The sequence below is a fragment of the Phyllobates terribilis genome, unplaced genomic scaffold (genome assembly GCF_046119375.1).
Source record: "Phyllobates terribilis strain yellow unplaced genomic scaffold, ASM4611937v1 Scaffold_5__5_contigs__length_657084704, whole genome shotgun sequence".
In the NCBI taxonomy this organism is placed as follows: domain Eukaryota; kingdom Metazoa; phylum Chordata; class Amphibia; order Anura; family Dendrobatidae; genus Phyllobates; species Phyllobates terribilis.
This window is the reverse complement of record NW_027362765.1, coordinates 9,147,044-9,208,746: the sequence shown is the minus strand read 5'-3', so window position 1 is coordinate 9,208,746 and position 61,703 is coordinate 9,147,044. Positions and strand designations below refer to the sequence as shown.

At 44.5% G+C, this 61,703-nt stretch overlaps 1 protein-coding gene across 1 annotated transcript; it reads right to left on the bottom strand.

Annotated features, from left to right (window-relative positions):
• Nucleotides 1-1,312: 1,312 nt before the first annotated feature.
• On the bottom strand, nucleotides 1,313-36,909 carry LOC141271752 (uncharacterized). Its single transcript, XM_073681856.1, has 9 exons — nucleotides 36,843-36,909; nucleotides 11,421-11,517; nucleotides 11,255-11,325; nucleotides 10,496-10,645; nucleotides 10,262-10,366; nucleotides 10,055-10,178; nucleotides 9,874-9,971; nucleotides 9,585-9,675; nucleotides 1,313-6,220 (listed from the first exon to the last, which is right to left on the bottom strand). The coding sequence occupies exons 4-9, from the start codon at nucleotides 10,571-10,573 to the stop codon at nucleotides 5,064-5,066; spliced, it is 1,653 nt and encodes a 550-aa protein (XP_073537957.1). The 5' UTR covers nucleotides 10,574-10,645; nucleotides 11,255-11,325; nucleotides 11,421-11,517; nucleotides 36,843-36,909; the 3' UTR covers nucleotides 1,313-5,063.
• Nucleotides 36,910-61,703: the final 24,794 nt, after the last annotated feature.

The window sequence follows — 61,703 nt, the reverse complement described above, 5'->3', positions numbered from 1 at the left end:
GACATATCTATGCTAGGATATGAATGGCAGACCATTTGGGAATAATCAGAAACACCAAACATGAGTTCGGTCATAAACCTTTATTTCACAAGCAATTGGTTACATGGTGGCACTGCAGAAGCGGGAGACCACACTACATAAAATACAGTGATTGTATAATACACAAACAGTTATATATATATACAGTAGGTGATATCCATAAGTCTATTGATCCTATTCTGAACATTATTGGAGAGTTTGGTGAATGGTCAGGCCTGTCCATTAATTGGGATAAGTCAGTTATTCTACCATTTGATGATATCCCTAATTCGAGCATATTAGAACATACACAAATACAAACGGTTGAGAAATTCTAATACCGAGTATAAGTATAACAAAAAGAACTCCGGATTACATTGTACTGAATCTATATCTTCTTCTGAAAAAGTTTAACCCCTTTCCAAACTTGTGTTTAATAGTACGCACAAGGTAGTGACCCCCGGTTCAGCACAGGCTCCGGCCTTGAGCCCGCACTGAACCAGGCACATGTCAGCTGATTTATACAGCTGACGTGCCTGACGTGCCCACAACAGCCGCGGGTAGAATCACTTTTTATCCGCGGCTGTCAACTAGTTAAATGCCGCTGTCAATCTCAGACACCGGCATTTAACTCGCACTTCCGGGAAGCGCGTTGTTAGCGCTGCCCATCGGTGACCCCGTCACATTATTGCGGATCACCGATGGGTTGGCATGAAAACCCAGGATCTTCAGGAGACCCCTGTGGTTGTCATTTCTAGATTGCTATGAGCGCCGCCCAGTGGTCGGTGCTCATAGCAAGAGAGCATTTCTGCTGCATACAGGGGATCTGCTCGTCCTCTGTATGCAGCAGAGCCAATCAGGCAAGTGCTGCTTCTAGTCTCCCATGGAGACTATTGAAGGAAGCAAAAAGTGTAAAAAAAATGTTTTTAAAAATATTGAAAAAATATATAAAAGTTTAAATCTACCCCCTTTCGTCCCATTCAAAATAAAATAATAAAAAAAAAACCACACACATATTTGGTTACACTGTGTTCAGAATCGCCTGATCTATCAATATAAAAAAATAATTAATCCGATCGGTAAACGGCGTAACGAGAAAAAAATTCTAAACGACAGAATTACGTTTTTTTGGTCGCCGCAACATTGCAATAAAATGCAATAACGGGCGATCAAAACATCGGATCTACCCCAAAATAGTATCAATAAAAACCATCAGTTCAGCACGCAAAAACTAAGCCATCACCCGGTCCCAGATCCCAAAAAATGGAGACGCTACGGGTCTCGGAAAATGGTGCCTTTTTTTTTTTATTATTTATTTATTTTTAGCAAACTTTGGATTTTTTTCACCACTTAAATAAAAAAGAACCTGTAAATGTTTGGTGTCTACGAACTAGTAATGACCTGGAGAATAATAATGGCAGGTCAGTTTTAGCATTCAGTGAACGTGGTAAAAAAAAGAAAAACAACTGTGGAATTGCACTTTTTTTGCAATTTCACCACACTTGGAATTTTTTTTTCCCGTTTACCAGTACACGATATGGTAAAACCAATGGCGTTATTCAAAAGTACAACTCGTCCCCCCAAAAAAAGCCCTCACATGACCATATTGTCCGAAACATAAAAAAGTTATGGCTCTGGGAACAAGGTGGGCAAAAAACAAAAATGCAAAAACAGAAAATCCCAAGGTCATTAAGGGGTTAAAGAGAAAATCAATGCGTAGTGGAGATTACCATTATCGGCTGTAGGAAGAGGGAACTTATTAAAAATGATATTGATGCCCCAACTCTTATACATTCTGCATAATGCCCCTATTTGGATCCATAATTCCCATTTTCAGAAAATTCATAGCAAGTTTCGTTCTCTTATATGGAAAAAGAAATCGTCTAGGATAAAATGTGAATATCTACAAAGTGACAAGGAATCTGGTGGATTGGCGATTCCTAATGCACTAATATATTATATTGCAACATTTGGGTGGGTGGCAAAGCGCTGCAAACCCAAATAGTATTAAGGGGTTAATTACATCAGGACACCGTGGAATATTCCTATTCATATAGTGGAACTGAATGACCTCGCACACAAGAAATCAATATACCCTACACTTGCTCTACTCTACAAGGTCTGGGATAGGGGTAAAGATATAATGGAAATAGGAGACTGCAATGAATATACACCTATATGGTTTAATAATAAATATGCAGAGTTCTATAAATTAGAGGGATTTCGAAGTTGGGTGGATAAAGGAATATATACGATATAAAACATATTGTGTGAAGGGATACGATACTTAAGTCCTTTGATGAATTAAAGAGGGAATTTGGGTTGACAAATAAACAATTCTATGAATATCTACAGTCATGGCCAAAAGTATTGAGAATGAGACAAATAGTAATTTTTCCAAAGTTTACTGTTCATTTTTTTGTAATGGCAATTTGCATATACTCCTGAATGTCAAAGAGTGATCAGCTTAACAGCAATTACTGTACTTGCAAAGTCAATATTTGCCCAGAAAATGAACTTTAACCCCCAAAACACATTTCAACATCATTGCAGTCCTGCCTTAAAAGGAGCAGCTAACATCGTTTTAGTGATTGATCCATTAACACAGGTGTGGGTGTTGATGAGGACAGGGCTGGCGATCAATCAGTCATGATTAAGTAAGAATGACATCACTGGACACTTTAAAAGGAGGCTGGTTCTTGGTATCATTGTTTATCTTCAGTTAACCATGGTTATCTCTAAAGAAACACGTGCAGCCATCATTGCACTGCACAAAAATGGCCTAACAGGGAAGAGTATCGCAGCTACAAAGATTGCACCTCAGTCAACAATCTATCGCATCATCAAGAACTTCAAGGAGAGAGCTTCCATTGTTGTCAAAAAGGCTCCAGGGTGCCCAAGAAAGACCAGCAAGCGCCAGGACCGTATCTTAAAACTGTTTCAGCTGCGGGATCGGACTACCAGCAGTGCCGAGCTTGCTCAGGAATGGCAGCAGGCTGGTGTGAGTGCTTATGCACGCACTGTGAGGCGGAGACTCTTTGAGCAAGGGCTGGTTTCAAGGAGGGCAGCAAAGAAGCCACTTCTCTCCAGAAAAAACATCAGGGACCGACTGATATTCTGCAAAAGGTACAGGGAATGGACTGCTGAGGACTGGGGCAAAGTCATTTTCTCTGATGAATTGTTTGGGACATCTGGAAAACAGCTTATTCGGAGAAGAAGAGGTGAGCGCTACCACCAGTCTTGTCTCATGCCAACTGTAAAGCATCCTGAAACCATTCATGTGTGGGGTTGCTTCTCAGCTAAGGGAATCGGCTCACTCACAGTCTTGCCTAAAAACACAGCCATGAATAAAGAATGGTACCAGAATGTCCTCCAAGAGCAACTTCTCCCAACCGTCCAAGAGCAGTTTGGCGCCCAACAATGCCTTTTCCAGCATGATGGAGCACCTTGCCATAAAGCATAGGTGATAACTAAATGGCTCATGGAACAAAACATAGAGATTTTGGGTCCATGGCCTGGAAACTCCCCAGATCTTAATCCCATTGAGAACTTGTGGTCAATCATCAAGAGACGGGTGGACAAACAAAAACCAACAAATTCTGGCAAAATGCAAGCATTGATTATGCAAGAATGGACTGCTATCAGTCAGGATTTGGTCCAAAAGTTGATTGAGAGCATGCCAGGGAGAATTACAGAGGTCTTGAAGAAGAAGGGGCAACACTGCAAATATTGACTTGCTGCATTAACTCATTCTAACTGTCAATATAACCTATTGGTACTCATAATATGATTGCAATTATATTTCTGTATGTGATATAAACATCAGACAAACACTAATAAAAACCAGAGGCCAGCAGATCATGTGAAAATATAATTTTGGTGTCATTCTCAAAACTTTTGGCCATGACTGTACAGTTTCGGCATTCATTTAATGCACAATCAAGATGGACTCCCTTTTGGGTAGAAAATAATACTTTTGTTAAGTTGGTATTAGAGAAGGGAAATACTAAGGGTCGTATTTCTGATATTTACTGAATCCTTCTTGATAATTATTTAAAAATATTTCCTTCTCCAGCTAGACAAAAATGGATGGAGATATAGGTCCAATTTCTGAGGATCAATGGAGAGAGGTATTAGAACTGGTTCCCCAATTATCTTTACATGAGGCGCCGAGATTTTCCCAGATCATATTAATACATAGGAAATATAAGACGCCTAGATTCCTATGTAACATAGGATACCGGACTGCTGCTGAATGTCCAAGATGTAACATGGATGCTGCGGGCCTATTACATACGCTATGGGAATGCCGGGAGTTAGGTAAATACTGGAAAGGAGTTCTGTCTATTATAAAGAGGGCATATAAAATAGATATTCAACCAGACCCAAAAAATGCCTATTAGGTATATTAGAGGATGATATGGAATTTAACCCAATTTCAATAGGGATCTCACGTATTTTATTTCAAGCTAGGAAACATATTGCATCCAAATGGATTAACCCCTCGCCTCCAGAAATTAGTGAACTCAAAAATAGGATAAATAAATATTATCAGATTAGAAAAAGGGGTATATAAAAAACAAAACTGAATTAATAAATTTGAGAAAATATAGGGCTTATGGTTGGATACACCTGGAATGCCATCAAGGGGGTTATTGTTGGAGAGACAATTTGACTTATGGGGGAGGGGGGTATTGGCGAGGTCTAATGTTTCATTGTAATGTGTATTGAAATTCCTTAACATGTGGTATGGGTAATATAGCACACCTATATGTGTATAGGATTATAATGTTTATTACAATATTATGGTTATATAAGAGATTTCAAGAATGTGGAATGTTAATTGTAAGATATAGTAACTGCAAGTTATTAGACGGTAATGGGCAAGCTGAAAGCATATATAGGAGAGATGCATGTATGTCATCCCTATGGTATGTTATTTTTTTATTGTATGTACTAGTTTCTTGTTTTGTAAAAAAAAAAACTAATGAAGAAAATTTCAATAAAAATATATTGGATTAAAAAAAAGATTAGAAAAAAGGCTTCTACCCTGTGTGAGTTCTCTGGTGCTTAACCAAAGCTGATTTCTGGTTAAAACATTTCCCACATTCTAAACAGGAAAAAGGCTTATCCCCTGTGTGAGTTCTCTGGTGGCTATCAAGAATTATTTTACAATTAAAACATTTCCCACATTCTGAACAGGAAAAGGGCTTCTCCCCTGTGTGGGTTCTCTGGTGGTCATCAAGATGCGCTTTCTGGTTAAAATATTTCTCACATTCTGAGCAACAAAAAGGCTTCTCCCCTGTGTGGGTTCTCTGGTGGTTATCAAGATGCGCTTTCTGGTTAAAACATTTCCCACATTCTGAACATGAAAAAGTCTTCTCCCCTGTGTGAATTCTCTGGTGCTTAATCAAACATGATTTATGGTGAAAACATTTCCCACATTCTGAACAGGAAAAGGGCTTCTCCCGTGTGTGGATTCTATGGTGTATAATCAAACCTGATTTCTGGTTAAAACATTTCCCACATTCTGAACAGGAAAAGGGCTTCTCCCTTGTGTGAATTCTCTGGTGCTTAATCAAACATGATTTATGGTTAAAACATTTCCCACATTCTGAACAGGAAAAGGGCTTCTCCCGTGTGTGGATTCTCTGGTGTATAATCAAACCTGATTTCTGGTTAAAACATTTCCCACATTCTGAACATGAAAAAGGCTTCTCCCCTGTGTGGGTTCTTTGGTGGATATCAAGATTCGCTTTCCGGTTAAAACATTTTCCACATTCTGAACATGAAAAAGGCTTCTCCCCTGTGTGAGTTCTCTGGTGATTAAAGAAAACTGATTTCTGATTAAAATATTTTCCACATTTGGACCTAAAAAATCTATTGTCCGCTGTGTGTATTTTTTGATGTTTAAGAATAGACTTTCCGAGGGTAAAACTATTTCCATTTTCTGAATGTGAAAATGGCTTCTTTGCTTTAGGAGCAGTTAGTTTTTTAATGCTTATTTTATTTTGATTTTCCTTAGCAGTCGGCAATGAATCAGAAAACAGGACCTGTTTCTTAGGATCAGATGACAGATCTTTGCTGTGAAGGGATGATGGTATATCTGGAGTAATGGCATTCACTTCAGTTGTATCCTGTGGGTTCTCAAGATCGTCAGATTTAAAAATCTCCTGTTCATCTGATCTCCTGGTACAGTCATCTGCCAAGAAAAAAAAACCAATTAATTTTGATTAAAATATCCTTGAAATTTATATTTTTGAACATTTCTATTTAAAATGTCTAAACAAACACATCCCTGGGCTACATGCTAATCCAGGAAAATGAAGAGATGTATGCTCAAGTTTAAAAATCAATTTTATTAGACACAAATCGGAAAAATAGAGGAATACTTTAAATATTTTAAATTTTCCTCTATTTTTTAGATTTGTGTCTAATTCAATAGATTTTTAAACTTGAGCATATATTTCTTCATTTTCCTGGACTAGCATGTAGGCCAGGGATGTGTTTGTTTAGATTGATTTAGAAGTGGTATGCAATCTTTATTTATTTTTCTATGGGATTCTTGTGTTAATTGTACTTAAAATGTCTGTAGAAATGGCAAGTTATTGACAGAATGACAGTTCACAGTCTAATAGAAAACCTCATAGGATGAACCAGTAGCGCATGGTGTCCAACTGTTCATTCTGCCTCCAAATATGGAATAAGAAGCCATCAAAAAATGTTATGTAGAAAAATGATACCAATAAACACTTCTACTCATCTCACAAAAAACAAGTCCCCACTCAGGTCCATCATCTGTCAATGGAAAACCAGAGGTTTCCACATTATTAGTGGCTCAAAGGCTCTTGAGAATCAACATGGCTTCCATAAACCAATCCAGCAATATCCGCTCTACCAAAGTCAAATCTCCCCCTCACTTCTGAGCCTTGCAGTGCGCCCAAACCACACTCAGCATCCATGTATTTGACATCACTATAGTGAGAAGAACCCACTTAATTTATGGTGTGTGTCTCCTGGGGCACAATCTGGACACTGTGTGTTGGGTAATAAAATAACATATTTGCAATTTTCACCCTCCATCATCCACTGCGTGCTAATTTTTGGAAAGTGCCTGTGAAGTCATAATAGTCACTACTCCTATAGATTAATTCACTGAGGGTTATAATTTCCAAAATGGAGTCACTTTATGGGGATTTCTACTGTTCTGGTTTTCTACCATTTTGTGATATTAGGGCTTCTGCAAAAGGTGTGTCCCATCTCCTCTGGGACGTCTACTTCTCCTCCTGCTTCGACTTGTGTGACGTCTGCTTCTGTCACCAGGAGCCGCCTTATTCATCCTGCAGGCGGCGCTGGTGATGGAGGAGACGTCAGAACCAGAAGCTCTGCGAGACACAGGCTCTGTCCAGCCACTAAGATTAGGATTGCTGGGACCTGTAGTACCATCCAGTCTGGCAGTATGGGTGTGTGTGCTGTCCAGATGAAGTAATCTGCTCCCTGCTTCAGCCATTTGGAAAGCACCACACCCTACTAAAGCTGGAAGCATATTGCCGGAGCAGCCAGATACAGCCTTGTTCTCCTCTGGTTCAGTCCTCTGTGCTCAGCTCCCGGCTTGTGTATCTGTTTCCTGTTGTGACCCCGGCCCGTTTACTGACTACTCTTGGGTCCTCTGATTTTGTATTTTCTCTGCCCTCCTGGTTCTGACCCGGCTACCTGACTATTCTTATTCCCATCTCACTCCACAGAACAGCAGGTAACACCGTGGCCCAAGCCTAGGGGTCTCTGTGTAACGCCAGATCCATGTAGAGGGGGTTAAAGGGTGATGAGCAAAGTAATTTTTGAAATCTATAAACGAGGTCGATAAGGCAAGTCTGTTCGTGGTGGCCATCTTTTGAGCTTCCAGGTGACCATAAACAGCGCCCCCAATAGATTGTGTCTGTAAACAGCAAGATCTGCATTAGAATAGGTAAATGGCGCTCCTCCCCTTCTTAACTTCCCATGTGCCCAGACAGTAGTGTACAACCGTATATAGGATATTGTCAGATTCAAAAGAAGTTGGAAAATAATTTGTAAGGTCCATTTGTTTCCTATTATCCTTTGTGAAGAATTTCAAAGTTATCACCATATAAAGTGACACACGTCAGATTTGAAAAATGGGTCCAGATAGGAACACAAAACTGGCTGCAGGAAGGGGTTATGTCAGAGGATTACTGAAGTCAAAAACTGTGACTATAGACAATAAAACATCTACTGAAATGATCAAACTCAACAGTCTTCATCAGTAATAAATGAGTAACTAGTGGTGAAACCTCTCTGGGGTAATTAGAGTATGGGGCTCGGTGGCTCTTGGCAATCTAAACTATCGTAAGGGACAATATTTTCTGTCAGATGAGTGTCAAGAAGAAATATTAGACATTTAAAGTGAACTTTTTTTTTATAATAGTGCAGAGCTGAGGTGTCTTAAATTTAGATCTCGGACATTTGGAAGACGTAATGGAGACCTTTCTGAAAGACTACCAGGGAGTTACAGAGTCACATAAGTGAGGCAGATCCCACCACAATGAAACTATCATACAGAATGAACTTGTAAAAAAAGAAAGAATATAAAAACATGTAACATCCCCAACAACAACGTATGTATGAAGGGAGAAATCCAACACTAAACTGGAGTTGCACTCATTTATGGTGGACCATTGGAGCAACTATGAGTCCTGACCAGGAGAGTAGAGAAAGTATTAGTGCCCCCATTTCAGGAGAGATTGTGCAGTAATCTGAATTTCTTAGGATGAAAACATAATGGAATTTATGACGTTGAGTGAATCCATGAAACCAGGGCTGGAGCCAACACATCTCCTGCAGGCGTGAATAAATGTATATTACAGCCATCAGCCACGCACAGCTTAGAGATATATCATGGCACAGGTGTAATGTTTTCTGTATAGTTTATCACTATCCTGTTTGAAGTTAGTTGGTTTTAAAAGAAATAGAAAAGTATAAAAGGAAACTCTGCTGCTATTGTACAGAAATTCACACTTGGCCCTCACTGCACATTTAATGTTGTAGATCATAAAAGTGAAGTTTGGCCAGAAAGACTGGACCTGGTCTTGTAGGGACCATATGAGCACATTCAGCAGCACAGAAGGGAGAGAAGGTGGATTCATCCAATAAGATATCAGGATTCTAGGAAGCCAACACCATCATTACCCTCCGCTTTCTCTTACAGGCCCATCATAATATTTTTCTTCAAGTGATTTTCTCACTTGTCAGCACATTCTACTTACGCTGTCTTTTGGCTTTGTAGTTTACAGATCTGGGCAGGTAACGGTCAGCGTCTCCTAATCCCAGGGAGTTGGTGGATCCTCCAGGTTGTAAGTTCCATAGAAAAGGGCTTTCATAATTTCCCAAAGTAATTTGAACATTTTCAGACGGAAGAGAATGTTGTGGTCTAGAGGCAAAATGGTGATCACACGATTGTGATACGGCCGGACTACACAACCGATAAAGCAGCCACAGCCGGAGACTGAGAAGAATCTGTGGCTTCTTTGCATTTAGTGGTTACTACTCACCTGGGTAGTCATATGTAGGAATCTCCTCTTTACACCACTCATCACCCCTCACATATGCCTCTGTAGTATTAATATGGGTCAGATCTTCACCCTGAAACAAATATTGTAAAAGTCACAGAGAGATGGAGAAGTCACATCTATGATCAGCTCTAATCCTGTCATCTCCACCGTTCTCATTACACAAGTATAAAACATATAATACTGGTGGATAAAACAAGACCGAACACAAGACCATCACAGCCGTCTACACATCATAGGGGAAATCTCATGACACCTTCTCTCAATCTACCTGATGATCCGGAGGAACATTGGGATCTTCTTGTTTACAGCCCTGTGGAAGAAGAGGACGGGGACATCTGTCTGGTGTTGTCCTCTTACCGGATAGATCTGGAGGAAACACACACAGGGACTAAATTCATTCTTTACATACAGATAATTATAGGTAGTGTGTATTTAGTCCTGTCCATTACCTGGTGATGTGAGGGGCTGGGGAACCTCCATCATGATGTCCTTGTACAGATCCTTGTGTCCTTCTAAATACTCCCACTCCTCCATGGAGAAATAGACGACGAAATCCTGACACCTTATAGGAACCTGACACATACAATGATACCGTTATCTCCCCGATCCCTTAATAGTGTTACTGTATAATGTCCCAGCATTCCCAGCAGTGTCACCTCTCCAGTCAGCAGCTCAATCATCTTGTAGGTGAGTTCTAGGATCTTCTGGTCCTTGATGTCCTCATGTATCAGGGGGTGAGGTGGAGGCCCCGTGATTAATCTCTGGTTATGGAGAGACACATTAATAAATCTCACTCCAGACATTTCCAGAGTCCTCACCTCTCCAGTTCTGTCCATCAGTTATTCCCATAGATAAGAATGATGTAATGTGACGTCATCAGAATCTCTCACCTCTCCAGTAAGCCGGAAGAGGATCTCTAGGGTGAGGTGTAATATCCTCTCCGCCACCTTGTCTCTGTCCATATCCATCTTTGATGGGTAAATCAGGAAAATTCTCTTATATAGAAGATCTTCACTGAGAGGATCTGATATTGTAGAGACCTGAATGAGAAGATGATGAGCCGATGTAACATCATAAAAATCCTGTGTAATAATACAATTACTGGAGATAATAAGGGGAAACATATAAGGAGATTTATTATTTTACAGTATCTAATTTTTTCCTTTACATCTAGTAATAAAACCTATATATTTTAGGACACAGATAACAAGCAGTTTCTTCCTTGGAGTCTGCAGCTGAATACGTTTCTCATAGACTCATCTTCCATAAAGCTAATTCTCACCTAATTCTCTGACACTAGAATTGACATTGAGAATAACCTCGGCACTCAATGGTTCTTATAGAAAATTTTTTTTTTAATGCAGTCCAAAAACAAAAGTAAATGTTTCGGTCGATCTGACCTTAATCAAGAACTATTGGAAATAGCACAAAGAACAAAACAATAAATAAAAGAATAATAATAAATAATAAAATAAAAAAGCATATACAAATGGATCATTGTGCAATAACATGATAATATCTCTTGTTTAACCTGAACAATAAACATGCTGTCAAACAGTGCATAATATTTCATCAAACCCCATTAATGCGGATACAACATCATAGTATAGAGCAAGTATATATACAAATTGAAGAGAGGTGACACCTACTAGACTGCTGGATGATATTCAAAGGTAGGAATTCAAAAGTGTGGAGATATGGTGACACTGGTTGCTTGGTGCTGCAGAAAAGAGCAGAGAGTGGCAGACTCAGAGTTATCAGCTGAGAGGGACTGTGGAGGCCGAGATACCCAGAATAGAGCTGGACGTAGCATACCTGTGACCCCTAGTTCCGGGTTATAAGGTGGTGCTGCACGTAGTGGCTTAGAGGAACGCGGTGTCCACCGCTAGTTCCTGGTACTGTGTGCGTTGTCCTGCAAAAAGCAAACATGGCATCTAAGAAGGCGTGACAGAGTTAGGCTGAATGCCCCTCTTTCCCCAAGTACTCGATAGTATGGGGCTGTCTAGTTCCTACAATACTGAAATGCCTAATAATGGTGTCTGGGCCTGCAATGTACGAAAGTCTATTAGGCCGGGCCAGAGGTAGTGTCCAATAAGTTACCTTTTAACGCCCCATAAACATTAGACTAAAGTTGCATGGAAGCACTGATTTTGGGGGTTTTGGTTGACTATATAATGTATTTGGGGGCCTCCCGACAGTACCAGTCAGTCATACAAACCACAGGAAAGCTGGAATATTTGTGTATATGGGGGAGTCTGGAGAGATAGCCGTCTGCCAAATGACCGATCAGTCAACACTTATCTCATGTGTATGGGGACGTTACTATTGCACAGGCAGTGATAATACACGGCACTACAGTAGTACAGTGCATCACCGGAGCGATCAGAGGCTTGTATGTTGTATGATCGCACTAATGAGAGTGGTTTAAAAACGTTTATAAAAAAAAGGTTTAAAAAAAAGTTTTAGGCTGCGTTCACACATTGCGTATTTTCGCACGCTTTTTTGCGCGCGCTTTTTCAAAATACGCAATGTGCCTTGTGTCTGCCAGCAAACTGAATGGGAAATTCACTTTGCCGTTCAGACATTGTGTGTTTTTACGCAGTGCATAATCGCAGTTGCGTAAAGAATTGACATGTCAATTCTTTACGCAGCTGCCTCCTGCGCTTTCTCCTATTGTGCCCGTTATAAGCGATGGAATTACGCAGCGGTGTTCACACACTGCGTAATTCCATAGCTTTTTGATGGAGGCGCAGGAGAAACTATGGATACTCACCTATCCGATGGATGGGAGAGCCGTACGGTCCCGCCGCTGCCAGCATCTTCAGTGAAGCGATGACAAGCCGGCGTCGGCTCCGGTCCCGCCGCTTGCAGCTTCCTGCCATAAAGCGATCACAAGCCGGTCAGCTGACCGGCTTGTGATCGCTTTACGGCAGGAAGCTGCAAGCGGCGGGACCGGTGCGAACGCCGGCTTGTCATCGCTTCACTGAAGATGCTGGCAGCGGCGGGACCGGACGCCTCTCCCATCCATCGGATAGGTGAGTATCCATAGTTTTAAAGCAGTGTATGTACTGCAGCCAGAAGCTGTCTGTACATACACTGCTAGGGGGACACTCACAGGACACACAGACACAGACATTACATTACATTACATTACATACAGACACATACATTACATTACATACAGGTGTAATCCTCCATCCTGACACTTCATTTCTCCTGCATCCTCCGTATAAAAAACGCAGGAAAAAAAGCAGTGTGTGAATGGAGGTGCTTTTTTTACCTGCGTAAAAAAACGCAGGTAAAAAAAACAGGAAATACGCACGCGTAAAAATACGCAGGAAAAAAAGCAATGTGTGAACGCAGCCTTAAAGTGAAAATATCACAGTTTTAGCAAAATAAATATTCGTCACTATAGGGAAAACATGCATATAATGGTAAAATGGAGAGGGAGGTCAGCTCACTGTTTATTCAATGCACTTTGTCTGACGATCACCGCATGGAGCCGCCCTGGTCAGGGACATTTCAAGGTTCAAGTAGAGAAAGGAGGAGAGATGGATTCTCCAGCATTGTCTATATTGTTAAAATCTCACATTTATTGTGAATTCATAAAAACTGTTGTGATGGCATACCACCAAGTGCCCATATACCAAACCAATGCTTATTCCTGATTTACAACATGTGAGTCTCTGTGATACTTTTATATCCTTCCCTTTCCTGGGTGTCCATTGATTACTGAGCACTTCTCAGACAATTTAACCCTGTATTGTATGGAAGAAAAAGAGAATACACAAATACAACTCATGCATGAGACATTCAATAAAATCACTGGAAATCAAAGACAAATACAATTAATTGTACTGTGATATTAATCCTGTCTGATGTTCATTCCCTGTGGGGCTCTAGTTTGTAAATTAAATATCCAATATGACTTTCTATTTAAGATTTTTCTTTTCATATCTCCACCTCTTAATGGTTTATAATCCTTTTCTATTCCTAATATCTGAAGGGTCTGACATCCCCTTTATGTTTTTGTGAAAAGTGTCTTGAAACCACAGACAGGTTTAATGCTGTGGGATTGATTGCGTCAGATAAATGTCTTCTAATACATGTTTATATCGGATCTGACGTCCATCCCACTTATTGCAGTTAACTCTCTATACATTCTATTAAATAGATGACCCCTATAGTGTTACAATTGATGAAATTGTGTATTGCAAATTGTTGTCCTGTTAGGTTTTCTTCAAATGTGTCGGTTTTATTAACATAGTTAAATGCTTTACAGGGTGTATGTCCACATGTAAAAAAAAGCCCTTATAGGATAACCAAGTCACCAAATACCGGCCCATTAAGACACACTTTGTCACTCTCATATTCCCTACTGATTGAACCCCTGGACCAGTCTAAATCACGCTTCCAATCTCAATGGCAGAGAGATCTGAGTTGCACCTTAACGAGGGATCAGTGGAAGTGAATCTTCACCTTGACACACATCATCAATCAGCTGGTGATTTCAGGAGGCCAGCTATAAACTGCTTTCTCATTGGTATAGAGTCCCAACTCGCCTACACTCTATATTCCCAGATGCTAGTCCCATGTGTTGGAGATGTGGGGAGGAGGAGGGTGACCTACTACATATTTTTTGGACCTGTAAACTCCTTTCTCCTTTCTGGGGAAAAGTTCTACTAGTGATTAGTAAATTCAGTGATCTTATTTCAGACCTTGACCCAGCTTTCGTCCTTCTCCATCACAGCAACATCCCTTTAAAAACATATAAAAACTCAATACTGAGACACTTGATCACGTCTGCTAGAGCATGTATTCCCTTGCTATGGAAAAGTAACACTATGGTTCTCCAAAATAAATGAGATTATGTTAACGGACGAACTCCCCTCCATGATCAATAACTCCCATGATAAATGTTGTAAAACATGGTTCTACTAGAGTTTAAATCTTCCGCTGATTACCTTGACCTCATAGGGGAAAGCTAAGTCTATACTTCAGGAGCCTCTCTGAGGTTACCCTAACCCTCTTAGGCTATGTGCCCACGTTGCGGAAATGAAGCAGAAAATTTCTGCTTCATTTCCGCATGTCCTCTCCCGGAAAAACGCATGCGGAATCCAGCACGCGTTTATTGCGCGTTTATCGCGCGCTTATCGCGCGTTTTCCATCATGCGGAATTGCCTTGCGTTTTTAATGTATTGCACAAGGCAATTCCGCATGCGGAAACGCAAAATTAATGGACATGCTGCGGATTTTTGAACGCAGCATAAACGCTGCGGAAAAATCCGCAGCATGGGCATAGAACTTGCGGATTCTCATTGGGGACAATGGGATGCGGATTACCAAGCGTTTTACAAGCGTTTCCACTGCGGAAAATCCGCAGCAAAAACGCTTGTAATCCGCAACATGGGCACGCAGCCTTATCCATACATCCCTTCCCCCACTTCCCTTTGTGTGTATTTGTGTTTTTAGTTTTAGCTACTCGTTCTTTCTTTTATAAACCTTATTTGTTAATCCACATGAATATGTAATGACTTAATGTTTAAGTCTGAGTCACCACGCTGGTATATCCTAAAACACATTGAACCAATGTTCTACCAGCGACTCTACTTTGGATTATGCTTACTTATTTCATTTTCAAATGTTTTGGAAATACTGGTTATTGTTATGGTTATGTGGTCATGTTTGACCTACTACTTGTTGCACAACTAGTACCCGGTGTTTGTATTTGTATTTCCTTTTCAAAACTTAATAAAGATAAATTTGTAAAAGGATAATCAAGTCACATTGAATTTTGATATTTTTTTCTTGAAAAAAAACTCGGTGAAAGTATTCCGCCAAGTGTAGAAGCCTTTTTGGATACAAAACTCAAACAAAATATGCAAAAGAATTTACAAAGTCTGGAGGATGGATCTCAGACATCAAAAAAACTAAGTTTGAAAGAGATATCAAAGACTACGAGTCAAATTCAATTTACACATGGAAATGAAACAAACCAAGAGCTACTGTTCTGAAATACAGGTCACACAATAAATTCTAAGGAAATAGAGGAGAGCGGAGGTCAGCTTCACAAATCCTAATGTGTCCATGGGTTCCTCTAATTATAATTCTCTGAGGACTTATCTGATGCATCAGTGGGATCAACTAAAGACAGATGGAACAAAAATAAATTCTCAAGTACTCCCCACAATTCAGCACAAAACAACAGGCCGGAAGAAAGCTCAAACGTGCCCGGACATGTGCGTTCCATGCTGGAGTGCATCACAGTCTCCTATCTGCGAATGTGCATGTCCGGAAGCATGCGTTCCACGCCGGATCGCATAATGGTTTTGGATTGCATTCCACCAACATGGAAAAGTCCTGTCTTTGAGATCAGCATCATGGGAGACTAAAAACAAGTATTGCACATCCTCCCATCATGCAATAGGCATGTAGATCTACTTTATCACGACATAAAATATGAGATGATGGCCCACAGTAAATTCCTAAATGGTCATATTTGACCCCTATTGCATAATTAGAGATATAAAAGGATCACCACACTTGTTAGTTGTTACTAAATAGTATATGTGGGATATAACTGATAAGCAATAATTCTGATATAGAAGCTCAGATCTCTTGATGAAGTACAACAATATGTGAACCAGATTCACAGGGAACTGAGTAGAAATGGGTAGAGTATAAAACCCAAAAATGTAATCCAGAATGGGGCTGTATTCATACAAAACAGGCATAGGAAATTTGCTCATTCAGTCCCTTAGGGGCTCGTGAATCCAGTCTGGAAATCCACTCACTTTCCTTTTTGAGGATACATCTATTGTGATCACCTCCTATCACATTGGGTTTAACCATCTCAATGATACAAAAGGAGATGTCTCCGGTTTCACATTGATGTACACTGTTCATGTGCCTCGCTAATGGGCGATATACACCATGGTCGGGACACCCCAACTGCCCCCCACCCTCCTCCTATACTCCCTCTTGGTCTTGCCTACATAATCTAGGGGGCAGGTGCATGTGGCCATATACACAAGTACTGAGGTTTTACAGTTGGAATAATCCCTCTGAAAAAAGTTTTTACTCGTGGAGGAACTTGAGAAAGATTTACATAGTCTCATCAAATTACATATACAACATTCTCCAGATCTAAATAAACCACAGAGATTCTTCTATGTAGCCAAGTCCCCTTGGGTGCAGGTTTTTTGTAGAAACTATGCACTAAATGGTCTCTAATTGACCGACCCTTTCTGAAAGTTATTGTGGGAGTAGATCCTACAGCACCCTCAGGTCCGGGTCAGCCACAAGTATATCCCAGTGTTTTCTGAGGATATTAAAGATATGGTCACTCTGATTGTCATAAGTTTTTCTTACTCGTGTTATCCCACCTTTTTCTTGTTCTCTTGGTTAGGTATGGAGGAGTGTCAGTCTCTCCCATTTTTCTGCAAACGATGATACGGAATCCAAAATGTACCAGTAGTACCCTTTTTTCCCTGAATCTGGTGTTCAGGTCTATTGCCTGTATATTAAAATCTGTGACATTATGGCAGTACATTCTCAACCATAAAAATTAGCCCTTGGGTATTCCTCTTTTTATGGGGTTGGGGTGGTGGATATCCCACTTCAATAGTTTATTAGTGCTTGAAGGTTTATGGTAGATGAATGTCCCTAGGGTCCCAGGCTGTTCTTTCTTGATTAGTACATCCAGGAAAGGCAACTGGTGATAATTAAACTCAGATGTAAATTTCAGGCCGACTCTATTGATGTTGAGTTCCCTGACAAATTCAAAAGATTGTTCATTCGTTCCTGACCAGATGATTAAAATATAGTCAATATATCTATACCATACCCCAATATATGGATGCCACCACTTATGATCATCCGTGAATGTTGTGGTTTCCTCCCACCAGCCCAGGAATAGGTTAGCATACGAGAGGGCACAGGGGCTCCCCATCGTAGTACCCCTGAGCTGGTGGAAGTACTTCCTGTCAAAGAGAAAGAAGTTATGAAAAAGACAAGAGTGAATTTTAGAAGATACTATATGAAGTCATTATGTCTGCTACACTCTATTGACCTCGATTTCAAGAAATGTGTTACTCCTCTGATACCATCCTCATGCGGTATATTACTGTACAAAGCCTCGATATCTAGTAAGGTCTGCTCCCCTACATGCATGTATACATACTCGAGGATCTACATGTAGGGGAGCAGGCAAAGGGAAAACCAACTCCAGAGGGATTATTCCAACTGCAGGACCTCAGGCGGTATTGTGGGTACATTACACTGTGTGGGCATCATACATCCTGCATAAGGGGCATAATGGGGGCATTACACTGTGGGGGGCATCATACATGCTGCAAAAGGGGAATAATGGGGGCATTACACTGTGTGGGGGCATCATACATCCTGCATAAGGGGCATAATGGAGGCATTACACTATGTGGGGCATCATACATCCTGCATAAGGGGCATAATGGGGGCATTACACTGTGTGGGGACATCATACATCCTGCATAAGGGGCATAATGGGGGCATTACACTGTGTGGAGGCATCATACATCCTGCATAAGGGGCATAATGGGGGCATTACACTGTGTGGGGGCATCATACATCCTGCATAAGGGGCATAATGGGGGCATTACACTGTGTGGGGGCATCATACATCCTGCATAAAGGGCATAATGGGGGCATTACACTGTGTGGGGGCATCATACATCCTGCATAAGGGGCATAATGGGGGCATTACACTGTGTGGGGGCATCATACATCCCGCATAAGGGGCATAATAGGGGCATTACACTGTGTGGGGGCATCATACATCCTGCATAAGGGGCATAATAGGGGCATTACACTGTGTGGGGGCATCATAGATACTGCATAAGGGGCATAATGGGGGCATTACACTGTGTGAGGGCATCATACATACTGCATAAGGGGCATAATGGGGGCATTACACTGTGGGGGGGGGCATCATACATCCTGCATAAGGGGCATAATGGGGGCATTACACTATGTGGGGCATCATACATCCTGCTTAAGGGGCATAATGGGGGCATTACACTGTGTGGGGCATCATACATCCTGCATAAGGGGCATAATGGGGGCATTACACTGTGTGGGGCATCATACATCCTGCATAAGGGGCATAATGGGGGCATTACACTGTGTGGGGGCAAAATACATCCTGCATAAGGAGCATAATGGGGGCATTACACTGTGTTTGGGCATCATACATCCTGCATAAGGGGCATAATGGGGGCATTACACTGTGTGAGGGCATAATGCATAAGGGGCATAATGGGGGCATTACACTGTGGGGGGGCATCATACATCCTGCATAAGGGGCATAATGGGGGCATTACACTATGTGGGGCATCATACATCCTGCATAAGGGGCATAATGGGGGCATTACACTGTGTGGGGCATCATACATCCTGCATAAGGGGCATAATGGGGGCATTACACTGTGTGGGGGGCATCATACATCCTGCATAAGGGGCATAATGGGGGCATTACACTGTGTGGGGCATCATACATCCTGCATAAGGGGCATAATGGGGGCATTACACTGTGTGGGGGCAAAATACATCCTGCATAAGGGGGATAATGGGGGCATTACACTGTGTGGGGGCATCATACATCCTGCATAGGGGGCATAATGGGGGCATTACACTGTGTGGGGGCATCATACATCCTGCATAAGGGGCATAATGGGGGCATTACATTGTGTGGGGGCATCATACATCCTGCATAAGGGGCATAATAGGGGCATTACACTGTGTGGGGGCATCATACATCCTGCATAAGGGGCATAATAGGGGCATTATACTGTGCGAGGGCATCATAGATACTGCATAAGGGGCATAATGGGGGCATTACACTGTGGGGGGGCATCATACATCCTGCATAAGGGGCATAATGGGGGAATTACACTATGTGGGGCATCATACATCCTGCATAAGGGGCATAATGGGGGAATTACACTATGTGGGGCATCATACATCCTGCATAAGGGGCATAATGGGGGCATTACACTATGTGGGGCATCATACATCCTGCTTAAGGGGCATAATGGGGGCATTACACTGTGTGGGGCATCATACATCCTGCATAAGGGGCATAATGGGGGCATTACACTGTGTGGGGCATCATACATCCTGCATAAGGAGGATGGAGTCTGTGTCAGACTGAAGTCTGTGTCCCTCAGCTTAAGTGTCCATGAGCTGAAGTGCCTGAAATTTGAATTAATCCTGAATAATATGATGCATGCAGACTGTACCTTACCGGCCACCACCGCACTCTAATCAGCATCTCTGTTTATCCATTCCTCTTACAGGTACGTGACCCAACTTTTCCATCCTGATTTCCATGCAGCCTTCCCTATATCTCTCTGCTCCTACTATATACTAATGGTACGTGACCCAACTTTTCCATCCTGATTTCCATGCAGCCTTCCCTATATCTCTCTGCTCCTACTATATACTAATGGTACGTGACCCAACTTTTCCATCCTGATTTCCATGCAGCCTTCCCTATATCTCTCTGCTCCTACTATATACTAATGGTACGTGACCCAAGTTACACTACCCACCCCCCACTTTCATTTATGACCTTGTTTACTGAACCTTTGAGTATCCTACATCTGGTTCAGCCTTAATCAGCTGATCAAGATGAGCACAGACCACTCCCCTCTGGTTCACAGCTGAATGCATTCTGTAGGCCATATATTGAGAACTAGGAGTCTGTGTCAGACTGAAGTCTGTGTCCCTCAGCTTAAGTGTCCATGAGCTGAAGTGCCTGAAATTTGAATTAATCCTGAATAATATGATGCATGCAGACTGTACCTTACCGGCCACCACCGCACTCTAATCAGCATCTCTGTTTATCCATTCCTCTTACAGGTACGTGACCCAACTTTTCCATCCTGATTTCCATGCAGCCTTCCCTATATCTCTCTGCTCCTACTATATACTAATGGTACGTGACCCAACTTTTCCATCCTGATTTCCATGCAGCCTTCCCTATATCTCTCTGCTCCTACTATATACTAATGGTACGTGACCCAAGTTACACTACCCACCCCCCACTTTCATTTATGACCTTGTTTACTGAACCTTTGAGTATCCTACATCTGGTTCAGCCTTAATCAGCTGATCAAGATGAGCACAGACCACTCCCCTCTGGTTCACAGCTGAATGCATTCTGTAGGCCATATATTGAGAACTAGGAGTCTGTGTCAGACTGAAGTCTGTGTCCCTCAGCTTAAGTGTCCATGAGCTGAAGTGCCTGAAATTTGAATTAATCCTGAATAATATGATGCATGCAGACTGTACCTTACCGGCCACCACCGCACTCTAATCAGCATCTCTGTTTATCCATTCCTCTTACAGGTACGTGACCTAACTTTTCCATCCTGATTTCCATGCAGCCTTCCCTATATCTCTCTGCTCCTACTATATACTAATGGTACGTGACCCAACTTTTCCATCCTGATTTCCATGCAGCCTTCCCTATATCTCTCTGCTCCTACTATATACTAATGGTACGTGACCCAAGTTACACTACCCATCCCCCACTTTCATTTATGACCTTGTTTACTGAACCTTTGAGTATCCTACATCTGGTTCAGCCTTAATCAGCTGATCAAGATGAGCACAGACCACTCCCCTCTGGTTCACAGCTGAATGCATTCTGTAGGCCATATATTGAGAACTAGGAGTCTGTGTCAGACTGAAGTCTGTGTCCCTCAGCTTAAGTGTCCATGAGCTGAAGTGCCTGAAATTTGAATTAATCCTGAATAATATGATGCATGCAGACTGTACCTTACCGGCCACCACCGCACTCTAATCAGCATCTCTGTTTATCCATTCCTCTTACAGGTACGTGACCCAACTTTTCCATCCTGATTTCCATGCAGCCTTCCCTATATCTCTCTGCTCCTACTATATACTAATGGTACGTGACCCAACTTTTCCATCCTGATTTCCATGCAGCCTTCCCTATATCTCTCTGCTCCTACTATATACTAATGGTACGTGACCCAAGTTACACTACCCACCCCCCACTTTCATTTATGACCTTGTTTACTGAACCTTTGAGTATCCTACATCTGGTTCAGCCTTAATCAGCTGATCAAGATGAGCACAGACCACTCCCCTCTGGTTCACAGCTGAATGCATTCTGTAGGCCATATATTGAGAACTAGGAGTCTGTGTCAGACTGAAGTCTGTGTCCCTCAGCTTAAGTGTCCATGAGCTGAAGTGCCTGAAATTTGAATTAATCCTGAATAATATGATGCATGCAGACTGTACCTTACCGGCCACCACCGCACTCTAATCAGCATCTCTGTTTATCCATTCCTCTTACAGGTACGTGACCCAACTTTTCCATCCTGATTTCCATGCAGCCTTCCCTATATCTCTCTGCTCCTACTATATACTAATGGTACGTGACCCAACTTTTCCATCCTGATTTCCATGCAGCCTTCCCTATATCTCTCTGCTCCTACTATATACTAATGGTACGTGACCCAAGTTACACTACCCACCCCCCACTTTCATTTATGACCTTGTTTACTGAACCTTTGAGTATCCTACATCTGGTTCAGCCTTAATCAGCTGATCAAGATGAGCACAGACCACTCCCCTCTGGTTCACAGCTGAATGCATTCTGTAGGCCATATATTGAGAACTAGGAGTCTGTGTCAGACTGAAGTCTGTGTCCCTCAGCTTAAGTGTCCATGAGCTGAAGTGCCTGAAATTTGAATTAATCCTGAATAATATGATGCATGCAGACTGTACCTTACCGGCCACCACCGCACTCTAATCAGCATCTCTGTTTATCCATTCCTCTTACAGGTACGTGACCCAACTTTTCCATCCTGATTTCCATGCAGCCTTCCCTATATCTCTCTGCTCCTACTATATACTAATGGTACGTGACCCAACTTTTCCATCCTGATTTCCATGCAGCCTTCCCTATATCTCTCTGCTCCTACTATATACTAATGGTACGTGACCCAAGTTACACTACCCACCCCCCACTTTCATTTATGACCTTGTTTACTGAACCTTTGAGTATCCTACATCTGGTTCAGCCTTAATCAGCTGATCAAGATGAGCACAGACCACTCCCCTCTGGTTCACAGCTGAATGCATTCTGTAGGCCATATATTGAGAACTAGGAGTCTGTGTCAGACTGAAGTCTGTGTCCCTCAGCTTAAGTGTCCATGAGCTGAAGTGCCTGAAATTTGAATTAATCCTGAATAATATGATGCATGCAGACTGTACCTTACCGGCCACCACCGCACTCTAATCAGCATCTCTGTTTATCCATTCCTCTTACAGGTACGTGACCCAACTTTTCCATCCTGATTTCCATGCAGCCTTCCCTATATCTCTCTGCTCCTACTATATACTAATGGTACGTGACCCAACTTTTCCATCCTGATTTCCATGCAGCCTTCCCTATATCTCTCTGCTCCTACTATATACTAATGGTACGTGACCCAAGTTACACTACCCACCCCCCACTTTCATTTATGACCTTGTTTACTGAACCTTTGAGTATCCTACATCTGGTTCAGCCTTAATCAGCTGATCAAGATGAGCACAGACCACTCCCCTCTGGTTCACAGCTGAATGCATTCTGTAGGCCATATATTGAGAACTAGGAGTCTGTGTCAGACTGAAGTCTGTGTCCCTCAGCTTAAGTGTCCATGAGCTGAAGTGCCTGAAATTTGAATTAATCCTGAATAATATGATGCATGCAGACTGTACCTTACCGGCCACCACCGCACTCTAATCAGCATCTCTGTTTATCCATTCCTCTTACAGGTACGTGACCCAACTTTTCCATCCTGATTTCCATGCAGCCTTCCCTATATCTCTCTGCTCCTACTATATACTAATGGTACGTGACCCAACTTTTCCATCCTGATTTCCATGCAGCCTTCCCTATATCTCTCTGCTCCTACTATATACTAATGGTACGTGACCCAAGTTACACTACCCACCCCCCACTTTCATTTATGACCTTGTTTACTGAACCTTTGAGTATCCTACATCTGGTTCAGCCTTAATCAGCTGATCAAGATGAGCACAGACCACTCCCCTCTGGTTCACAGCTGAATGCATTCTGTAGGCCATATATTGAGAACTAGGAGTCTGTGTCAGACTGAAGTCTGTGTCCCTCAGCTTAAGTGTCCATGAGCTGAAGTGCCTGAAATTTGAATTAATCCTGAATAATATGATGCATGCAGACTGTACCTTACCGGCCACCACCGCACTCTAATCAGCATCTCTGTTTATCCATTCCTCTTACAGGTACGTGACCCAACTTTTCCATCCTGATTTCCATGCAGCCTTCCCTATATCTCTCTGCTCCTACTATATACTAATGGTACGTGACCCAACTTTTCCATCCTGATTTCCATGCAGCCTTCCCTATATCTCTCTGCTCCTACTATATACTAATGGTACGTGACCCAAGTTACACTACCCACCCCCCACTTTCATTTATGACCTTGTTTACTGAACCTTTGAGTATCCTACATCTGGTTCAGCCTTAATCAGCTGATCAAGATGAGCACAGACCACTCCCCTCTGGTTCACAGCTGAATGCATTCTGTAGGCCATATATTGAGAACTAGGAGTCTGTGTCAGACTGAAGTCTGTGTCCCTCAGCTTAAGTGTCCATGAGCTGAAGTGCCTGAAATTTGAATTAATCCTGAATAATATGATGCATGCAGACTGTACCTTACCGGCCACCACCGCACTCTAATCAGCATCTCTGTTTATCCATTCCTCTTACAGGTACGTGACCCAACTTTTCCATCCTGATTTCCATGCAGCCTTCCCTATATCTCTCTGCTCCTACTATATACTAATGGTACGTGACCCAACTTTTCCATCCTGATTTCCATGCAGCCTTCCCTATATCTCTCTGCTCCTACTATATACTAATGGTACGTGACCCAAGTTACACTACCCACCCCCCACTTTCATTTATGACCTTGTTTACTGAACCTTTGAGTATCCTACATCTGGTTCAGCCTTAATCAGCTGATCAAGATGAGCACAGACCACTCCCCTCTGGTTCACAGCTGAATGCATTCTGTAGGCCATATATTGAGAACTAGGAGTCTGTGTCAGACTGAAGTCTGTGTCCCTCAGCTTAAGTGTCCATGAGCTGAAGTGCCTGAAATTTGAATTAATCCTGAATAATATGATGCATGCAGACTGTACCTTACCGGCCACCACCGCACTCTAATCAGCATCTCTGTTTATCCATTCCTCTTACAGGTACGTGACCCAACTTTTCCATCCTGATTTCCATGCAGCCTTCCCTATATCTCTCTGCTCCTACTATATACTAATGGTACGTGACCCAACTTTTCCATCCTGATTTCCATGCAGCCTTCCCTATATCTCTCTGCTCCTACTATATACTAATGGTACGTGACCCAAGTTACACTACCCACCCCCCACTTTCATTTATGACCTTGTTTACTGAACCTTTGAGTATCCTACATCTGGTTCAGCCTTAATCAGCTGATCAAGATGAGCACAGACCACTCCCCTCTGGTTCACAGCTGAATGCATTCTGTAGGCCATATATTGAGAACTAGGAGTCTGTGTCAGACTGAAGTCTGTGTCCCTCAGCTTAAGTGTCCATGAGCTGAAGTGCCTGAAATTTGAATTAATCCTGAATAATATGATGCATGCAGACTGTACCTTACCGGCCACCACCGCACTCTAATCAGCATCTCTGTTTATCCATTCCTCTTACAGGTACGTGACCCAACTTTTCCATCCTGATTTCCATGCAGCCTTCCCTATATCTCTCTGCTCCTACTATATACTAATGGTACGTGACCCAACTTTTCCATCCTGATTTCCATGCAGCCTTCCCTATATCTCTCTGCTCCTACTATATACTAATGGTACGTGACCCAAGTTACACTACCCACCCCCCACTTTCATTTATGACCTTGTTTACTGAACCTTTGAGTATCCTACATCTGGTTCAGCCTTAATCAGCTGATCAAGATGAGCACAGACCACTCCCCTCTGGTTCACAGCTGAATGCATTCTGTAGGCCATATATTGAGAACTAGGAGTCTGTGTCAGACTGAAGTCTGTGTCCCTCAGCTTAAGTGTCCATGAGCTGAAGTGCCTGAAATTTGAATTAATCCTGAATAATATGATGCATGCAGACTGTACCTTACCGGCCACCACCGCACTCTAATCAGCATCTCTGTTTATCCATTCCTCTTACAGGTACGTGACCCAACTTTTCCATCCTGATTTCCATGCAGCCTTCCCTATATCTCTCTGCTCCTACTATATACTAATGGTACGTGACCCAACTTTTCCATCCTGATTTCCATGCAGCCTTCCCTATATCTCTCTGCTCCTACTATATACTAATGGTACGTGACCCAAGTTACACTACCCACCCCCCACTTTCATTTATGACCTTGTTTACTGAACCTTTGAGTATCCTACATCTGGTTCAGCCTTAATCAGCTGATCAAGATGAGCACAGACCACTCCCCTCTGGTTCACAGCTGAATGCATTCTGTAGGCCATATATTGAGAACTAGGAGTCTGTGTCAGACTGAAGTCTGTGTCCCTCAGCTTAAGTGTCCATGAGCTGAAGTGCCTGAAATTTGAATTAATCCTGAATAATATGATGCATGCAGACTGTACCTTACCGGCCACCACCGCACTCTAATCAGCATCTCTGTTTATCCATTCCTCTTACAGGTACGTGACCCAACTTTTCCATCCTGATTTCCATGCAGCCTTCCCTATATCTCTCTGCTCCTACTATATACTAATGGTACGTGACCCAACTTTTCCATCCTGATTTCCATGCAGCCTTCCCTATATCTCTCTGCTCCTACTATATACTAATGGTACGTGACCCAAGTTACACTACCCACCCCCCACTTTCATTTATGACCTTGTTTACTGAACCTTTGAGTATCCTACATCTGGTTCAGCCTTAATCAGCTGATCAAGATGAGCACAGACCACTCCCCTCTGGTTCACAGCTGAATGCATTCTGTAGGCCATATATTGAGAACTAGGAGTCTGTGTCAGACTGAAGTCTGTGTCCCTCAGCTTAAGTGTCCATGAGCTGAAGTGCCTGAAATTTGAATTAATCCTGAATAATATGATGCATGCAGACTGTACCTTACCGGCCACCACCGCACTCTAATCAGCATCTCTGTTTATCCATTCCTCTTACAGGTACGTGACCCAACTTTTCCATCCTGATTTCCATGCAGCCTTCCCTATATCTCTCTGCTCCTACTATATACTAATGGTACGTGACCCAACTTTTCCATCCTGATTTCCATGCAGCCTTCCCTATATCTCTCTGCTCCTACTATATACTAATGGTACGTGACCCAAGTTACACTACCCACCCCCCACTTTCATTTATGACCTTGTTTACTGAACCTTTGAGTATCCTACATCTGGTTCAGCCTTAATCAGCTGATCAAGATGAGCACAGACCACTCCCCTCTGGTTCACAGCTGAATGCATTCTGTAGGCCATATATTGAGAACTAGGAGTCTGTGTCAGACTGAAGTCTGTGTCCCTCAGCTTAAGTGTCCATGAGCTGAAGTGCCTGAAATTTGAATTAATCCTGAATAATATGATGCATGCAGACTGTACCTTACCGGCCACCACCGCACTCTAATCAGCATCTCTGTTTATCCATTCCTCTTACAGGTACGTGACCCAACTTTTCCATCCTGATTTCCATGCAGCCTTCCCTATATCTCTCTGCTCCTACTATATACTAATGGTACGTGACCCAACTTTTCCATCCTGATTTCCATGCAGCCTTCCCTATATCTCTCTGCTCCTACTATATACTAATGGTACGTGACCCAAGTTACACTACCCACCCCCCACTTTCATTTATGACCTTGTTTACTGAACCTTTGAGTATCCTACATCTGGTTCAGCCTTAATCAGCTGATCAAGATGAGCACAGACCACTCCCCTCTGGTTCACAGCTGAATGCATTCTGTAGGCCATATATTGAGAACTAGGAGTCTGTGTCAGACTGAAGTCTGTGTCCCTCAGCTTAAGTGTCCATGAGCTGAAGTGCCTGAAATTTGAATTAATCCTGAATAATATGATGCATGCAGACTGTACCTTACCGGCCACCACCGCACTCTAATCAGCATCTCTGTTTATCCATTCCTCTTACAGGTACGTGACCCAACTTTTCCATCCTGATTTCCATGCAGCCTTCCCTATATCTCTCTGCTCCTACTATATACTAATGGTACGTGACCCAACTTTTCCATCCTGATTTCCATGCAGCCTTCCCTATATCTCTCTGCTCCTACTATATACTAATGGTACGTGACCCAAGTTACACTACCCACCCCCCACTTTCATTTATGACCTTGTTTACTGAACCTTTGAGTATCCTACATCTGGTTCAGCCTTAATCAGCTGATCAAGATGAGCACAGACCACTCCCCTCTGGTTCACAGCTGAATGCATTCTGTAGGCCATATATTGAGAACTAGGAGTCTGTGTCAGACTGAAGTCTGTGTCCCTCAGCTTAAGTGTCCATGAGCTGAAGTGCCTGAAATTTGAATTAATCCTGAATAATATGATGCATGCAGACTGTACCTTACCGGCCACCACCGCACTCTAATCAGCATCTCTGTTTATCCATTCCTCTTACAGGTACGTGACCCAACTTTTCCATCCTGATTTCCATGCAGCCTTCCCTATATCTCTCTGCTCCTACTATATACTAATGGTACGTGACCCAACTTTTCCATCCTGATTTCCATGCAGCCTTCCCTATATCTCTCTGCTCCTACTATATACTAATGGTACGTGACCCAAGTTACACTACCCACCCCCCACTTTCATTTATGACCTTGTTTACTGAACCTTTGAGTATCCTACATCTGGTTCAGCCTTAATCAGCTGATCAAGATGAGCACAGACCACTCCCCTCTGGTTCACAGCTGAATGCATTCTGTAGGCCATATATTGAGAACTAGGAGTCTGTGTCAGACTGAAGTCTGTGTCCCTCAGCTTAAGTGTCCATGAGCTGAAGTGCCTGAAATTTGAATTAATCCTGAATAATATGATGCATGCAGACTGTACCTTACCGGCCACCACCGCACTCTAATCAGCATCTCTGTTTATCCATTCCTCTTACAGGTACGTGACCCAACTTTTCCATCCTGATTTCCATGCAGCCTTCCCTATATCTCTCTGCTCCTACTATATACTAATGGTACGTGACCCAACTTTTCCATCCTGATTTCCATGCAGCCTTCCCTATATCTCTCTGCTCCTACTATATACTAATGGTACGTGACCCAAGTTACACTACCCACCCCCCACTTTCATTTATGACCTTGTTTACTGAACCTTTGAGTATCCTACATCTGGTTCAGCCTTAATCAGCTGATCAAGATGAGCACAGACCACTCCCCTCTGGTTCACAGCTGAATGCATTCTGTAGGCCATATATTGAGAACTAGGAGTCTGTGTCAGACTGAAGTCTGTGTCCCTCAGCTTAAGTGTCCATGAGCTGAAGTGCCTGAAATTTGAATTAATCCTGAATAATATGATGCATGCAGACTGTACCTTACCGGCCACCACCGCACTCTAATCAGCATCTCTGTTTATCCATTCCTCTTACAGGTACGTGACCCAACTTTTCCATCCTGATTTCCATGCAGCCTTCCCTATATCTCTCTGCTCCTACTATATACTAATGGTACGTGACCCAACTTTTCCATCCTGATTTCCATGCAGCCTTCCCTATATCTCTCTGCTCCTACTATATACTAATGGTACGTGACCCAAGTTACACTACCCACCCCCCACTTTCATTTATGACCTTGTTTACTGAACCTTTGAGTATCCTACATCTGGTTCAGCCTTAATCAGCTGATCAAGATGAGCACAGACCACTCCCCTCTGGTTCACAGCTGAATGCATTCTGTAGGCCATATATTGAGAACTAGGAGTCTGTGTCAGACTGAAGTCTGTGTCCCTCAGCTTAAGTGTCCATGAGCTGAAGTGCCTGAAATTTGAATTAATCCTGAATAATATGATGCATGCAGACTGTACCTTACCGGCCACCACCGCACTCTAATCAGCATCTCTGTTTATCCATTCCTCTTACAGGTACGTGACCCAACTTTTCCATCCTGATTTCCATGCAGCCTTCCCTATATCTCTCTGCTCCTACTATATACTAATGGTACGTGACCCAACTTTTCCATCCTGATTTCCATGCAGCCTTCCCTATATCTCTCTGCTCCTACTATATACTAATGGTACGTGACCCAAGTTACACTACCCACCCCCCACTTTCATTTATGACCTTGTTTACTGAACCTTTGAGTATCCTACATCTGGTTCAGCCTTAATCAGCTGATCAAGATGAGCACAGACCACTCCCCTCTGGTTCACAGCTGAATGCATTCTGTAGGCCATATATTGAGAACTAGGAGTCTGTGTCAGACTGAAGTCTGTGTCCCTCAGCTTAAGTGTCCATGAGCTGAAGTGCCTGAAATTTGAATTAATCCTGAATAATATGATGCATGCAGACTGTACCTTACCGGCCACCACCGCACTCTAATCAGCATCTCTGTTTATCCATTCCTCTTACAGGTACGTGACCCAACTTTTCCATCCTGATTTCCATGCAGCCTTCCCTATATCTCTCTGCTCCTACTATATACTAATGGTACGTGACCCAAGTTACACTACCCACCCCCCACTTTCATTTATGACCTTGTTTACTGAACCTTTGAGTATCCTACATCTGGTTCAGCCTTAATCAGCTGATCAAGATGAGCACAGACCACTCCCCTCTGGTTCACAGCTGAATGCATTCTGTAGGCCATATATTGAGAACTAGGAGTCTGTGTCAGACTGAAGTCTGTGTCCCTCAGCTTAAGTGTCCATGAGCTGAAGTGCCTGAAATTTGAATTAATCCTGAATAATATGATGCATGCAGACTGTACCTTACCGGCCACCACCGCACTCTAATCAGCATCTCTGTTTATCCATTCCTCTTACAGGTACGTGACCCAACTTTTCCATCCTGATTTCCATGCAGCCTTCCCTATATCTCTCTGCTCCTACTATATACTAATGGTACGTGACCCAACTTTTCCATCCTGATTTCCATGCAGCCTTCCCTATATCTCTCTGCTCCTACTATATACTAATGGTACGTGACCCAAGTTACACTACCCACCCCCCACTTTCATTTATGACCTTGTTTACTGAACCTTTGAGTATCCTACATCTGGTTCAGCCTTAATCAGCTGATCAAGATGAGCACAGACCACTCCCCTCTGGTTCACAGCTGAATGCATTCTGTAGGCCATATATTGAGAACTAGGAGTCTGTGTCAGACTGAAGTCTGTGTCCCTCAGCTTAAGTGTCCATGAGCTGAAGTGCCTGAAATTTGAATTAATCCTGAATAATATGATGCATGCAGACTGTACCTTACCGGCCACCACCGCACTCTAATCAGCATCTCTGTTTATCCATTCCTCTTACAGGTACGTGACCCAACTTTTCCATCCTGATTTCCATGCAGCCTTCCCTATATCTCTCTGCTCCTACTATATACTAATGGTACGTGACCCAACTTTTCCATCCTGATTTCCATGCAGCCTTCCCTATATCTCTCTGCTCCTACTATATACTAATGGTACGTGACCCAAGTTACACTACCCACCCCCCACTTTCATTTATGACCTTGTTTACTGAACCTTTGAGTATCCTACATCTGGTTCAGCCTTAATCAGCTGATCAAGATGAGCACAGACCACTCCCCTCTGGTTCACAGCTGAATGCATTCTGTAGGCCATATATTGAGAACTAGGAGTCTGTGTCAGACTGAAGTCTGTGTCCCTCAGCTTAAGTGTCCATGAGCTGAAGTGCCTGAAATTTGAATTAATCCTGAATAATATGATGCATGCAGACTGTACCTTACCGGCCACCACCGCACTCTAATCAGCATCTCTGTTTATCCATTCCTCTTACAGGTACGTGACCCAACTTTTCCATCCTGATTTCCATGCAGCCTTCCCTATATCTCTCTGCTCCTACTATATACTAATGGTACGTGACCCAACTTTTCCATCCTGATTTCCATGCAGCCTTCCCTATATCTCTCTGCTCCTACTATATACTAATGGTACGTGACCCAAGTTACACTACCCACCCCCCACTTTCATTTATGACCTTGTTTACTGAACCTTTGAGTATCCTACATCTGGTTCAGCCTTAATCAGCTGATCAAGATGAGCACAGACCACTCCCCTCTGGTTCACAGCTGAATGCATTCTGTAGGCCATATATTGAGAACTAGGAGTCTGTGTCAGACTGAAGTCTGTGTCCCTCAGCTTAAGTGTCCATGAGCTGAAGTGCCTGAAATTTGAATTAATCCTGAATTGAACCTGAAGTGAACTGAAGGTACCTGGATACTAAGTCACAGTAAACAATGATTGTTTTTGTTTTCATTCTCACCCCCTTAATCCTTCACTTCTTTCAACCACCCCTAATCCCTACACCGGGAAAGGAACTCTTCATCTCTCCCTCCATTCTCCCCACCCATCTCACCTCTTCCTCAGAGCTATTCCACAACATACAATCCTTTGTCTCCAAACACAGACAGCCACCTCATGCCCTCTCCTGCTCCCACCTAATAACGCTTTCTCTGCTCCTCCTTACTGCCGGCGACATCTCTCCAAATCCTGGCCCTCCTCACCACATCCCTACATTCACTTCCACCTCCTACCCCCGATCTATCCCAAACTCTCGTAACCCTTCTAACCTTACACCCATCCGCCCAGCCCCTGCTTCCCTAGTCCCCCTAACAGGAGCTCTATGGAACGCTCGCTCTGTCTGCAATAAACTTTCCTACATTCACGATCTCTTCATCACTAACAAGCTTTCCTTCCTCGGAATCACTGAAACCTGGCTCACCCCCTCCGACACAGCCTCTCCTGCTGCACTTTCGTATGGCGGATTCCACCTCTCCCATACCCCCCGCCCCAACGGCAAGCACGGTGGAGGAATAGGTTTCCTCCTCTCAGAAAACTGCTCCTTCACCCAGATCCCACTGCCGCCCGCAATTACTCTCCCGTCTTTTGAGGTGCACTGTGTGCGCATCTACTCCCCCTCCAACCTCCAACTGGCTGTCATCTACCGCCCCCCAGGATCAGCCACCACTTTCTTTGACCACTTCACCACCTGGCTACTTCATTTCCTCTCTGTTGACATCCCCACTATCCTCATGGGCGACTTTAACATCCCCATTGATACTTCCCTCTCCGCTGCCTCTAAGCTTCTATCCCTCACTTCCTCCTTTGGTCTTACCCAGTGGTCTTCCACACCCACCCACAAAGACGGCCACACGCTGGACCTCATCTTCACCCGCCTCTGTTCCCTATCTAACCTCTCTAACTCACCTCTCCCTCTCTCTGACCACAACCTACTCACATTCTCTTCTCTCTCCTCCCCGGGGCAACAATCCCCACTCCACAAACTTGAATACCCTCGTAGAAATCTCAAACACCTTGACCTACACTCTCTCTCTGAATCCCTCCTCCCTCTTACAGACATTAGTTCCTTACATGATGCAGATGCTGCTGCCACTTTGTACAACACCACAATAGCTGCAGCTCTCGATTCGGTCGCCCCCCTCATGCATACCAAGACTCGCACAATCAACAGACAACCCTGGCACACCAGCCTAACTAAAGAACTGCGACGGGCCTCCAGGGCTGCTGAACGTAGATGGAAAAGGTCCCACTCCCATGAGCACTTCATCGCATTCAAACAGTCCCTCACTACCTTCAAGTCCACACTCACTGCAGCAAAACAAACCTACTTCACATCTCTCATATCCTCCCTGTCCCACAACCCCAAACAACTATTCAACACCTTCAATTCTCTCCTCCGTCCCCCAGTGCCTCCTCCCTCTCCTCTTATTTCAGCCGAAGACTTTGCCTCATTCTTCAAGCAGAAGATTGACACCATCAGACAAAGCTTTTGCCTAAAGCCCCCACAGCCCCTCCCCACACCTACTCAACCCTCCTCCTCCAAAACTACATTCTCCACCATTTCTGAAGATCAACTTTCCTCCTTACTCTCCAAATCACACCTCACCACCTGTAAACTTGACCCAATCCCGTCCCACCTCATCCCAAACCTTACCACTATCTTCATCCCAGCCCTAGCCCACCTCTTCAACCTGTCACTAACAACTGGTGTCTTCCCCTCATGTTTCAAACATGCCTCAATCACACCCATCCTCAAAAAGCCCTCCCTTGACCCATCCTCTGTGTCTAGCTATCGCCCCATATCACTTCTCCCCTATGCCTCAAAACTACTGGAACAACATGTCCATTCTGAACTGTCCTCCCACCTCTCCTCCTGCTCCCTTTTTGACCGCCTACAATCTGGTTTCCGACCGCACCATTCTACTGAAACTGCACTGACTAAAGTCACAAACGACCTACTAACCGCCAAATCTAAGCGACACTACTCTGTCCTCCTCCTCCTAGACCTGTCATCTGCCTTTGACACAGTGGACCATTCCCTCTTACTACAGACTCTCTCATCTCTCGGCATCACAGACTTGGCCCTATCCTGGATCTCCTCATACCTAACAGACCGGACATTCAGTGTCTCCCACTCACACACCACCTCTTCATCTCACCCCCTATCTGTCGGTGTCCCCCAAGGTTCAGTTCTAGGACCCCTGCTCTTCTCCATCTACACCTTAGGCCTGGGACAGCTCATAGAGTCTCATGGCTTTCATTATCACCTCTATGCTGATGACACACAGATCTACCTCTCTGGACCCGATATCACCTCCGTATTAACCAAAATCCCACAATGTCTGTCTGCTATTTCCTCCTTCTTCTCTGCTAGATTTCTAAAACTTAACATGGACAAAACAGAATTCATCATCTTTCCGCCATCTCATTCAACCCTCCCAACTGACCTATCCATCATAGTCAATGGCTGCCCACTCTCCCCAGTCCCTCAAGCTCGCTGCCTCGGGGTAACCCTGGACTCGGAACTCTCCTTCAAACCACATATCCAAGCCCTTTCCACTTCCTGCCGACTCCAACTTAAAAATATCTCCCGGATCCGCACATTCCTAAACCATGAATCTGCAAAAACACTGGTGCACGCCCTCATCATCTCCCGCCTTGACTACTGCAACCTCCTGCTCTGTGGCCTCCCCTCTAACACTCTCGCACCCCTCCAATCTATCATAAACTCTGCTGCTCGACTAATCCACCTGTCCCCCCGCTATTCCCCGGCCTCTCCTCTCTGTCAATCTCTTCACTGGCTCCCCATTGCTCAGAGACTCCAGTTCAAAACCCTAACCATGACATACAAAGCCATTCACAACCTGTCTCCTCCATATATCTCCGACCTAGTCTCCCGTTACATACCTGCACGCAACCTCCGATCCTCACAAGATCTCCTGCTCTACTCCCCTCTTATCTCCTCCTCCCACAACCGTATACAAGATTTCTCCCGTGCTTCCGCCCTACTCTGGAACTCTCTACCCCAACGTATCAGACTCTCGCCTACCGTGGAAACCTTCAAAAGGAACCTGAAGACCCACCTCTTCCGACAAGCCTACAACCTGCAGTAACCACCGCTCCACCATACCGCTGCACGACCAGCTCTACCCTCACCTACTGTATCCTCACCCATCCCTCGTAGATTGTGAGCCCTCGCGGGCAGGGTCCTCGCTCCGCCTGTACCAGTCGCTGTCACATTGTGTTCAAGATTATTGAAATTGTTCTTGTATTATACCCCCTTTTTCACATGTAAAGCGCCATGGAATAAATAGCGCTATAATAATAAATAATAATAATAATAAGGGGCATTACACTGTGTGGGGGCAAAATACATCCTGCATAAGGAGCATAATGGGGGCATTACACTGTGTTTGGGCATCATACATCCTGCATAAGGGGCATAATGGGGGCATTACACTGTGTGAGGGCATCATACATACTGCATAAGGGGCATAATGGGGGCATTACACTGTGGGGGGCATCATACATCCTGCATAAGGGGCATAATGGGGGCATTACACTATGTGGGGCATCATACATCCTGCATAAGGGGCATAATGGGGGCATTACACTGTGTGGGGCATCATACATCCTGCATAAGGGGCATAATGGGGGCATTACACTGTGGGGGGCATCATACATCCTGCATAAGGGGCATAATGGGGGCATTACACTGTGTGGGGGCATCATACATCCTGCATAGGGGGCATAATGGGGGCATTACACATCCTGCATAAGGGGCATAATGGGGGCATTACACTGTGGGGGACATCATACATCCTGCATAAGGGGCATAATGGGGGCATTACACTATGTGGGGCATCATACATCCTGCATAAGGGGCATAATGGGGGCATTACACTGTGTGGGGCATCATACATCCTGCATAAGGGGCATAATGGGGGCATTACACTGTGTGGGGCATCATACATCCTGCATAAGGGGCATAATGGGGGCATTACACTGTGTGGGGCATCATACATCCTGCATAAGGGGCATTACACTGTGTGGGGGCAAAATACATCCTGCATAAGGAGCATAATGGGGGCATTACACTGTGTTTGGGCATCATACATCCTGCATAAGGGGCATAATGGGGGCATTACACTGTGTGAGGGCATCATACATACTGCATAAGGGGCATAATGGGGGCATTACACTGTGTGGGGCATCATACATCCTGCATAAGGGGCATAATGGGGGCATTACACTGTGTGGGGCATCATACATCCTGCATAAGGGGCATAATGGGGGCATTACACTGTGGGGGGCATCATACATCCTGCATAAGGGGCATAATGGGGGCATTACACTGTGTGGGGGCATCATACATCCTGCATAGGGGGCATAATGGGGGCATTACACATCCTGCATAAGGGGCATAATGGGGGCATTACACTGTGGAGCCAGTAAAGGGGTCCTGTACTATGAGAACAATACGTTTCCTCCCTTCCTGTCTCCATAGTTGGGTCGTATGTATCTATTACAGAAAACAGAACAAAAACCTTATGATTCTTATAAAGGGGCAACACAAGACCCCAAAAGAGTCTCCGTGCTGAAGGGGTTAATGCCCCCTGCGCCCAGTAATGGGGTCTCCACATACCTCCACCTGCAGAGCCGCCACCACATATATGGCTGCTCTGTGCACACAGGACCTGTGATGAGGTCACAGGAGGGGAGGAGTCAGGGGTCACATGATCAGGGGCCTCAGTGGATGCAGGACTCTGCTGTGCTGGTTGTCATGGTGCTGGATGAGCTGAAGTTTATCTGTGGGGTCAGGAGGGGTTTACAGTGTGGATGTAGCAGAGCCGCGTGTGTACGAGGTGTACGGAGCAGAGCCGCGTGTGTACGAGGTGTACGGAGCAGAGCCGCGTGTGTACGAGGTGTACGGAGCAGAGCCGCGGGTGTACGAGGTGTACGGAGCAGAGCCGTGTGTGTACGAGGCGTACGGAGCTGAGCCGGGCGTGTACGAGGCGTGCGGAGCGGATGCTGCCCCTCTCCAGGAGCGATCACAGCAGCATGCACGGCATGAGACATTCTTGTACTACACGGACTGTCCTGACAGAACACAGCTCGTCAGGACGTAGCCCCGACCTCCAGCGACAGTCGGACAGTCCCATTGGATCGGGGACGGTTGGGGGGTTTCTGTATATAAGTTGTGTGTGATAATTGGAGAATTATTAATGTCTTAGCATAAAAGGATGTACCTGAGTGTTTGTGCCGGGGTCCACATGCATGGAGGGGTTGAGGCGGTGCTGGCTGTATTATGCAGACGGCATCTGCCTGTAACAGTAGTAACCAGAAACTACTAGAAACTCTGCACCAAAATGAGCCAAATCCTTATTCTGGGATCTTCGCCTTGTACGTAACACCCCCGGATCCGGTACAAGCCGGGCAGATGTTCTCATTCATGTCATTTTCTGCTTAAGGTTCTGCGGTTTTCTGGCCAACTATAAAAAAGAAAAAGCGTAAAACAATATTTGTTTCTGCTGCATTGACATAAGTACAATCTTTCATTATATATAAATCTATTACACGTCGGGTCAATGCTGTAAAGGACAGTAAAGTGCCATGGTTGTGGTTGTGGTTTTTGGGTCTCTCTACTTCCCTCCCAAAAATGCAATCAGAAACTTGTAACTACTGATCTCTCCACAAGAGAAAGCCGACAACTCCATCAATGGGATCATTTTATAAAATTAGGTCTTCACAAGATGAAAATGGGGTCACAAACCACATTTTTTTTTAAATGTTCATAAAAAAACCCCCAAAGAAACAAAAATAATAACCTTACTTTGATTTTTTCCCCATTTTTCAATACTTTATGTGCTAAATTGAATGTTGTCGTTCCAAGCAACAACTAGTCCCACAAAACACAAGCCCTCCGTCTATGTGAATGAAAAAACAAAGTTATATTTTTTGGGAAAAAGGGGAGGAAAAAAACAAAAAATTTGTCTTGTCAGAATAATGTAATTGCTATATATATATATATATTTTTTAAAATTGAATAATTTTACCCCAAAATTGTGATCTCTGATAATATTATCATTCTTGATGCGAGATTAATCATTAGTCTGTAGATAAATCCAAACATCTGGAAGATGTAGAACAATATATCTGTGATTCTCTTCTGCCAGGATAAGCGCCTCCTTTCTGTCCTTTCTGTGATGGAGAAAACGCTTGAAAGATTCAGAAAGTCCGATGAGTTTTTGGAGCTTATTGTAAAGGGCCTTAATGACGACCTGGGAAAGAAACCACCAGAAACAAAGGATCCAACCAGGTAAGTTCTAATTATCCCATCTGATAAAATGATCAGCTTTATTTCCATGGGATTGTTCTGTAGAAGAGATGGGACCTGCAGCGTTTTGATCCTGAACTTCACTATGTATAGATGTAGCAAAGCTTAATGTGACAATTCACACACCGCATTGATAAACTGTCTCAGAAGGTTAGCTCTCATAACAGAATTAACATCACTTATAGTGGAACTAAACTTACAATTTGTTTTCAGAGTTGTGAAAATTATGGCACTTTGCAAAGCACTTCATTAGTTTCTTTGGCGTCATATCCATAAAATGATGATATTAAAGTGGCCTCCAGACCCTGCTTTTCCCCAGTGCAGGAGCGTTGCTGGGGTCCTAAGAGATCAGGGACCCCAGCCCCAAAGTACATGTTTCCCCATATAACCTCCCTGCCACTTAAAAGAGGATTTATACTTATATAATTACAGTATACCACTGCTGCTAATCTAAAATACACTATACAAAGACCAGTATTACCAAAATTACTACTATACAAGGCCAAAATGATACTGCTACACAATGTCCTCTACCATCACCACCACACAGTGAGTCCATATATGAAAGAAAACCCCGCAGGGTAAAAGACCATCAAAGGAGTCCAGGGAGTATAAAATATATCATATTTATTCAGCAATAGAAAAATAGGATGATGGGGGAAGGGAAACAACACATATGTGATTGTTAGACATGTAAGCAAAAAAAAGCAAGGCACGCAAGGAAGGGGCCATTCCAGGTATAATGGCTGTCTATAGTATCATCATGGGTATACTAAAATATCCCAAAATAGACACCGCATATATTCCACTGGGGGCAACAGTCATCATATGCAGGTGCATCTCACTAAATTACAATATCATCAAAAAGATAATTTATTTGAGTTCTTCAATACAAAAAGTGAAACTCATATATTATATAGAGTCATTACAGACAGAGAGATCTATTTCAAGTGTTTATTTCTGTTAATGTTGACGATTATGGCTTACAGCCAATGAAAACACTAAAGTCATTATCTCAGTAAATTAGAATAATTAACAAAAAACACCTGCAACGGCTTCCTGATTGTGTTTAAAAATGTCCCATAGTCTGTTTCAGTAGGCTCCACAATCATGGGGAAGACTGCTGACTTGACAAATGCCAAGAAGGCAGTCATTGACACCATCCACAAGGTCCCAGAGTTCCAATTTTCCTTTGGAAATCAAGGTCCCAGAGTCTGGAGGAAGAGTGGAAAGGCCACAATCCAAGCTGCTTGAGGTCTAGTGTGAAGTTTCCACTATCAGTGATGGTTTGGGGAGCCATGTCATCTGCTGGTATAGGTCCACTGTGTTTTATCAACACCAAAGTCAGCGCAGCCGTCTACCAGGACATTTTACAGCACTTCATGCTTCCCTCTGCCGACAAGCTTTTTGGAGATGGAAATTTCACTCTCCAGCAGGACTTGACACCTGTCCACACTACCAAAAGTACCAATACCTGGTTTACAAACAACAGTATCACTCTGCTTAATTGGTCAGCAAACTCACATGACCTTAACCCCATAGAGAATCTATTATAGAGAATCTATGGGGTATTGTCAAGAGGAAGATAAGAGACACCAAACCCAACAAAGCAGACGAGCTGAAGGCTGCTATCAAAGCCACCTGGGCTTCCATAACACCTCAGCAGGGCCACAGGCTGATCGCCTCCATGCCACATTGCCGCATTGATGCAGTAATTGATTCAAAAGGAGCCCTGACCAAGTATTGAGGGCATTTACTGAACATACATTTCAGTAGGCCAACATTTCGGATTTTAAAAACATTTTTCAAGCTGATGTTATAAAGTATTTTAATTTACTGAGATAATGACTTTTGTGATTTCATTGGCTGGAAGCCATAATCAGTGACGTACCGCCAATGGTGGCAGGCCACACCACTGCTATGGGGCCCGTGAGCCTCGGGGGAGCGAGGAGGATAGGTGAGTATTGGGGGGTGGGAGGTTGCGGCGGCGGAGGAGCGGTCACACGCAGTAGCGGCTGCTGTAGCTACCACGTGTGCCCGCTGCTAAAGGGACATGAATATTCCATCTTCTCCACTTCCATGGGCGTGGAGAAGAGGGAATATTCATTCTCTTTAGTAGCGGGCACGGAGGAGCGCTGAGCCGCGGCTCCTGCTTACAGTGCCCGCTACTAAAGAGAATGCATATTCACACTTGTCAACGCTCATAGTCCCGGCGTGGAGAGGAGTGAATATGCCGGCAGCAGCAGCAGCTCACCTCGACAACTGAGAGCGCGCGCTGCTCAGATACCAACATGAGCTGCTGGCAGACAGAACACAGCAGCTCTGGAGCAGAGGTGAGGAAGGAAGGTGAGTATAAGTGTTTATTTTTTGTGTGTGCAGTGATGGGGCCACACATACCAGGATTGGGGGGTGAGGAGGCCATACATACCAGGATTGGGGGATCAGGGGCCATACATACCAGGATTGGGGGATGAGGGGGCCATGCATACCAGGATTGGGGGATGAGGGAGCCACACATACCAGGATTGGGGGATGAGGGAGCCACACATACCAGGATTGGGGGATGAGAAGGCCACACATACCATTCCTGACCCCATTTCTGGCGATTGGATATTTCCCTGGATCTTGTGTATCCTGCTGCATATTGCTGTATATAACATAGGCTTACGTCATGTGAACAATGGCCAAATAGCTGTTGGCTGAGAACTCGTCCTGTATGATAAAATCTGCAATGGAGGTTCCTAATACGGCTTCCAACGAAGATGTGACATCATCCAAATGTGTATAAGAACTAGCGAGTGATAAAGGAGACAATGGCTGGTAGGTAATAAGTCATTACCTGTCTGCCAATATCTTGTTCTGGAAGACTTCAAGATATCATGTATTACATATTACATATTATTTTGAAAACGAACCATGTAATACCACATGTGTCCTGGAGAGGCCACTACGTCCAGCAAAACACAGCTGATTGCTGAGGGGGTTCACTGCCAGACCCCCGACTATCAACTGATCGCCTGCAAGTCCTCATTTGGGGATAGGAGTTGTTCACACTTGGCATATTTTGTGATTCATGAGGGGAGGACCTTCAGCGCTTCCTGTGGTCTATTGTGACAGGCTGCAGGGGTGATGGCTCAACTTCAGCACACATCATTGCTGCAGCCAATCACTGAGCTTAGAAGCTCTGTCAGCATGGCCCACTGAGCCAAGTGATTGGCTGCAGAACTGCAGTCATGATATCACCCTTGAAGCCAGTGACTAAAGATCAGCGGCAGCGGTGAAGTGCTGGAGCTGGAGCAGGAGGTAGTAAAGCTTCATCTCTTCTACTTAAGTGACGATTTATAGGATTTATATTTAAGTGCTGAAAAAAAAATTCAGAAATTTGTAAAAAAAATAATAAAAATAATTTGCTTGTGTCGCCACTTTCCGAGATCCGAAAGCCTTGACGTTTTCATGTTTCGGGAATGGGGCTGCGTGAGGGCTGTTTTTTTGCACCCCAAACTGATGGTTATATTGATATCATTTTGGGGTATATAGAATGTTTTATTGTCTGTTATTATATATTTTTTTCTTGTTGCAACAAATGAAAATCTGTAATTCTGGCATTTTATTTAATGTTCTAGTTACGCCGTTTACTAAATGGATTAATTTATTTTATATTTTGATGGATCTGACTTTTACAAACGCAGCGATACCAAATATGTGTATTTTTTAAATGTTTTATATTTCTTAATTTTTAATGGGGGGAAAACTGGGATGATTTGAACTTTTATACTTTTTTCATTTTTTTTTTACTTTTCACTGTATTTGTTCGTCTCTTTAGGGGGCTTGAACCTGCAATCATCTGATTGCTTGTGCTATATACAGCATTGCTATGTATAGCAGAAATCACGGTCTCCTATGAACACTTGCAACAGGCTGGCTGTCACAGGAATACCGTGATGACAGACAGTGTGCAGTGATGGGGCCACACATACCAGGATTAGGGGGTGAGGAGGCCCCACATACCAGGATTGGAGGATGAAGGGGCCATGCATACCAGGATTGGGGGTTGAGGGGGCCACACATACCAGGATTGGGGGATGAGAAGGCCACACATACCAGGATTGGGGGATGAGGAGGCCACACACACCAGGATTGGGGGATGAGGAGGCCACACATACCAAGATTAGGGGATGAGGAGGCCACAGATACCAAGATTGGGGGATGAGGAAGGCCATACATACCAGGATTGGGGAATGAGGAGGCCACACATACCAGGATTGGGGGATGAGGGGGCCACGCATACCAGGATTGGGGGATGAGGGGGCCACGCATACCAGGATTGGGGGATGAGGGCGGCACGCATACCAGAATTGGGGGATGAGGAGTGGCATGCATACCAGGATTGGGGATGAGGGGGACCATATATACCAGCAATGGGGGATGAAGAGGCCATGCATGCCAGGATTGAGGGATGAAGAGGCCATACATACCAGGATTGGGGGATGAGGATACTATTCATAATAGGATTGGGGGATGAGGAGACCATGCATACCAGGATTGGGGGATGAGTGGGGGCCATGCATGCCAGGATTGGGGGATGAGGGGTGCTATGCATATCAGGATTGGTGGATGAGGGGTGGCCATGCATACCAGGATTGGGGGATGAGGGGTGCCATATGTACCAGGATTGGGGGATGAGGGGTGCCATATATACCAGGATTGGGGGATGAGGGGTGTCATACATACCAGGATTGGTGATTAGGGATCCATACATACCAGGATGGTGAAATTTTCCAGTAGCTGCTGCAATTCCCACCCTAGGCTTATACTCAACTCAATACCTTTTCCCAGTTTTTTTGTGGTAAAATTAGGGGCCTCGGCTTATACTCGGGTCGTCTTATTTAAAACATACGGTATTTTAAAATCAGTGAGTACGTGGTGCCCATAATACTGCAGGAGTGTGTGGTGAATTATACTATATGGGGGCTGCATTTTACCCTTTGGGGTGTGAAATATTCTGTATGGAGGACTATGGGGAGTGCATTATATTCTATCGAGGACCATGGGAAGTTCATTATACTATATGGAGGATTATGGGGGGTGCATTATACTATATGGAGGATTTTGGAAGGTGCATTATACTATATGGAGGATTATGGGTGGCATATTATACTATATGGAAGTCTATGTGGGGCCATTATGATATTTTGAGGGCTATGTGGGGGGCCGTTATACTGTATGAAAGCAATTATACGGTGTGAAGGTTTGTGTGGGGTCCATCATACTGTTTGGAGGGCTGTGTGGGGCCATTATACTGTTTGGAGGGCTAGTGTGGGCCATTATACTGTATGTAGGGCTGTGTGGGAGTCACAGTTGGGGGAATCATACTGTGTTAGGGTCACCATACTTTGCCTTGGGAGTTGAAGTGGGGTACAATAAGGTCATTATACTGTTCATGTAGAGGCTAATGTGGAGGAATGCACCATGGCGGTATCATACTGTGTTTGGGGGGCACTTTTATTGGCATCATACTTCATGGGGGCAATGAAAGAGGGATCTAGGACTTCAGTAGGAGGAAAATTAGAAAAACGAAGTATAGGCTGGAAAGTTGTGAGATCGGCTCTTGTGTGACACAGACAAATATTTATTTATTTTTTTGGTGGGGGGGGTCCAATTAGAGCTTCTGCTATGGGGTCTCATGATTTCTATGTGCGCCCCTGGCCATAATCATCAACATTAACAGAAATAAACACTTGAAATAGATCACTTTGATTGTAATGACTTTATATAATATATGAGTTTCATTTTCAGCATTGAAGAACTAAAATAAATAAACTTTTTGATGATATTATTATTATTTATTGTTATAGCGACATTTATTCCATGGCGCTTTACATGTGAAAAGGGGTATTCATAGCAAAAACAAGTACAATAATCTTGAACACAATGTGACAGAGACTGGTACAGGAGGAGCGAGGACCCTGCCCGCGAGGGCTCACAATCTATTAGGGATGGGTGAGGATACATTAGGTGAGGGTAGAGCTGGTCATGCAGCGGTGGTTACTGCAGGTTGTAGGCTTGTCGGAAGAGGTGGGTCTTCAGGCTCCTTTTGAAGGTTTCCACGGTCGACGAGAGTCTGATGTGTTGGGGTAGAGAGTTCCAGAGTAGGGGGGAAGCACGGGAGAAATCTTGTATGCGATTCTGGGAGGAGGAGATAAGAGGGGAATAGAGAAGGAGATCTTGTGAGGATTGGAGATTGCGTGCGGGTATGTAACGGGAGACTAGGTCAGAGATATATGGAGGAGACAGGTTGTGAATGGCTTTGTATGCAATGGTTAAGGTTTTGAACTGGAGTCTCTGAGCAATGGGGAGCCAATGAAGAGATTGACAGAGAGGAGAGGCCGGGGAATAGCGGGGGGACAGGTGGATTAGTCGGGCAGCAGAGTTTAGGATAGATTGGAGGGGTGCAAGAGTGGTAGAAGGGAGGCCACAGAGAAGGAGGTTGCAGTAGTCGAGGCGGGAGATGATGAGGGCATGCACTAGTGTTTTTGCAGATTCATGGTTGAGGAATGTGCGGATCCGGGAGATATTTTTGAGTTGGAGTCGGCAGGAAGTGGAAAGGGCTTGGATATGTGGTTTGAAGGAGAGTTAAGAGTCCAGGGTTATCCCAAGGCAGCGAGCTTGGGGAACTGGGGAGAGTGGACAGCAATCGACATTGATAGATAGGTCAGTTGGGGGGGGGGCGTGAATGGGATGGCGGAAAGATGATGAATTCTGTTTTGTCCATGTTAAGTTTTAGAAATCTATCAGAGAAGAAGAATGAAATGGCGGACAGACATTGTGGGATTTTGGTTAGTAGGGAGGAGATATCGGGTCCAGAGAGGTAGATCTGTGTGTCATCAGCATAGAGGTGATAATGAAAGCCATGGGACTCTATGAGCTGCCCCAGGCCTAAGGTGTAGATGGAGAAGGGCAGAGGTCCTAGGACTGTACCTTGGGGGACACCGACAAATAGGGGGCGAGATGAGGAGGTGGTGCGTGAGTGAGAGACACTGAATGTCCTGTCTGTTAGGTATGAGGAGATCCAGGATAGGGCCAAGTCTGTGATGCCGAGAGATGAGAGAGTTTGTAGTAAGAGGGAATGGTCCACTGTGTCGAAGGCAGATGACAGGTCTAGGAGGAGGAGGACAGAGTAGTGTCGCTTGGATTTGGCGGTTAGTAGGTCGTTGGTGACTTTAGTCAGGGCAGTTTCAGTAGAATGGTGCCTTCAGAAACCAGATTATAGGCGGTCGCAGAGGGAGCAGGAGGAGAGGTGGGAGGACAGTTCAGAATGGACGTGTTGTTCCAGTAGTTTTGAGGCATAGGGGAGAAGTGATATGGGGCGATAGCTAGTCAGAGAGGATGGGTCAAGGGAGGGCTTTTTGAGGATGGGTGTGATTGAGGCATGTTTGAAGCATGAGGGGAAGACACCAGTTGTTAGTGACAGGTTGAAGAGGTGGGTTAGGGCTGGGATGAAGATAGTGGTAAGGTTTGGGATGAGGTGGGACGGGATTGGGTCAAGTTTACAGGTCGTGAGGTGTGATTTGGAGAGTAAAGAGGAAAGTTGATCTTCAGAAATGGTGGAGAAAGTGGTTTTGGAGGAAGAGGGTTGAGTAGGTGTGGGGTGGGGCTGTGGGGGCTTTAGGCAAAAGCTTTGTCTGATGGTGTCAATCTTCTGCTTGAAGAATGAAGCAAAGTCTTCGGCTGAAATAAGAGGAGAGGGAGGAGGCACTGCGGGATGGAGGAGAGAATTGAAGGTGTTGAATAGTTGTTTGGGGTTGTGAGACAGGGAGGATATGAGGGATGCGAAGTATGTTTGTTTTGCTGCAGTGAGTGTGGACTTGAAGGTAGTGAGGGATTGTTTGAATGCAATGAAGTGCTCATTGGTGTGGGACTTTTTCCATCTAAGCTCGGCAACCCTGGAGGCCCGTCGCAGTTCTTTAGTTAGGCTGGTGTGCCAGGGTTGTCTGTTTGTGCGAGCTTTGGTATGTGTGAGGGGGGCGACCAAATCGAGAGCTGCAGCTGTTGTGGTGTTGTATAAAGTGGCAGCAACATCTGCATCATGTAAGGAACTAATGTCTGTAAGAGGGAGAAGGGATTCAGAGAGTGAGTGTAGGTCAAGGTGTCTGAGATTTCTGCGAGGGTGTGCAAGTTTGTGGAGTGGGGATTGTTGACCTGGAGAGGAGAGGGTAGAGAATGTAAGTAGGTTGTGGTCAGAGAGAGGGAGAGGTGAGTTAGAGAGGTTAGATAGGGAACAGAGGCGGGTGAAGAGCTGTGGGGACCATCATACAGTGTATAGGGAGCTGTGGGGACCATCATACAGAGCGTACGGAGCTGTGGGGACCATCATACAGAGCGTAGGGAGCTGTGGGGACCCTCATACAGAGCGTAGGGAGCTGTGGGGACCATCGTACCGTATCTAAGGAGCTGTGGGGACCATCATACAGTGTGTAGGGAGCTGTGGGGACCATCATACAGTGTATAGGGAGCTGTGGAGACCATCATACAGAGCGTAGAGAGGCAATGTAGAGGCAATGGTCATATCATAATACTATGTACTCACTGTGTAGTGTTGATGGTAGAGGGCATTGTGTAGCGGGATTATTATTGCCTTGTATAGAAGTAATTTTGGGAATATTGGTCTTTCAGTTGTGTATTTTAGGTTAGCAGCAATGGTGTACTGTAATTATATATGTATAGGTCGTCTTTCAAGTGGCGGGGAGGTTGTATGGGGAAACACCTACTTTGGGGCTTTGGCCCCTCATCTTTTAGGACCCTAGCAACGTCCCGGCATACAAGGGATATCGGGCACAAAGTGTTCTGGACGTTTCCTTTACAGTATGAAGCATTTTCCACACAGTATCCTTCCTCTGTAATATACTCCAGGACTGGTGAGGCGCACTGTCGCTCCCTATTTCGCCATAACTCGGCCTCAGCGCTGCAGTGCTGATCAGCAGGTCTGCTTACTTGTTCTTCGGTTTCGCGCACTATGTCTTCCACTACTGGCGCCCTTGAACCCTTGCACTCGTGACTCCCACTAGTACATCATATTCAGTGCTGCTTTGGGGTCCGTAACTCGGCGTCCAATCCAAGGACCCTTCTCTGTAAGGCCACTCTGTCTCATCGGTCCAAAAAAGTTGGGCGCACTTCATGGCCGCCTCATATAGAATGAATTTTAGTATGCGGACCACCGTTCCAATCTAAAGGGGTTCCTGTAGATTGGGGCTTGTTTTCATTGGACAACCCCTTTAATTTTTCACACACTGTTTCTGCATTTAAGTCTATTTTTTGGTAAATATTCGATGACCTGGTGTAATTTGTGATGTGTTGTTGTTCACCTGAGGTTGTATTGACCTCATTTTATAAGTTCTAAGGACCAGACTTTTTTTAATATATCCTGAATAGAACACAATAGAATTGTATGGAAAACATTATTGTGTTCTTCACTATTCAAGGCAACGTGTCCTTATGAGATCTTTTTCCTGAAGGTATATGGCCCTCAGGTTCTTTATCACCATGCAATCTGACGAGCCAACTTAGACTAAGAGTGGCCACCACTGGGCATACACCATGGTGCAGCAAGGGCTAGCAATCTGTCCCTCCAATTGTGTGGGTACTTATTGCTTAGGGAATGTCAGTCCAATTCTTCTTTTTAAGAGGGTTCACTGTCTGTGCATCTCTGTGCCCGAAGAATATTAACCTGGTGTTACTGTATTACTGCTGTTCCAAGTGGCAAGCACATGGTTCTCTTAGAGACAGTACCCTTGTTTAAACCCAAGTAGACTTGAATTGGAAAGGCCACTGGTCTGGACCAGGACTCTGGTTGTGTGCGGTGATGGCGGCATGCACGGTTTCTATGTACGTGTCTGTGTGTAGTCAGAAAAGAATTTCAGTGGTGGCCTAATAACTGCAAGGAGCGACGGAGGTGTTGGACAAAGGTAAACGAGTGGCTGCAGAACGGTTGGTAAATGTGGGCCACTTCATGCGAATATTGGCCACTGATGACTGAGGCCTCCCTCCTGGTTTGGTCCTGGAGCCCCCCGGCCACTTGTTGATCATCTTTCCTGTTTTTTACTGTTACACAAGCCCCTGTGTCTCCTGTATTCTGCGGCTGCTTCCCGTTCTTCAGTCTTCTTTCTGTAGCATGGTGTGTACGACGTCCTGGATACAATGTTACTGCTCCATCACAGACTGAACCCCAGAACAATTGTCATGGAATTTGGTACCAGAGTTCTCTCTGTGTATGGAGCCCCCATATTTTGTGATTACTCTTATCATTCTCACTGTGTAAGGTGAAATCCAGAAAAAAAACACACAAAACAATATATATATATAATAAATTTTTTTATTGAAATAGCAATAAGCAACATTGTAATGAAAATATTACTGGTCCTTTAAGAAATTAAACTATGGTCACAGTCACTCTCAGATTGGCCCCGGTGGAGACCACAAAACGAGCTGCGGTCATTGGGGACCACCTGAGAGTCATTGGGACCCAAAGATCCAGAAGAAGGCAAAGAAACCCCCCCAAAAGAATTCTGATTCAGGGGGGAAAAAAATTCCTTCCTGACCCCATTTTTGGCGATCGGATATTTCCCTGGATCTCGTGTATCCTGCTGCATATTGCTGTATATAACATAGGCTTACGTCATGTGAACAATGGCCAAATAGCTGTTGGCTGAGAACTCGTCCTGTATGATAAAATCTGCGATGGAGGTTCCTAATACGGCTTCCAACGAAGATGTGACATCATCCAAATGTGTATAAGAACTAGCGAGTGATAAAGGAGAAAATGGCTGGGAGGTAATAAGTCATTACCTGTCTGCCAATATCTTCTTCTGGAAGACTTCAAGATATCATGTATTACATATTACATATTATTCTGAAAGAGCACCATGTAATACCACATGTGTCCTGGAGAGGCCGCTACGTCCAGCAAAACACAGCTGATTGCTGAGGGTGTTCACTGCCGGACCCCCGACTATCAACTGATCGCCTGCAAGTCCTCATTTGGGGACAGGAGTTGTTCACACTTGGCATATTTTGTGATTCATGAGGGGAGGACAGTAGCCGGATAGAGACTTTTTCTATAAAGTCAGATTAAAGGGGTTTTCAGGAATGTTTTTATGTAATATATAGGAGGTTCCCAGTGGTGGAGAAAACACACAGAGCTTTACTTTCTCCTGCTGCTCCAGCTCTGGATCTTCAGCGCTTCCTGTGCTCTATTGTGACAGGCTGCAGCGGTGATGGCTCAACTTCAGCACACATCATTGCTGCAGCCAATCACTGAGCTTAGAAGCTCTGTCAGCATGGACCACTGAGCCAAGTGATTGGCTGCAGAGCTGCAGTCATGATGTCACCCTTGAAGCCAGTGACTAAAGATCAGCGGCAGCGGTGAAGTGCTGGAGCTGGAGCAGGAGGTAGTAAAGCTTCATCTCTTCTACTTAAGTGACGATTTATAGGATTTATATTTAAGTGATGAAAAATAATTTGCTTGTGTCGCCACTTTCCGAGATCTGAAAGCCGCGGCGTTTTCATGTTTCGGGAATGGGGCTGCGTGAGGGCTAGTTTTTTGCACCACAGACTGATGGTTATATTGATATCATTTTGGGGTATATACAATGTTTTGATTGTCTGTTATTATATTTTTTTTTCTTGTTGCAACAAATGAAAATCTGTAATTCTGGCATTTTATTTAATGTTCTAGTTACGCCGTTTACTAAATGGATTAATTTATTTTATATTTTGATGGATCTGACTTTTACAAGCGCAGCGATACCAAATATGTGTATTTTTTAAATGTTTTATATTTCTTAATTTTTAATGGGGGGAAAACTGGGATGATTTGAACTTTTATACTTTTTTCATTTTTTTTTTACTTTTCACTGTATTTGTTAGTCTCTTTAGGGGGCTTGAACCTGCAATCATCTGATTGCTTGTGCTATATACAGCATTGCTATATATAGCAGAAATCACGGTCTCCTATGAACACTAGCAACAGGCTGGCTGTCACAGGAATCCAGTGATGACAGACACAGGGATCTTCAGTGATCAAGTCACGGGTGCGCCAATGAAGAGATGGAATGGCGCACATTAAATGCCACTGTCACACTCTGATAGCAAGATTTAATAGGCTAACTGTCGTGGGCAGAGCTCCGCTCAACCTGCGACTGTTAGAGGCATATGATTGCTGAATAACACAGCCATCATCTGCCGAGAAAGATGCGGACTTGGCGTGTGAGCCTGCAAGAAATGCGGGGAGCAGAATTATGACGGATATTGTCCTTCATAAGTTAAGATGCATTTCTTAGTTAAAGAGTGACCGTCATTAACTGTATTTTCTAGACTATATGACGCACTTTTTAACAACAAAAAATCTTGCTCAGTATTGTGTGCGTCCTATAGACCAGAAGCAGCGTCCTATCAAGTATGCTTATCATGTGTCTGGCACCTGCCGGAGCAGATTTCAGCTGATCGTGGGGGTGCCAGGTGTCAGACCCCCCGATCTCATACTGATGAGCTATCTTACATGTAGGTCATCAATTCTTAAGTCCCAAATAACCCTTTAAGGGGACTGGGAATGAAATCACCACCAAGGCACCAACAGAATAATAAATATGTCCTTGTATAAACTGTTGGTTCATTATAAGCTCATTGTCTACACAATGCAGAAATGAATGATTTATACAGGGGCATCTTTATAAACTCATTACACAGTGGTATTTCACAATGATGGTGGTTTAGGGGCCTGAAATGAAGTGATGGGTTACCTTTAATACATCCATGAACATTCACACACATACACACTCACCTCAACACACACATACATACACACACAGACACAAATACACACTCACCTCTATACACATACAGTAAACACACGTGCACACACCCCTTCAGTGCTGCAGTGCTCAGTACACAAACACACAGACCGTTAGTCCAGGGACACACAAACCATCACACAGCCACCCCTTTATTGAAGGGGTCACAGATACACACCCCTTCGGTGCTGGGGTCACAGACACACATCCCTTTGGTACTGAGGTCACACAAACAGACACCGACACACACCTTCAGTGCTGGAGCCACACACACAGCCCTTCAGTGCTGCATTTCAGGGGACATGTACACATGTGCCAAACACACGTGCACACACCCCTTCAGTGCTGCAGTGTTGAAGACACAAACACACACCCCATTAGAGCAGGGACACACAAACCATCACACAGCCACCCCTTTATTGATGGGGCCATAGAGACACACATCTTTATTGCTGGGGTCACAGACACACATCCTTTTGGTGCTGAGGTCATACAAACAGACACAGACACACACCTTCTGTGCTGGGGCCACACACAGAGAGCTTCAGTGCTGCATTTCAGGGGAAATGTACACCTTTGCCAAACACACGTGCACACACCCCTTCAGTGCTGCAGTGTTGAGGAAGCAAGCACACACACCATTAGTGTAGGGACACACAAACCATCACACAGCCACCCCTTTATTGATGGGGCCATAGAGACACAACCCCTTCATTGCTGGGGTCACAGACACACATCCCTTTGGTGCTGAGGTCACACAAACAGACACAGACACACACCTTCAGTGCTGGGGCCACACACACAGCACTTCAGTGCTGCATTTCAGGGGACATGTACACGTGCCAAACACACGTGCACACACCCCTTCAGTGCTACAGTGTTGAGGACACAAACACTCACCCCATTAGTGCAGGGACACACAAACCATCACACATCCACCCCTTTATTAATGGGGCCATAGAGACACAGCCCTTCATTGCTGGGGTCACAGACACACATCCCTTTGGTGCTGAGGTCACACAAACAGACACAGACACACACCTTCATTGCTGGAGCCACACACACAGCCCTTCAGTGCTGCATTTCAGGGGACATGTACACGTGGCCAAACACACGTGCACACACCCCTTCAGTGTTGCAGTGATGAGGAAACAAGCACACACCCCATTAGTGCAGGGACACACAAACCATCACACAGCCACCCCGTTATTGATGGGGTCATAGAGACACACATCTTTATTGCTGGGGTCACAGACACACATCCCTTTGGTGCTGAGGTCACACAAACAGACACAGACACACACCTTCAGTGCTGAAGCCACACACACAGCCCTTCAGTGCTGCATTTCAGGGGACATGTACACATGTGCCAAACACACGTACACACACCCCTTCAGTGTTGCAGTGATGAGGAAACAAGCACACACCCCATTAGTGCAGGGACACACAAACCATCACACAGCCACCCCATTATTGATGGGGCCATAGAGACACACATCTTTATTGCTGGGGTCACAGACACACATCCCTTTGGTGCTGAGGTCACACAAACAGACACAGACACACACTTTCAGTGCTGGGGCCACACACACAGCCCTTCAGTGCTGCATTTCTGGAGACATGTACATGTGTGCCAAACACACGTGCACACACCCCTTCAGTGCTGCAGTGTTGAGGACACAAACACACACCCCATTAGTGCAGGGAAACACAAACCATCACACAGCCACCCCTTTATTGATGGGGCCATAGAGACACAACCCCTTCATTGCTGGGGTCACACAAACAGACACACACCTTCAGTGCTGGGGCCATCCACACAGTCCTTCAGTGCTGCATTTCAGGGGACATGTACACATGTGCCAAACACACGTGCACACTCCCCTTCAGTGCTGCAGTATTGAGGACACAAACACACACCCCATTAGTGCAGGGACACACAAACCATCACACATCCACCCCTTTATTGATGGGGTCACAGAGACACCCCTTCATTTCTGGGATCACAGACACACATCCCTTTGGTGCTGAGGTCACACAAACAGACACAGACACACACTTTCAATGCTGGGGCCACACACACAGCCCTTCAGTGCTGCATTTCTGGAGACATGTACTTGTGTGCCAAACACACGTGCACGCAACCCTTCAGTGCTGCAGTGTTGAGGACACAAACACACACCCCATTAGTGCAGGGACACACAAACCATCACCCAGCCACCCCTTTATTAATGGGGCCATAGAGACACAGCCCTTCATTGCTGGGGTCACAGACACACATCCCTTTGGTGCTGAGGTCACACAAACAGAGACAGACACACACCTACAGTGCTGGAGCCACACACACAGCCCTTCAGTGCTGCATTTCAGGAGACATGTACACGTGTGCCAAACACACGTGCACACACCCCTTCAGTGCTGCAGTGTTGAGGACACAGACACACACCCCATTAGTGCAGGGACACACAAACCATCACACAGCCACCCCTTTATTAATGGGGCCATAGAGACACAGCCCTTCATTGCTGGGGTCACAGACACACATCCCTTTGGTGCTGAGGTCACACAAACAGACACAGACACACACCTTCAGTGCTGGGGCCTCACACACAGCCCTTCAGTGCTGCATTTCAGGGGACATGTACACATTTGCCAAACACACGTGCACACACCCCTTCAGTGCTGCAGTGTTGAGGACATAAACACACACCCTATTAGTGCAGGGACACACAAACCATCACACAGCCACCCCTTTATTGATGGGGCCATAGAGACACAACCCCTTCATTGCTGGGGTCACAGACACACATCCCTTTGGTGCTGAGGTCACACAAACAGAGACACACCTTCAGTGCTGGGTCCACCCACACAGCCCTTCAGTGCTGCATTTCAGGGGACATGTACACGTGTGCCAAACACACGTGCACACACCCCTTCAGTGCTGCAGTGTTGAGGAAACAAGCACACACCCCATTAGTGCAGGGACACGCAAACCATCACACAGCCTCCCCGTTATTGATGGGGTCATAGAGACACACATCTTTATTGCTGGGGTCACAGACACACATCCCTTTGGTGCTGAGGTCACACAAACAGACACAGACACACACCTTCAGTGCTGGGGCCACACACACAGCCCTTCAGTGCTGCATTTCTGGAGACATGTACATGTGTGCGAAACACACGTGCACACAACCCTTCAGTGCTGCAGTGTTGAGGACACAAACACACACCCCATTAGTGCAGGGACACACAAACCATCACACAGCCACCCCTTTATTGATGGGGTCACAGAGACAGCCCTTCATTTCTGGGATCACAGACACACATCCCTTTGGTGCTGAGGTCACACAAACAGACACAGACACACACTTTTAGTGCTGGGGCCACACACACAGCCCTTCAGTGCTGCATTTCAGGGACATGTACACATGTGCCAAACACACGTGCACACACCCCTTCAGTGCTGCAGTGTTGAGGACACAAACACACACCCTATTAGTGCAGGGACACACAAACCATCACACAGCCACCCCTTTATTGGTGGGGTCACAGGCACACATCCCTTTATTGGTGGGGTCACAGACACACATCCCTTTATTGGTGGGATCACTGACACACATCCTTTTAGTGCTGGGGTCACAGACGCCCCTCCCTTTATTGGTGGGGTCACAGACACACATGCCTTTATTGGTGGGGTCACAGACACACATCCCTTTATTGGTGGGGTCACAGACACACATCTTTTTAGTGCTGGGGTCACAGACACACTTCCCTTTAGATCTGGGGTCACACAAACCTTCAATGCTGTGCCTACACACACAGTCACATTCACACACACCTACCTTCTTCCTGAATCCCAAAAAGTCTTCTCACTTGATAATTGCCGGACGTATGATAGTTACTCCACAGATCTCAGAACAGCCTTGAGGAAGGTCAGGAAGAAAGAAAACAATGCAGCTAATCATCATCTGGAAATATCATGGGGATGAGGACACAGTCCATACAGCACACACTGCAGATCTCTGCCTGATCTTACTCTGCTGTTTGTGCTGTGACACAATGCTGTACAGCCTGTCCTCCTCCCTTTCTGATGTGACCCGAACCCCAGCGTTCAGTGATGAGCTACTTACCTGGACTTGTCCTCTTCAAGCTGTGACACAAGATGGCTCAGGAATAGAACTTTGTACATTCTGTAGCAGTTATGATGTCATGTGAGTTATATGAAGTCATGTTCTCCGTGCTGTCATGTGCTTTGTGATGTCATCATAACGGACACTGCTGTTTTATGTATCAAGTTTACACTTCAGGAAATAAATTACTAAACAAAAAAGTCACAGACTGCAAATATCCCACAGCCCCATGTTATAATTCATGACAGCTATTTAAATGAACCTTTATTTTAATCCATATAACCTACTGCTATATGAAAAAAACCTCGAGACCTGAACTGGAATTTAAATTGTCGTGCATGCAGCATGTAAGAGCATGTTCACACATGGCCACTAACCAGAAAAAAAACTAAGAAATACAATACACAAATACCCTGCAGTAAATAAATAAATCGCAATAGTGCATGAAAATAATAAAGCGTACTTAGTTAACATAATTTTGATGGAAATAATGTGAAAGCCATCCCGCCTCGTCACGGCGACCCTTATGGGACAGTCCTAAATCTTATATTTAAAACTTTACCGTTTGTGAAGTGACGTACATGTGGATAAAGGAAGAGAGACTGAACCAAAACAGTGGACACGGAGACATGGGGAGCAAGATGAATAAGCTTTCCAGCTCAAAGAAAGCATCTTGCGCCCCATGTCTCTGTGTCCACTTGACATACGGTAAGGTTTTAAATATTAGAGTTAGGACTGTCCCATAAGGGTCGCCGTGACGTGGCGGGATGTCTTTCGCATTATTTTGATCACAATTCTGTTAACTAAGTCCCCTTTGTTATTTTCATGCACTGTTGCGGTTTATTTACTGCAGGGGATTTGTGTATTGTGTTTCTGTCTTTGTCTTCTACTGCTATGTGAGTTACAGGAAAACACTGGACTAAAATCACTGCGGTGGGATCCCCAATAAAATGTACATTTTATTTCCTTAAATAACATTTTCCTATACACACCTTACCTAATAATCGTGACATTTTGTGGAGCGTGCCAAATACTACCCTCCATTTAAAGTCTGCCAGCTATATTTTGTTGAACCTATTCACACTTGGTCGCAGACCAATACCACACTACAAGGCCAATGCCTAAAACCGTGGTCATCAGACGTGATTCCATATCACTGCCGTAAAAATCCTGAAATTTTTGGGAGCTGTCAAATATTATACTCCATTTAACCCCTTTAAAGCATGGGGCGTAATAGTACGCACTAGGCTATCACCCCCGGTTCAGTGAGGGCTCCGGCGCTGAGCCCGCACTGAACCGGGCACATGTCAGCTGATTTATACAGCTGACATATGCCCCCAACAGCCACGGGTGGAATCGCAATCCACCTGCGGCTGTTAACATGTTAAATGCCGCTGTCAATCTCTGACAGCGGCATTTAACAGCGCCGCGCTGGTAGCGCGTCACTTACTCCGCCCATCGGTGACCCCGTCACGTAATCGCAGCAGACCCCAGTGATTGTCATGTACTGACTCTATGAGCGCCACCTAGTGGTCGGCGCTCATAGCACAGGAGCATTTCTGCTACAAAGAGCTGATCTGCTCATCCCCTGTATGTAGCAGAGGTGATTGGACAGTTGCTGCTTCTAGCCTCCTAATGAGACTATAGAAGCAAGCAAAAAGTGTAAAAAAAAAAAAAATGTTTCTAAAAATATATAAAAGTTTAAATCAGCCCCCTTTCGCCCCATTCAAAATAAAATTCTAAAAATACCACCCACATACACATATTTGGTATCGCCGTGTTCAGAATCGCCTGATCTATCAATATAAAAAAGAATTAAACCGATTGGTAAACGGCGTAACGAGAAAAAAATTCTAAACGCCAGAATTACGTTTTTTGGTCGCCATAAAATGCAATAACGGGTGATCAAAACATCGGATCTACCCCAAAATGGTATCAATAAAAACTTCAGCTCGGCGTGCAAAAAATAAACCTGGCCCCAGATCCCGAAAAATGGAGACGCTATGGGTCTTGTAAAATGGCGCCATTTTATTTTTTTAATTCTGGCACTTTGCAAAGCACTTCATTAGTTTCTTTGGCGTCATATCCATAAAATGATCATATTAAAGTGGCCTCCAGACCCTGCTTTTCCCCAGTGCAGGAGCGTTGCTGGGGTCCTAAGAGATCAGGGACCCCAGCCCCAAAGTACATGTTTCCCCATATAACCTCCCTGCCACTTAAAAGAGGATTTATACATATATAATTACAGTATACCACTGTTACTAATCTAAAATACACTATACAAAGACCAATATTACCAATACTACTACTATACAAGGCCAAAATGATCCTGCTACACAATGTCCTCTACCATCACCACCACACAGTGAGTCCATATATGAAAGAAAACCCCGCAGGGTAAAAGACGATCAAAGGAGTCCAGGGAGTATAAAATCTATCATATTTATTCAGCAATAGAAAAATAGGATGATGGGGGAAGGGACACAACACATATGTGATTGTTAGACATGTAAGCCAAAAAAAGCAAGGCACGCAAGGAAAGGGCCATTCCAGGTATAATGGCTGTCTATAGTATCATCATGGGTATACTAAAATATCCCAAAATAGACACCGCACATATTCCACTGGGGGCAACAGTCATCATATGCAGATGCATCTCACTAAATTACAATATCATCAAAAAGTTAATTTATTTCAGTTCTTCAATAAAAAAGTGAAACTCCTATATTATATAGAGTCATTACAGACAGAGAGATCTATTTCAAGTGTTTATTTCTGTTAATGTTGATGGTTACAGCTTACAGCCAATGAAAACACAAAAGTCATTATCTCAGTAAATTAGAATAATTAACAAAAAACACCTGTAACGGCTTCCTAAGTGTTTAAAAATATCCCATAGTCTGTTTCAGTAGGCTCCACAATCATGGGGAAGACTGCAGACTTGACAAATGCCAAGAAGGCAGTCATTGACACCATCCACAAGGTCTCAGAGTTCCAATTTTCCTTTGGAAATCAAGATCCCAGAGTATGGAGGAAGAGTGGAGAGGTCCACAATCCAAGCTGCTTGAGGTCTAGTGTGAAGTTTCCACTATCAGTGATGGTTTGGGGGGCCATGTCATCTGCTGGTGTAGGTCCACTGTGTTTTATCAACACCAAAGTCAGCGCAGCTGTCTACCAGGAAATTTTACAGCACTTCATGCTTCCTTCTGCCGACAAGCTTTTTGGAGATGGAAATTTCATTCTCCAGCAGGACTTGGCACCTGTCCACACTGCCAAAAGTACCAATACCTGGTTTAAAAACAACAGTATCACTCTGCTTAATTGGTCAGCAAACTCACATGACCTTAACCCCATAGAGAATCTATTATAGAGAATCTATGGGGTATTGTCAAGAGGAAGATAAGAGACACCAAACCCAACAAAGCAGACGAGCTGAAGGCTGCTATCAAAGCAACCTGGGCTTCCATAACACCTCAGCAGTGCCACAGGCTGATCGCCTCCATGCCACGCCGCATTGATGCAGTAATTGATGCAAAAGGAGCCCTGACCAAGTATTGAGTGCATTTACTGAACATACATTTCAGTAGGCCAACATTTCGGATTTTAAAAACATTTTTCAAGCTGATGTTATAAAGTATTTTAATTTACTGAGATAATGACTTTTGTGATTTCATTGGCTATAAGCCGTAATGAGTGGCGTACCGCCAATGGTGGCAGGCCACACCACTGCTATGGGGCCCGTGAGCCTCGGGGGAGCGAGGAGGATAGGTGAGTATTGGGGGGGTGGGAGGTTGCAGCGGCGGAGGAGCGGGCACACGCAGTAACGGCTGCTGTAGCTACCACGTGTGCCCGCTGCTAAAGGGACATGAATATTCCCTCTTCTCCACTTCCATAGGCGTGGAGAAGAGGGAATATTCATTCTATTTACTATCGGGCACGGAGGAGCGCTGAGCCGTGGCTCCTGCTTACAGTGCCCGCTACTAAAGAGAATGCATATTCACGCTTGTCAACGCTCATAGTCCCGGCGTGGAGAGGAATGAATATGCCGGCAGCAGCAGCAGCTCACCTCGGCAACTGAGAGCGCGCGCTGCTCAGATACCAACATGAGCTGCTGGCAGACAGAACACAGCAGCTCTGGAGCAGAGGTGAGGAAGGAAGGTGAGTATAAGTGTTTATTTTTTGTGTGCGCAGCGATGGGGCCACACATACCAGGATTGGGGGGTGAGGAGGCCATACATACCAAGATTGGGGGATGAGGGGGCCATGCATACCAGGATTGGAGGATAAGGGGGCCACACATACCAGGATTGGGGGATGAGAAGGCCACACATGCCATTCTTGACCCCATTTCTGGCGATTGGATATTTCCCTGGATCTCGTGTATCCTGCTGCATATTGCTGTATATAACATAGGCTTAAGTCATGTGAACAATGGCCAAATAGCTGTTGGCTGAGAACTCGTCCTAAAAGATAAAATATGCGATGGAGGTTCCTAATACGGCATCCAACGAAGATGTGAAATCATCCAAATGTGTATAAGAACTAGCGAGTGATAAAGGAGACAATGGCTGGGAGGTAATAAGTCATTACCTGTCTGCCAATATCTTGTTCTGGAAGACTTCAAGATATCATGTATTACATATTATTCTGAAAGCGAACCATGTAATACCACATGTGTCCTGGAGAGGCCGCTACGTCCAGCAAAACACAGCTGATTGCTGAGGGTGTTCACTGCCAGACCCCCGACTATCAACTGATTGCCTGCAAGTCCTCATTTGGGGATAGGAGTTGTTCACACTTGGCATATTTTGTGACTCATGAGGGGAGGACAGTAGCCGGATATAGACTTTTTCTATAAAGTCAGATTAAAGGGGTTTTCAGGAATGTTTTTATGTAATATATAGGAGGTTCCCAGTGGTAGAGAAAACACACAGAGCTTTACTTTCTCCTGCTGCTCCAGCTCTGGATCTTCAGCGCTTCCTGTGCTCTATTGTGACAGGCTGCAGGGGTGATGGCTCAACTTCAGCACACATCATTGCTGCAGCCAATCACTGAGCTTAGAAGCTCTGTCAGCGTGGGCCACTGAGCCAAGTGATTGGCTGCAGAGCTGCAGTCATGATGTCACCCTTGAAGCCAGTGACTAAAGATCAGCGGCAGCGGTGAAGTGCTGGAGCTGGAGCAGGAGGTAGTAAAGCTTCATCTGTTCTACGTAAGTGACGATTTATAGGATTTATATTTAAGAGATGAAAAATAATTTGCTTGTGTCGCCACTTTCCGAGATCTGAAAGCCGCGGCGTTTTCATGTTTCGGGAATGGGGCTGCGTGAGGGCTAGTTTTTTGCACCACAAACTGGTGGTTATATTGATATCATTTTGGGGTATATACAATGTTTTGATTGTCTGTTATTATATATTTTTTTCTTGTTGCAACGACTGAAAATCTGTAATTCTGGCATTTTATTTAATGTTCTAGTTACGCCGTTTACTAAATGGATTAATTTATTTTATATTTTGATGGATCTGACTTTTACAAAAGCAGCGATACCAAATATGTGTATTTTTTAAATGTTTTATATTTCTTAATTTTTAATGGGGGGAAAACTGGGATGATTTGAACATTTATACTTTTTTCATTTTTTTTTTTTACTTTTCACTGTATTTGTTAGTCTCTTTAGGGGGCTTGAACCTGCAATCATCTGATTGCTTGTGCTATATACAGCATTGCTATATATAGCAGAAATCACGGTCTCCTATGAACACTAGCAAAAGGCTGGCTGTCACAGGAATACAGTGATGACAGACAGTGTGCAGTGATGGGGCCACACATACCAGGATTGGGGGGTGAGGAGGCCCCACATACCAGGATTGGAGGATGAGGGGGCCATGCATACGAGGATTGGGGGTTGAGGGGGCCACACATACAAGGATTGGCATTGTGAGGAGGCCCCACATACCAGGATTGAGGGATGAGGGGGCCACGCCTACCAGGATTGGGGGATGAGAAGGCCACACATACTAGGATTGGGGGATGAGGAGGCCACACATACTAGGATTGGGGGATGAGAAGGCCACACATACCAGGATTGGGGGATAAGGAGGCCACACATACCAGGATTGGGGGATGAGGAGGCCACACATACCAGGATTGGGGGATGAGGAGGCCACAGATACCAAGATTGGGGGATGAGGAGG

Coding starts and splice junctions, on each gene's coding strand:
- LOC141271752 (XM_073681856.1), bottom strand. CDS start 10,573: ATGGATATGGACAGAGACAAGGTGGCGGAGAGGATATTACACCTCACC. Junction 10,367..10,495: donor TCTTCCGGCTTACTGGAGAG/GTGAGAGATTCT, acceptor CTCCATAACCAG/AGATTAATCACGGGGCCTCC. Junction 6,221..9,584: donor TCCTACATATGACTACCCAG/GTGAGTAGTAAC, acceptor TTTTCTTGGCAG/ATGACTGTACCAGGAGATCA.